Here is a 65,953-nt window from a genome sequence, read left to right on the forward strand (position 1 = left end):
TTGCCCAATGCATCTTGCCTTTTCAATCCTGGGATTATTTATCATTTATATATATATTTTTATTATTTCTTACTTTTGCTCAATTAGCAAATATTTAGCCACACTTTGCTTGCCAGGTGTGTGTTGAAAGCCAGGTTTTCTTCAAAGTTTCAGCCAAAATAGTTCATGTTTCTGAGAGCACCTTTTTTTCTTAATCTAATCATGGCCAGATTGAAGCCAAACAAAAACCCGCTTTCCCCTCCCAGTACTCTGGAAATCCTTGAAAAGCAGTGGTGCTGTTTTTCTTATTGGAAGAGGGACTTGGAACTGGACAAAATTTAACCTTACTGTTGAGATGGACTTTTTATACTCTCAGTGAAAATTTGGCCAATTCATAGAGTTTTGGATAAAAACCAAGCCAGCTGCAGTTCACATGTGCTTGCCAGAGGCCAGCCAGAGATTGCAGGCTTTGTTCTCTAGTGAGTTCATGAGCATGGGACATGCTCCAGGACTTGGAGTGGGACTTCCCTAGAACTTGCAATTCCTAACTGCTTCAGGCCAAAGCAGCTTTAAATCCAGATACTTGAAAGTACAGATTTTCAGTTGTTTGTTTTTTGTTTTTTGTTTTTAAACTGTTTGTTTCCAGTCTACATGAAGGACATCAGTTGAACTACATTCAGAGGAGGTGAGACATGCAGGAGGAGATAATTTGGAAAAGTAGACTTAGAACAGACAAAGGGAATCCTGGCAGAGAACTGGAAGAACCTGAAGCGTGTGAACACTGAGGTGGGAATCAGGGGATGGAGAGGAGACTAAAGCACAACAAAGCATGGAGGCAACTGGGAAGTGGTGTGTGGGAAAAGGATGTGAAGGATTTCATTTTGGCCTCTTTGCATGTTATTCTGAGCTCATTTAAGAACACTTGAGCTCACTCAGATGGTCTTCCCATCTATTGCTGACTCCTTGGTAAATAAACCTGGCTATGAAGACAGAATCATGCATTTCTTTCTGATACTTTCATGGTAAATATTATAAAAAAAGTGTCAAAACTTCACAAAATAAAGTGTTTGTTGAACACCTCTAAAATGCAAGGAAAAGCACTGCCATCATATTACAAACAGAAAACCAGAGCCTAGAAGTATGTCCTGATTATTCAATCCAAGAAATACATTGTACCGGCTATAGTGATGAGTGCATGTTCTTTATCTGTTGCCTTCTCCAGCAGCTGCAAAGTCCTAAATTCTTCTGCAATCTAGGCTTAATTTAGGTCAGGCACCTAAGGAATAAGGAAATCTTATAACTGCACGTGGAAAGATTTGACCTGAGCTGAAAAAGAAGAGAGGAATGAGAACCTGCAGCCTGGCAGACCCTTTTTCAATTATTCTGCAGCATCATTTGATCTCAAAATTACTCCAAACTTGGAGGGTTCAGGAGTACTCCTTCTTTTCCAGGATGTCATATAATTTGGAGAGGACTTTTTTTTTTAAACTTCAAATTTGTTCTACTATTAAACAAGGAATATTAAGTCTCTGTCTACTTCAGCTGAGCCTGGTGTAGCCCCTGAAGACACTTCCTCTGCCACGCATGTGCTGTAACCCCTGTGGCGCTGCCAGTGCCCACCCTTGTGCTGAGACTCGCTCTTCAAACAGGCACGTGGTTGTGTCACTGTGACTGCAGCTCCGCGTTGGCCTGAGTTCCCATTCCTGGCTTCTGCAGGGCTAATTGATGGGCTGCTCAGGCTTTATTGCAGTGCCCAGGATCCTTGGTGATGGGACATGTCCCAGTTCACACCTCTGCTTTCACACATGTTTGTGCTGTTAAGAATGATTGTTAGTTTTAAACAGGCTCTGAAAGCAGCAGCCAGCATTCCAAAGGGATACACAGGATGAGCTAGCGACAGCAACCACTTGGCATTTCCAACCCTGCAGTACAAAAGGGGATGTGTTGAGACTTCTTGAATCTCTTGTGATTTTGTCAGGAATACAATTGACAGTATCAGGATACGTACACACAATCTCTTAATACTGTTTAAACTTAGAAAACAATACCATATCCTGTGCCAACAGAACTACTATGGGTTATGCAGAATTATTTATCAGTTCTTTGGAATACCTTTCCTTTTCTGGACAATAAAAACACCATTTCTCCAGTTTCCAGAGAACTTCTATTTCTCTGTCTTTAAACAGCTGCATGAACCAGGTTATTCACCTATGACTACAACCATGTCCTAGCTACAAGTGTGGGATTCCTGAAAGAAGTATTTCTGCATTTTGATTTATCTCTCCTGGCTATAAAAACAATGTATGTTTCTAAAGTCTTTTTAACATCACTCAGTATGTGACCGTACTAATGCAATCCTTTGTGATAAACAGGAATTTATTTAAGCATCCTGATGTCAAAACAACTTTTTTTATACCTCGTGAAGGTATAAAAAAAGTGAAGACTTCGTAGTTTATAGAAGCCAAAAAATGCTCATAAATTATACAGATTAGAGTCAAAATTTTATAGCCTGTTTATCATGAAAGACTTTAAAGGACTTGGGTGCAAACTAGCATAAAGACAATGCCATTTTCTGGGCCTATAGTGTTTCTGCTAAAAGTGCAATAGGACACTATAGGAGATGCAAATGCCTGCTAAACCGTGACAGCCTTAACCAGTAACTGTAATGCATACAGCATGAAAAGCAATTTAACTTAATACCTCCAGTTCAGGTTTCAGCCTTGAGAAATCTGCATGTTCTTCTTTTTGTGCTTAATGATGTTGTACAGCATTTGATACTTTTTGGGATCATTACAGTGTCGACTCTCCCATCTTGGCCAACTGGAAATTAAATTCTGTTTCCCTTGTGGTCCCAACTGGATGAAATAGTTGCAGAGTTGAATAAAGCCGGGGTCTGGTTATATCCAGAAATTTGAAACTGCTTTGGCAATTTCAGCCTTTGTGAGTGCCCCTGAAGATGACAGGGAAGGAGGGTCTTGGTGTGGAGCGTGGGACACAGCAGTTGTAGTGGTGGCAAGATCTGCTGGTGTCTATGATGTGCCAGACTCACTCCTAACAGGGAAAGGCACTTCAAAAATATGGTACTTTAGGGTGGAACCTTCCCTCTATTCCTCTCTCTGTAACCTCTGCCTGCGGACTGGTGTGAGCTGTGGGCCATCTCTGGTTCCACCTTGTTCCTAGGGCAGTTCAGAAATGCCCTAGGACCAAAGCTGAATGCAGACATCCACGTACCCAGCCAATGCCTTTGGCATCATGCAGTCATACTGGCCCTATAAATCTTCAATCTTTTCCAATCTAGCCAGGTGAGAGCAGCACTGGGGACTCCCTGAGGGAATGGAATGGTGGGAAAAGTAAAATATCTCTGGTCTTTCTCAGGCCAGGAGTTGTTGAGACTGTATCTCCTATTTCTCATCCCAGTGACTGGGCTTTGATGCCCTAAAGTAGGCATAACTCTGCAACTCATTGCTCATCCATGCTTCAAAGCACCAGTGAAGCCCAGTCCACCCTACGGAGAGGACACCACATCCTGGATACTTTGCCAACAAGCCAAGAGGGTTTTATGACCTACCACTCTGAAACTGTATTGGCAGTCCATGGTGATACCTCTCACAGGCTGTGATGGTGGGACTGGGATTTGAGGGGCCTATTTTCTGCAGAGGTTTTGTGGGGAGCCCAACAGTTCTGACCAGCAGCTCTGTCACTGCACAGCCAGAAAACTGGCAGCAACTTCTGCCTCTGAACATCTGCATCCTCTCTAGGTTCTCTGGGCCTGTCAGGCAAACAGGTTGAAATGGCTCTGGTTTGAATTAGTCACACAGGGAATACAAACAAAGGCATCAAAATGTCCTTCGAAAACAGAGTTCCCACAGAAGATAAAGGCTGTGGAATAGTTTGTACAAGCCTAACTAATGGAGCTTTCACATCATAAACATGACCTGGGAACAAGTCACTGTTTTTCAGGGGATCGTCTGGCCTTTGCCTTTACTCAAAGCCATGCCACGTGCCAGTCAGTGAAGCAGCAGGCTCTGGCCCAGGCAGGAGGGAGGGAGATCCATCTCAGATGTCCAGTATAGACTTCATAGAGTAGCTTGGTTGGAAGGGGCCTTAAAGTCCATCTAGTCCCAAGTCACCTACCACAGGCAGGGACACGTTCCACCAGCCCAAGTGTCTCAGAGCTCAACACACCCTCTTTCAACAGCAACACCTCCTTCCAGCCCATCAGCAACAGATCCCTGCCTTTCCACTGGCATCTGTCCACCAAATGCCAGTCCTCTAAAGGAGAACATGTTAGAAGGACGTGGGTGGCAGTGGTCAGTCAGCAGTTTATCAGGCTGAAAACAAATAGGGAAATTCTTCAGTTCCAGAAGAATGAAGGAAACCCAAGATTTGCATCAGCCTGAAAAGTGCTGAAGGACTCATGAGAAAAAAGAGACCGCAGTCAGCCCAGGGTAAGGCTGCAGGTCTGGAACTGAAACTGGACAGGTGGGAGAAATATTCACCATGCTGACAGGGAAACCAGTCCTCACACAGGAAACAAATTTTCCCTGGAATCAGATGTGATCATGCCTGACTGGAGCTGATGTTTCTAATATTTGTTTCAGATTATTGTTGTTTTTCCTTCTCTGAACATGCTGTGTTTTACTTGTGTGACTTTTGCCATTATACAAACTAAAGTAACAATTTCTTTTGTCTTAATGCTCAGCAAATTGGGCAGCACACTTCACTGGGACCACAGGCTCCAAACTGATGAGACAGGCAAGAACATGAAAATGACAAGAGAAACCCCATTGTGTTTGCTCCAAGCCCTGCCACCAGAGACACTCTGCTAAAAAGTGACCTAGAATTGCAGGTTAGGACCAAACCCTGGTTCCCATATTTAGAATGGAAAAGCATTTGTAAAGCAGGTGCCAAAATCTTCAACCTGTTAGCTGGTTTTCTATTGCATAGTAGAAATTTCTGTCAATAAGTGTTTTATTTGGAGGTGGGTACAGGAAAAGTATCTTTTTTCACTTTTAATGCTAAGCCAAAAATCCGAAACCTGCTGACAGTCCTCTTCATTATTCAAACACAAAATAGTTACCTCTCTCTCCCTTGAAGTAAGTGTAAACATTCTCTGCAAGCTAAAATGCCAAAACAATCAGGGGCCAACTTTTAAGTACTAAAAGAAGTTTTACAGGTATGCTACATTTGACTAAAGGAGAAAAAAACAAGTATTACAGCAAAATGCTTCAGAGGAGTTAGCAAAGGACTGCATCTGTGTGGAGTCCCTCATGTCCTCCTCAGCCATTTCTTCACTCCAGTATCATGCAATGTTTTGTCACTTCACTTTTTGTGTTCTTCATCAAGTAAGTTAATGCTTGCTCAGCTGAATTCCTTCCCTCAAAGTAAACACAAGGATGTCATTGTAGAAGTAGCATTTAGTGGTCTTGCAAGTTTTACACACAGCTTGTGCATATGAACAGAGCGGTACTTGTGGGAGGGAAACAGCTCTAATCAGAGGCACTGATACAGGTGGCAAAGGCAGTTTTTGAACATAAAGGTCCTTCTGAGATTTACCACATCACTACATCTTTGGTGGCATTGCTACCAAGATATGCTTCAGGTATTTGTTTGCAGTACTCCCCTGCCCCTGGGTCTGTCCACACCCCCCCAGTGCTGGGGTCAGGCCAAGGTCTGTAGCCACTGAGGCCAATTCCTGTGCAGGAGCGTGGTCATACACACTGATAACCACCAATAATGAGCAGCCAATGGTGCAGATGCTCAAGGGCAAAAAGCTATTGACACTCGACTGACCTGGTGGTGTGTTGCATTGGAACAAGCACAGATCAATTCCAACACATTTCTGGCTGCATGGGAAAAAAGACTAAGTTGTTTTCTTTCAGTTGACTGCTTTTCACACAAGTCCTTCAATTGGGGACTTACAACCACATTTGTAGCCTTTGTTTAAACAGCTCCAAATTATAAAAAATTGAACAAGCAGACAGGACAGAAAAGTTGAATGAGCATTGGCTCTTCTTATTTTAATGAAGAAATATTTCAAGTTAATATCAGTGCATATTTAGAAATAGCATGTGATACTCCCAATGCCAAATACATCAGCAAATTACAGTTTCAAAACTTTATAAATTAATGGCAAGGAAAAAAAAAAGATTAACATAGAGAATAAGGTTTAAAAAAAACATCCTGTTTGTTTGCTGCACTGTGTCAATTATATTCCTGGTACTTAAACAGCAAGAGAGATCCAATATTTCATGTAATTAGGCTCTCCAAAATAGCAGTTATTTTCCTACAAATGAATTAAGCATTTTGCATTTATTTTTGATGTATAATTAAATGTTATTCTTAGCTGTTACAAAGAAGTTTAGCCATGTCAGAATAAAATTTCATTCCATGACTGAAAAAACTCACATTAACATAGAATCGTTGCCTTCCCGTTATACCCACTGGTAACAGTCAGCTGAGAATAGGAAGAACTACATGTAAGCACATTTGGCTGTTACATAAAATGGCTTTTTTTTTTTTTTTTTTTTTTTTTTGTTTCACAGCCTCATAACAATACTGTTTTTCAACATTGTTCCCAGTCATTGTTTTTAAAATGGTTCATCAACATATCCTGAATCAATCACCGATATAAATAACTCCAGTGACAAAATCCATTATGGAAGGACACAGAACTGCAAACTGAAAGTTGTACTGAATGATTTTAAGGTGGAACTGTAATTCCTCTGTAACATTCTGTTGAAAAAAAAAACCCAAAACAACCCCACATGGTAAAATCTTTAAATAACTGGCAATGGTGGAATCTGAAAAACTGAGATATAATTTTAAGAGATGTTTAACTCACAATGGACTCTAAAGCAAGACAAATCGTACTGAAGCAAGAAAAAGATGCACATTTAAAGCTCGCAAGTATGATATAAAAATATTCTCTAGTTTTTTAATTTTGATACAGGGAGTCCAATTCCCTAATGGAAGAAGATAAAGTACATCTTCTTTCCTACCCCATTGCTGTACATATAGACTATTACCTAGAATCAGGAAATGGCTTTCCCCAACAAAGATACCAGCCTTGGGAATCTCAGACTTTCACAGGGTTTGTTGATTTTGCTTTTTAAAGTATATTTTCAAGCAGGTAAAATACTGATAGGATATGCATTTCATTGACTATTATCTACTGTGCAAACCATACACATCAACCCCATAATTTCAACCTAAGTGCAGTCTGCATGGCCTAGAATGACTCAGACTCTAGTGGCATACTACAGCACAGAGATGACTGCCAGCCTATGGAACACCAGGCTAAATCAGGTTAGTGGGAAAGGCACAGGCTCCAGATTTACCAGGAACACCCTGAAGGTTCCTCATTACAGTGATTCCGTGCACTTCTCAAACAACAAGGTTTGCTTCCAGAAAATTGTGAGGTAACAGGAAACTTCTGCTTATGGCACATACACGTGGAGGAGTGTGAGCTCAGATGAATGCTCGTGGTGACAGGGGTAATGCAGACACAAGGGAGGCTACAAGGGTACTGACCAGAAACAAAAACTTCACATTTCCTTACACTGCATACATTCCTTTTATGCACAAGTGCGAGGTGCGCAAAATAAGCTGTTTGCTCGGTACAATTTAATGTTTTGCATATGTAAATCAATCACCTGATACTGCAATATAATCAAAAATCATGCACTAGATAAACAGAGCTTCTTCCCCATGAACAATAGTTCTCAGGAACATTTTATTCTGCTTCTGGTAACATCTCATGATTTGCCAGCTTACACAGTCCCTTTTAAAGAACACAGTAGTGAAAACTGAAGAGCAAATTAAGAAAAAAAAGGAAAACTTTGATTTTAGTTGCGATACAGCTGGGATAGATGCAACTGAGCTGCTGTAATGCACCAAAGAGTAACAAAAATTCAACATGAATATCAGAAGAATAAATATATACCCTAAATTAATCTCTGTAAATACATTCACAGGTCTACATAAGACACCCTTATGCATAACTCATACTTCTTCAGATCTGCAGAGAGAGATAGATGTTAGTTCATGGGGAAAGCAATTTATCATATGATTCAGTTTATATGTCATTATTCCAGCAAAAATCAATAGCAAATTTGAAAATCTACATTTATTTTCCCCAGACCAACCACACAGAGGCTTAAGTCACAAAATCTATTATTTCCAATATTCAATCAATAAGGCTTTATTTACACTTTTTTTCTATAAAGTCAGGAAAAAATTTGGTGTAATGTGCAAGAAAAGACTGCACATTTCACTGATTGGAGACTAACATCTGCTTATGGTTTAATGCTAACCCACAGGCAGCCAATTAAAGTTCCATATATCCATGTTTTTACATATAGTTTCCTTCCTGATTCTGTCAGAAGCATACTAGCAGTCAGGCCACCTAGAAACAGCAAAGATGGCAAAGTTTTCTTGAGGCTTAGTTTGGAATGAACACTTTTCCCAGGAAACTTATTTCTTCTTTTAGAATCCTTTGCATCATAAAATTCTATTAGTAACCTATAAGCAGAGAAAAAGGAGATGGTCAAAGTCAGACAGTAAGACATTTTAAGCAAACTTACTTTCATCTAGTAACTGCTTCCAACCAACCATTTTTGATAAATGATTTCATAATATGTAGCAGCTCCTCCGTAACAAGTTCAAACAATGAGTACACCTTACAAATATGATGCACTTCAAAATACTCAACCTGAACCCTTGTAAGCATTAAGGCCATATTTTCCTTGTGGACCAACTGCAACAGTGAATAAAAAAGTTGACAAGAATTGATTTCATTCAGCATTTAGCAGAAAAGCCCAGAGCACTATACAATATTGTATGACAAAACAAAACACTGAGCACCAAAGGGGGAGGAGGAAGAAGTATCTTCATAAAATAAATTAATAAATAACAAGGACACCCAATCCACTGAATATATTGGAAGCTAAACATGCAAGAGTAAGATGCGGCATCACTGGCGTAGCAGTTACCTTTTTCCTCCTAGTTTTAAAAAACAGTAATAAATGAGTCTGGAAATTCTGAGGGTTTTTTTTAACTATCTCTAAATTTGCCTGACAGACTATTTGATCCCAGGAAAGATGTTCCAGTGAACAGGAGCTTACAATGACATATGGATGATTCAGTTTTGTTCACTTTCACTAGATAACTAAAGGGACAGACACTGGACAGTCTTTCATTTTATGTATCAGCTCCTTATCTATTTAAATTCTATTTTTCAAAAGTAGTGATCCTAAATGTCTAACACACTTTAGTAACAGTGCCATGTTTACAGATATTCATGTTAACTTCTATACGAATTCAAAGTGCTCAGGAGAAATGAATACATTTTTTACTTCCATGGAGTGTGAGACTGACAGAACAATAATAAAGAACCAGGGAAATTTCTGTCTCACTCCAAGTATTCAAGGATTTAGAGAGTAAACATATTCAGCTTCCTTAAGCAGGACTTCAGATCTGGCAAATGAAACCATTATCTCTCAAACAACACTTACATCCTACATTTAGGCACAAAGCCCTTCTGGAGAACAAGGTCCCCCAGGATCTGCTGCATATACTCACTAGTGACCTTATCTGGAGATGCTGGAGGAAGCCAGGCGCTTAACTTCTGCCACAATTCAAAAATGGACAAATGAAACTTCTACTTCACCTTGTTTCCCCAGTGAAGGTAGGAATTTTGGGGTTAACTGTGTTTTTATCCAGTCGCTGTCTGGATGAAAGATTTGTAAACAATTTTGGCAGAAGAGATTAGATCAAGACCTGTCCCTCTATCACTCCAACTTAACACTGATTACAAGGGCAGAATCACCCTGCTTTTTCTTGCCTACCACAGGCATCTTACATTCCTGCACAGGACTTAACTACGAGAAGATGAATGGAGAGTGTTCAGATGAATGAGTCTTGCCTGGAACATGGACTCACACTTCTTCAATCTAAAGAAGGTCAAAACCTGAGGAATCCCAACCTCCTGAGCAAAAGGTTTAACCACAAGATTATATTATATTGTATATTAACAGAAGTACAAACATCACCCCTTTTCAGAGAGCTCTACAGCGGACACTAGTTGTGACACAGAAATCATGAGTATATTTATTAATATAAAAGCAATAAGACAGACTCTTGAAACAGAAAGTTCTACATATTTCTACTCACTTATCCTTTATTTCAAAACGCTCATGAAGCCACCTCCTCATATACATCTGCTCTTCTGGAATGTCCTTCAGATCAATTCGGTCAATGAAAATATGAACTCTTGGGCATTCCTTACAAAGAAACTCTAAGAAGAGAGCAAAACAACATAACTGAGTTACAAAAACATTGAGCTATGAATACACCAAAAAAAATCTGACTGTGTCTTGGAAGCCTAACTTCAGTGCTCAAAAACCTTCCCTCCTTATGTTCAGATCCTGAGCACTACACTGAACTTAGAAACCATCTGGCCTACACACTTAAAATGGTGGACCACTATCTGTACAACACAGAACAACTGTCCAAATATGCACCTTGCTAACTGTAAAAGGCTGTGCTTGAAAATATTACCCTCTACTTTAGCAGCAATCTACTCACTCAATAGTGTTGGATGCAGTAACTTTGATTTCATAAAGTTATCCATCCTGCAATTTTATTTAAAATTGGTAATTCTCCTTGCTTGTCCTTTTTAAAATCTAAATTTTGTTTGCTGCTGGATGACAAAATTGGAATTATAGTGATTTCCCAAAGCATCTCCAGGAGAAAGTATGCTTTGGTTTAAACAATAACCTGTAATTAAAAAGTGTAATAGGACAGAAGACTTAGAACAAAATGCTGCTTTCCATTTTGTATCCCTTTTTTTTTTTTTTTCTGTCTCACAGAGCTCGAGACAGCCTTATTGCAAACTGCCTCCCCCTGCCCCCAGATGCCATTTCCTCAATTTAGCTCTAGACAAACTTACCAAGCAAGCATTAAGGACAAACAAAACTCCATTACTCAAATGACCTTGTGGGATTTCTTACAACTAATGAGTGGTAAAAATACTGGGCATGATTACTGTAATATATGGCATGTTGTAAATGTGAAATCCTGCACAGTGTAAATGCAAATGATAACCATTCACATTTATCAGTAGCAACGGGTACGGCAGTAACCACAGTATCCCTGGACAGAGATTTGCGTGATGTGAGGATAGAAGTCCTCAGAAATTTGGATAGTCATCCTATTTTGAAAAGGGACCAGAAGTGCCTTCCTACAATACATACAGGCAACAAATGTTACACAGACTGGGTGGTCCCTTTAGGTTGTTGACATTTTTTGGACAGCAGTGCAGATGCACAGAAGACTTTGACCTGTAACTGTAAGGGGTATCTGGAGGAATGAATCTGCAAATAAATTGTTACAGCATGTACATCTTTATTGTTGTCTGCCAAAGCAGATATCCCCCATTTGTTTTTCATCTTTACAGGATTATTGATTTGTAAGGACTTTGCTGTAAAAACAGTCCTTATCACATACTAGAAATTGCCTCCAGGAATTTTAAAAGCCTGTTCATGCAAATGTGTGTGTGTGTACTTGCAGAGGGGGAGGGGAGGAGAAGAGATAAAGAGATCCCTAAGGTCTTGAGGTGCTTGGATGCAGAAATCTGTAAGGTGCTGTGTGTGGTTGTGTCCATGTCATGCACAGAGCCCTACAGCAAACCACAGTGTAAAGGGAGCAACACGGCCCTGTACTATCAGCTGGAGAGCTGGATGAGGGCTTCATCCAGGCACGAGTCTATGTCTTGGCCATGGAGCAGCAAACACAGCTATTGCCAAGAAGCTTCTGGTAGAACCTTCTCCTAGCTACAGCTATTAGATGGCAGTTAAGTATATAAGATGGCAAGTTAAGGACTCGGAGTCTGGAATGATGGTACATGTAGACATTTCCTTCAGATTTATGTGCAATGCTTTTACTAACCACAAAGAAATCAATGTTATCTAAAAGAAATTTTTTTTCTCTTACTTTAATGTGAAGAAAGGATTTTGCAGGCTTTTTTCTCTAAGGATACTATCCAGGCCACTACATGAAGGTCAGTGACTATATGAGCACCTAAAAGCATTCTATTAATATCTTAAAATGACAGATGTATTATCCATGTCTTAAATGCTTATAATGTTCACGATGTACAAATCCTCTTTTGTGTGGCATTACCTATTAAGCAGAACATTCTAACAATATGCAAAACTACCTAGAAAACAAATGCCTGGAAGCCAGATGATCTGGTCTTTTCAGAAAAAGTAATAGGCTCCTATAAAAAGCATCTATGGTATGCATATTCAGTTAGAGCTCAAGCTCTAACTGAATATGCATATGCATATCATTTAAAGCTCAAGCTTTAAATGATATTTAAAACATTCTGTGCATTGTATAGTGTATGTTTCTTTTGCTTCATAGCACGTGGGCTGTTCTGCATAGGAACAAATAAGTCCTTACTGATGTTACTTATAACTCTGTTATAAATTATTAAGGAAAATGATAAACCAATCAAAACTCAAGACATAAGTATTTAAAAAGAAACACCTTCCCCCACCAAAGCTAAAGTGTAGCAATTCTATAATTCTACTTAGACAAAAAAAATCCTCTCCTCAAATACCTAAGTGTTGCTGCTGGCTTTCCACCTCAACCCCAAAGTTCCAATGCAAACTGATTCTTACCACTTCCCATCCCAGTCTTCTTCAACCACTCTAAATTGAATCCCCATATGTGAAGGTCCTAAACTTTGTCATTATTTCCCACCTTTTATGAATCCCACTGCTTTTTCCAACAACCTCACCCTCCCTTTTGTGTTTGACTTAGTACAGCCCCACTCAGGGCTGTGTGATTTGCTTCTTCAGGTGCTACCCTGGGGAAGGTCATGATTCCCACACATTGATTCAAAGTCCTTTTATCCAAAGCCTTGGCATTCAGGACATCTGCAGATGACACTGTAATGCATGCAGTCAGCCAAGTCAGGTAATCTGACTAGTATTTAATTATCCAATTCATATCAGTGTTTAATGCAACTAACCATTCTACAGTGTTACAGCAAACACATAAGAACACCATTGGATAAGGACAACATATTGGAGGTCAATTGTGAGAAGAAACAGCTGGATTTTATCACCATAACCTCCAAAAGTTTGTGGTGGTCCCATGACCCTTAATTTCACATTAGCTTAACTCCCAAAAGACTTATGTAATTAAGCTAAGAAACAAAATCTTATTGAAGCAATTTATTATGCACAAATTACATCCAACTTCACAGACACTAGCCCTTAAGGCCAACATCTGACAGGCTTTTCAGATTCCTAAACTTGCCAGAATTTGTTATAATTAACAGCAGGAACAAGCAAGCCTGAACTTTCTTTCAAGAGACAAAACCGAAATGCAAATCATACGTTACAAACATTACATTATGTTGGGGATAGCATTAGTCAAGAACCCTGTACAATTTGGGTTAAATGAACACTAACAACTTTTGTGTGGGAGCCAAATGGACAGACTTTCGTGTGGGAGATAATTTCCTAATAAAACTTTCTATCTGGCTAAATAACAGATACAAGCACAGAATGTTTATAATGCTTCTAGTGACCAAGCACAGCAGAAGGAAGGAATTGAAAACTATAATAAAGTGGATTAAGCATTTTTTGTTATTGAGCTGTGACACTGCACTATATCCCTCCTTTGGTGAGACCGGATTCACACTAATGCAAGGCTTCAGAGGGGAGACCACTGCAGCACTGGGATTAACAAATGAGGTGCAATAGACTCCAGGAAAGGAACTGAATCCATGGAATTTTTAATTGCAAACCAATATTTGGGGCACCTGCAAAATTCTACCAGTTCTCAGCTGCTCACCTTCAAAAGCCAATTAATTGTCTTTGGAATTACCAGCAATACCAGGGAAACTGAGGGAGGAGAGAAGCTCCGAAACACCAATTTATCTGTAACTGAGAAGGGACAAACAACTGGCCTCAGACTACCTTCCCCTTCTGAACCACATAAATTCATTCCACCACTCCAAATTATTTGCCTTGTCCCTTAGAAAGTTGTGACAGCAGTGTTACACTTAAACAGATATTCCAGTTTTCAATTACTAATGAAGTCTATTTTTATATGCACTTTAAATATGACAGCAATAAAGTAGCTCAGATTTCAGCCTCCTACACTGGCTCTTCCACTGCAATGTAATTGTTGCCAATGTCCTTCAAAATTAAGAAGGGACAAACTGAGGCCTGACTTAATTCTGTCCACTTTGAGAGCCCCCAAATCTCTCCTGTTTTAATAGTTTTCAGTAGTGTTTGTGATAAACTGATAGTGATATCACAGGAAAATGAAATCTGAATGTGTATTTATTCTAAATAACTAGCATTTCAAATGTGTAAAAATATATCTCTTCAGTAAGAGAACATTTTGCATTGTGGTTTGTATAGTTTTACAGGCAAAACCAGCAGAGACATTCCTCTGAACTGTAGATTCTTTATCCACTTCCTAAACTTGCATTAGTCTGGACTTCAGCGTTCAGCTACAAAAGCAGTTTGTAAACTATGTCCTCTTCAAAGAAAGAAATCCTGTGTCTCCACTTCCATTTACTTTGTACACCAAATTAACAATCAAACAGCAAAACAAATATAAATTTCAGTGCTGCGATGTTTCTCAGCTTCATGCTTTCCATCATCCCAAGCTGAGCTGATAGGAAACTATTTCACGACATGCTCTAACAAAATAAAACAGCAGCAGAGCAAAGCAGCACTAGGCAGGAAAGCAAACATCCTGGGCCAGCAGAGCTTGGTTGCAGGGGTTACCCCGGGCAGCAGTGAAGGAGCAGCACCTGCGAGTACCTGCGAGTACTGAGGATGTAGGAAGCATGGAGGGGATGCTGTGCAGCCCAGACTGAAGCTCATGGCCTGCACAAGCCTGCACTTGAGGAATAGAGCTGTCAGGAATGCTGCCAATACCTTGCGCAAGGACTTACATGCACACAGAGATCAGTGCTCCCCTGCATGCAAAAGGGGCACAGTGTAAGGAGGATACAGCTCAGGAGATGGGGGATGTTTTGAAGTGAGAAATGGGATGCACCTGCATCATTATTAGGCCAAGGCGCTGGCCATGAAAACTGAAAAATCAGAGAACGTTTCAACTGGCAGCTGGGCAAGACTGAAAGTCAGAAAAAGCAACTTGTTCAGATGGATGAAACATGAGCTGGATGTAGCTAAATCCACTGTGGGGGCAAGATCCAGAAGTGCCTCTGTACCAACATGAGGAGCCTAAATATGAGGTCATTACAAGAATTACTGGCACCTAGAGATCACTCCTTCCTGTAACACAGGCATCCTGGTGGGCTTGCCGGAGCGGGCAATGTTACCAGGAATGACAGAAGAGGATGTACAATTGAGGGTAGGGTGCTGTGCATGAAAGATTATATAAAGTATAATAGCTTTATATAATAAGGGGACAAAGGCACAATAATGTCCTTGTGGATAGAAAATCCAGATTCTACTAGAATATATATAAGATAAATAATAAAATGACTTCCAAGTGAACTTAATAATAGTGAGCAGAAACTGTGAAACCAGACTGACACCTGCAAGTTCACAAATGACAGCAGAAGTCTGAGATTCCAGCTACCTTTATTGAATGCATTGATACTTCAGCAGGATAAGCTGGGGGAAAAATCCCAAATAAACCCAAACCAAGATGACCTAACCAACTGGACAAAAACATTAGAGGAGAAAAAAATATTTCTTGGAAGAACTAGTAAGTAACAAAACCCACAAGAAAAGATGCTGTTTCTGGTGTGGTCTTGCTCTGCAACCACAATACAATCAATTTCAGTGCTGTAGAGAAAGAATCCAGCACAGAAATGCAGAATTCTTTGGGGTTGGCCTCTTCTCCCAGGAAACTAGTGACAGGGCAAGGGAAATGGCCTCAAGCCACAACACAAGAAATTCAAGCTGGATGGATATTAGGAAAACCTTCTTCACTGAAAGAGTGGTCATGCATTGGAACAGGCTTGCCCAGGGAAGTGGTCAAGCTGTAATCCCTGGAAATGTTCAAAAAATATGCAGATATGGCACTTTGTGATAAGGTTTAGAGGGTGTGGGTGGTGCTTGGTTGAAAGCTGAACTTCATGATCTTAGAAGTTTTTTCCAACTTTTAAGATTCTATGAATTAAAGGAAGTACACAATGGGAGGGAAGGCAAAGTGTCAAAACACCCTAAAATATACAGTCCAAAAGAGGGCAAGCTAGAAGCTATTAAAAAAATCACCAAATACCAAACCCCAGAAAAGCTTGTAATAGAAGCTTGCATAAAACATGTGTAACACTGCAAAAGGAAAAGTCTGTGTGGGTCTGAAAAACAGCTGTATGACTTTAATGGGAAAATCAAGGAGGCTACCATGATACTCCTATTTTTTTCTACTCTTTGAGGAATGGAAAGCTCATCCAAATAAGGAAAAACCACAAAACTGCTCATGCCAAATGTAAACAAACTTAAGAGGACTAAAATGAACTTGAAAAATGGAAAGGGTGGTCTATTTTAACTTTTTTCAGTATATTAAAAGCAATAAATTTGCGAAGCCACTGGTAGGACTGCTGGATGACAAAAGTGTGAAGAGCAGCGCTCATGGTTAAGTATAAGCCCATGCAAGAGAAGTTCACATATCTACTTGCGTAATTCTTTCTTGTTGAAAATGTTTGATTCCTATACCCACTGCATTCTTTGTACCAGATAATTCAAAGGAACTAGATCAATAAGTAAACAGACAGAAAATATTAGACTAAATATAAATAAACAAGTCAGATGACAGGAAGTCACCAAGACCAGACAGCGTTCATCTAGAAGCTCTCAAATGTGGAATTTAAAAGCAAAGATGTGTAACCTATCATCACAAACAGCCATTGTGCCAGAAAAATGGGGAGTTTCCCTTCTACAAACGAGGACTTTAGAGATGATGCTGGGAAATACAGAAACACAGACCAGAGTCTTACATCACTGGGCAAGATAATAGATCTGTAATAAAATCACTGAGCACACAGATAATCACAGTCTGTTGAAAAAGATTTGGTGTGGATTCTGTAAGGGGAAATCCTGTCCCATCAACTTGCTGGATTTCTACAACAGTGTCAAGGACCAGGTGGATAAAGGGGATTCACTGGACATGATATTTTTGAATTTGCATAAAGCCTCTGACAGGGTTCCACATTGAAGGCTATTAAAAAAATTAAGCTGCCACAGGATTAGAGGAAATGATGTTCTAAAGACCGAAAGCTGCTTAAAGGAGAGGAAGCAAATGGAAGGCCTTAGGGATGGAAAGGACTTGGCCACTGGGGTCCTCCGAGGATCAATGCCAGGACTGGTTTTACTCTGCCTCATGACTGATGAGTTGAAGAAGGGAGCAAACTGTGAATGCTCAAGTTTTTCACATCTCTTTCAGAAGACCCTGAGCTCTTTTGGGTAGTCAAACGTTGGCTGAACTTCAAAAGCCCTCAAAGCTGAACAAACAGGGTAAAAATGTGGCAGCCAAGCTTCAGAGTAAACAAACATGGAGAAAAAAATAACTGAAACCCTGATCACATGATGCTTAACTTGGAATTGGTGGTTACAATCTGAGAGTTGCTGACCCTTCCCTAAAACCATCCTCTCAGCAGCAACCCCAAATCCCCCAAATAGAGGGCTGCTTGAGGAAGGACATCAAGAACAAGGCAAAGAGAGTCACTCTACAGATGAAGATCATGAATCCACATTTTAAATACTCTGTGTACATCTGGTCTCTGCATCTGAAGGAGGATGTAGTGGACTCAGAGAAGGCCACAGAAAATACCAAGTAAAACATTTAAGGAGGAAAAGTACCTCCATTACAAAAAAGGAGACATGAAAAAGGCCAAATTTTCAGTTTGGAGAAGGGAAGCAGAACTAAGGATATGACAACTTAAAAAAAATTATATATATATATATATATATATATATATATATATATATATATATATAAAATTTTTTTAAAACATCATGAAGATGGCAGATAACTATAGCTCCACAAATCCTGAAAATTCAAGCGTAAATAATCACTTGCTTGTATCTTCCTGAAGATGCTGAGATCTGAAGAATCTTAGAAACTGGTATCTATAGTTCACTATACTGATATTAGCAATGGAGAGCAGCACAGGGTCATTGTAAGTTGTCTTGCTCTTCCAAGATGGTCGCTGATGAAGACCCACAGTACTTGCACATTATAGCTCACTGAAACAATCTTTGAGTGGCTTTAATCTGTTATTCTAACAGATGCAGTCTGGCCTTTGTAGTACGCTGTAACAATATGAGAATATAGTATGTGGGCCGAGTCAGCAGGAGGTTTCCTACAAAAGCGTAACAGTTTTCATCAATAGGCTGCCAGAAATAGAACCTAGATCAGACTAGGTCTGTGGATTACATCTAAAGGGTATCCCATCACTCGTAACTAAAAATGAGCAAATTCAGGAGATATCTGTGTCTTCCCTGGAACATTTTAAAAGTTTCCAAAGTGAAAAAAAAAGAAAAAAAAAATTCAAACAATGCAATCAAGAAAAAAAGGCAACAAAAAGCAAGGAGTGACCAGTTCAAAACTATGTTCTCTACAGCAAAAAAACAGGATCTGTTAGGAACTATGCCAGTACTGCTAGCATTGATGTTTTTGCCTTTCTTTCAGTCTGTTTTGATAAACAGAGAACAGCACCACAGAGTAGAAGAAAAGGACTATGATGCATAAAAACCCCAAAAATAAACACAGACTCTCAAAGCAGCAACACATTTTTGGCCAAACCTGATGGTGTGAAAAAGTTAAGGTTGTTTTTGTTATCCTCAGGGTTTAGATACACTTTTGCATAAAGATCAGGAGTTCCTCGAGCCTTTGTAAATAAATGGCTGCTTGGGGAGTGGAATACTTCCTCTCACATGTGCATGAGGTCCAGGGTGCAGGGTAATTTTATGAATCTCCAGTGTAAATACTTTCAAGAGCCTCTTGTGTAGCAGAGGTTTCCTGATGACTGTTTGTTTTCAAATCACAAATTCCCAAAGGGAAGCTACAGATGCACTACAGATGCTTACCTTCAGTAAGAGCTGCTTGGGAATAACTGAGATACACAATAACCTGTTTTGCAATCACAGGAACACATGCCTGGGGCTGAGAAGGAGTTGCAGAGGGTCATTACCCCCACCAAGGGGGTGTGAGCACACAGACACAGCGCCCACAGGTGTCTGTACTTTGGGAAAAGTTAGACACATTTAGGGTCACCTGAATCTTGCATTCTTCCTTAGGCATCCAAGACTGGCTGATGGTGGAGACAAGAAACTGAGATACGGGAATTCCAAACACAGTTGACATCTTTGTGTCCTTGTTTTCAGATGGTGAAAGAAGCAGAGGTGCTACTCATGCCCAGATTGACCTTCATTTTCTCTGATGAACTACAGCAAGGCTTTCATACACGCCCATAAACTGATGCTGCTCTCTGGTGACATGTGGTTTTTGACCAGAAGTACAATGCTTAATTCTTACAGTATGCAATGCAAGGTCTAATCTACATCCTTTCTTTGGTTACTCTAAAACAAATGACTTTTACTCTTCAATATTCTTTCATGCAATAGAAGATGACAGCTAGCAGAGATCTGAAGAGATAGTTAGTCAGTTCATAACTAAAAAACTTAACTTTGGACTGTTTCATACCTCTCTCAATGTTTATCAGCTTACTAATTTAGCTTTTTAATTCTTTCATTGATGGTTACATCTGTAACCATGTGCTTGTTATCCTTCTTTGGACCTTGAGAGACAATGGATGTGAACAAATTTGGGGCCCAGTCCAGAAAAAGACTGTTTGCTATTGCTCCAGTTTCTTTTCTATAGTCTTGTACTTCCCTGTCTAGCTGGGTCCTAACAAAAGTGCAAGCTTTTGGAAAAGTGTACGTTCCCCGAGGGAAGTTAGGCCAGTCTGACCTCCTCAAATTATACTGATCAAAGTGATGTACAGATTTTCAGAAATGCTCACATACACAGGCTTTCAAAGTGTTTGTTCTGGAACTGATATACAGCAGAGTCAATAACTCTCAAGAATTCCTCTGACTTCTTTAAGACAGAGTCTATATATACTTGCTATTTTTATTCAGTGTTTATCATTGTCACATGCTGCTATTTCACACACTCTTTCATCTACAATGGCCAGATAAATACCATCTGGTTACACTAAAGCCTTCAGGCAGAATAATAAAGATGTAGATGTGTACATAATGCTCTTTCAGGTGCAAGAATGATAACAGTTCCCATGTCCCACGAGACCTGCCTTTTAACACCAGACAAAGCTGGATGTGAATGTTAAGAACATTTATTCTGAAGGAGGGAAAACTACATTCTCATCCTTTCTTCCCAGACTTATTTCCGCTTTTCACTTGATGACCGTGTAGTAAAACGTTATCAACAAATGCAGCACAAGTTTCTCCTCCTCCTTTTCCCTTCTAAATAGTTCTTCCAGACTTCAGTACCTGAGATGTCCTTCAGCTGTGCCACAGTGTCCATATGATTATTAGCATCTTATTCTAATGACCACAAATAAATAGTAAAGAGCAGCCTGGTCCTCCCCAGGCAGGACCACAATTTTCAGTCATTAATGATCTGGACAAGCCATCTTCAGGAGCAGAGAGAGGGGAGAAACCTGTGGGAAATTGTTATTCTTTGGAAAGGCTGTCATGTGCCAGATAAACTTCCACTGGAAATGTACCAAGATCTAAACTTGTAATCAAGGGAATGAATAAATGGTAGGAAAAAAAATCCATCCATTGATTACAACTGGATGTGAAGCAACAGCAGGAAACAACATCCCTGTGAAAAGCTAATCTAGTCTTAGTCACTGTTGAAGACTAATCAAATCTGATGTCTTCTAAAACAAACTTGCCACTGAAAAGCGCCAAAAAAATATTAACATGCATAAGCAGTGACAGAAAGCTCAACACATTTGGAAGTATGTACTACAATAATTTGCCTGCTCTAAAATGGCACCATGTTATATCAGGTATGTCTGGCATTCACTGTTCTTATGGTGAAACATATACTATGCTGTGTTTTAATCCTATTGAGAAGTCAACAGTATATTTAAGATTGCTGGACTTAGAAAAAAATTTCAAAAATTGAATTTTTGCTAAGAAAGACTGCTTAGACTAAAAGTTGCATACTACAAAATTTAAAAAGCAACTCACCTTTTCTTCAGATTTTTTCCCATTCACATTTTGCTAAAAAATTTCTCAGACAAAGCATGCTAGGACTCCTCACAGTTACTAAAATGTTCTTTTTAATTTGTTTTGTTTACTACTGAAGACAACAGCCAGGAGCTGATGATGTCCCAGGTTAAGTATGGGTTTTTCCTGAAATGGCACAGGCCCTTCTGGGGAATTGAGATTTATAGAACTGAAACCAAAATGCATTTCAAGTAACACTGTATCTGTGCGGAATTCAAATTTCATTCACATGGGAAATGTCATAGTATGGGAAATAAAGTCCTCAAGTAAAGTTGTGTTTATCAGAAGTTTGTTTTCCATGCAATAAATTTCCATCAGTGTTGCTGGATTGAAAAAGACATGTCAACCTTATCTTTTAAAAATTACCAGGATTGCACTGCCATTTTATTCCAATGAGAATGAAAAACAAAATTCTCAACCAGCCCTGACACAAATATGAAATGTTCATATGAAATAAAATGTCCTTTTGATGTGTGAATAACTCAATTTAGCACTGTGAAAGAGAAATAATGCTAAAAAATGTTACATGCATAAGAATGCCTAATTAATTTCTTGTTATATTCCTGACAGACCACTTGCTGGACTTCTGCATAATAAATGGTGAAATGATCTTGATCTCTTCCAACAGAAATTGTTTGTCTGTCACTTTGTGTCTGGAGAGCCTAAAAGAATGACAACTATGTTCCACACTGTAATTCATAAAGTGTTCTTAGTCTACATAATTTATATTATATGGAATACATGTGACTGCCACAATAGCATGGAATGTGATGTTGATCTATCACGGATCTATCATTTATCTGTTCTGTAAGGGGTAACAGCTGGTTGGCTGCACTTCATTCTGTATTACTGCCTTATTTTTACCCCAAGGCTGAGCAACTAATTACCCCAGCCCCAGCAGTAAGCCTGGCTGAAAGATATGCCTGGACTGCTGCCATGGAGGCTCCAAAAGGCTGGATGTGGAGTGGCCACCCCAAAGCATTTGATTCCTGCTTGACACCAACACCAAAAAAAAGCCAACAGGGAAATTCAGTTTGTTGGTTCCCCTTCCAGAATAATATCATGCTTCATGCAAATCAGAGGTTCAAAAGGTGAAGAGGTCTTGTAAGGAATTTGAACATTTGCCATCTTATCATTAGGTAATGACATTTTAATTGTTTAATTAACCATTAGGCAGTGAGAAGTTCAGCATGAGAATGGCTGAAACTGCCTGGTAATTAAGTCGTGAAACAAGATATGCTGCAGGGAAGGAGAAACAATCCTATTTGTTTTGAAGGGGGTCTTAGGGTTGGGTGATGGGACAAGAAGGAGGCTGCTCAGTCTCCAAAGGTACTATAAAAGGGTCAGAAGGCATTTAAAAAAACCAAAATAGCTGTAAATAACAAAAAGAACTTTTGATATTAAAAATGCCTACTAGGAACAAGATGGACATAAAATAAAATCATCCTAAGATGTTACAGTACAATACAAGTGTTGAGTTAATATACAGTGTTGACAGTTTTGTTACTCACCTATCCAGAAGAATTTTAAACAGGGTGAAAACATAAAAATAGACAACTGCAGAACTTCTAATCAACTAGCACCTGGGAAGCAGTGCATGTGACACAAGGAGTTACACCTGCTAATGAAGTGACATGGAAACAGCTGCACCACAAACTATTTTTAGCAGCAGAAGGAACCAGTCCCAGTGACACTGGGTGAGCTGAGGAGCAGAGAGTTAGATCTAAGTTCTCTGCAGGTCCCTCAGTGTACACTGATCCCTCAGCCAAAACTCTGGAGAGTTCTCTGGAACTACTGTAGTTGTTTTTTCCCACTTGGTATCAGTAGTGCAAAAGACTCAAAAGTGCCACTTTGAGCAAACCAGCAACAGACAGGCACAGATACAGCTGAGTAACACAGCAACTACAAATGGAAAGAAAGATGATATAAGATGATATCTGGCACTCCAGTAACAGTGAAGGCAAATTATTTACTTAAGAATAAATTATCAGTCCACTACCAAGCATAATAAACAGCAAACCCTGAAGCTCTCTGTCCCTGAGTTTTCCCCAGCAGAAACTCCGGAACATGTTCTCTGGTTAGATTACTCAAGGAACGTAAAACCAATCTATCTGATTTTCTTAAGGTCCTGTAGGTAGTGTAAAGTACTAAAGCAAGTGAAGCCCACTTGCATAAAATGCTGCTGACTGTTTGTAAGATTACTGGCTAGCACAGCAGAAGAAGAGAGAGAGAATTTAAGATTATGCCAAATCCCAGTGCTAAGAGAAACATGAAGGTGAATGGAATCTGCTGCCTAAGTCTCCAAGTTTCCTTTGACTGCAAAGGGCACTTGTATTTAGAATTGGAATAGGGAAGCAGAGGGCAGGAGTGTCACAGGTAACTCCTCCAAAAGCCCAGTGACTAAAACAATGCCCTACCAGAGGGCTAGAGGATGGCTAAAGTGCTGTGGAGACTATCTTCAGAGCATTTCAAAGCACCTGAAGCTGGTTCTGTATATAAACAAGCATACAACAGCTACAGCATGTCTCATAAGTCTCAACTCACCTGTCATAGATGGTGCCAGTTTTCTTTGCCCTTTGTGGTCCACAGTACCTTCATAAGCCACAGTCACATCGTACACTGCATCCAGATAGTCTTTCATTGAGTCAATGGCTACATGAGTTGCCTTCACCCGTGGAGTCAGCACATGCTTTAATATAGCAAGTCCTAGAGGGGAAAAAAGAAAAAATGACTACAGCGTTTGAAATTAAACTGGACTACATCCACAAAAGGAACATCACACCGAGGAATGTCAGCATCTCCATTCAAAATCACAAGAGGTTTATTTTCAATCTCAATTCTCAGTTGAGAGAGTGTGCATGTGTACTCACTGCTTATGCTCTACTGAACACATGTAGAAGATGAAACAGAAATCCTAAAGGACATTAACAAGAGGAAGGCTGCTCAGTAAGAGGTCCTTTTATTACAACTTCTCACTAGAAGTAATGATGGTTTTAATGTGGCTCATGAGTGATGACAAAGCACTTCTCTTTACTGTTTATGTGTGTCCAACCGAGGTGAAAAAAAAGAGCAAATTATCTGAGAAATACTAAACACACATAGCACCACCTCCTGAAATTCTGTATCAGAAATAGATTTGACAGATAATCCCAGAGAATTTTAAGCACACCTAATGCTCATTCAGCATTTTACTTCCCAAGGACAAAACACTTCAGTGAACATTCTGAATCCTAACCTACTCACTATCCCAGCAGAAAACTTAGCAGCAGTGGGGCAAAATACAGCACAGAGAACCAAAACCAAGGAGGAAATCTGTGCTTCCCTGCAAACAACTTGTTACAATTGACTTTGCTACTGACAAACTCTTAGTGACAGAAATCAACTTTTAACTTTTCCAGGCCAAGCCACAGCAATTGGTATGTCAAGGACACAAGAATATCAGGTTTAACATCACACCACATATCTTAACAACAGTATTTCATCTCACTGTTTACTTCAGTTGACCACTTCCAATTAGAGCATATTTAAGAACATTAAAACACATTGGGATCTAAAGTATAAACCTGGTTCTCTTTCTAGAATTTTAATATACAATGACTTTCAAAATTCAAACAAGCAAACAAATAAGCCCTAACCCAAAACCTTTTCTTGACCTGAACAGAGCTCTTCCACATTTACTTGAAAGGGATTCTAGGGGAAAAAAAAAGCACGCTATGTAAAATTTTTCACTATTTTTCTATGTGTATCTTTTTCAAACAGAAGTATCAGAATAAAATTCTAGCTTTCCATTTCTAGTCTATTTCTCATTGGCTTACTCTTCAGTCCATTTTTAAAGAGTCATCCACTGGTTAATCTACTGGTTCCTGGTGGGTGAACAGGAAATTTTTCTAAACCAAAGTATTGTGCTATTGCTTTTGATAACTTTCTGCTTGCTAAATCAATTCAAAACATTCTATATTATGTCCTGATTTTCTACTGAACTCCCTTGCTGGGTAAAACATACTTTGATCTCACATTATGAAAATATCTAGTGAGCACTGTAAGATAATGCTCGTTTCTACACCACTCTAACATTCTTAAGAGTTGAAAATTTCAATATAAATCACAATCTTGATTTCTTAATATTTGCTAAGAATCTCCTTGTCTGAATGCAAAGATAAAAGGCTGTTTATCAGCACTCCTTCTGAAGCCATTGTTCCATGCCTTACCGGCAATAGTGATAACTGTCTATGCAAAATGTTATATTGATCATGTAAATATTTTGAAGCATAACATAGTGGTAGTGTTTTCTTAGCTTGTGAACTGTTACATCAAACAGCTAATTATGTTATGTTTCAAAATGTTTACTCAGTAAATGAAGCACTGAATATTCTTGTGCTGTGTCAGCAATGATATTAGTGTGGACATGACACTCAACACAACTCTTGCTGAGACAAATTCCCAAATATATTCTAAAAACACTGTCATTCCTTTCCTGCCCAACTCATCTTCCCCTTCACCAAATTATTACTGTGAGGAAGAAAAAGGGAAAATTGTGAGAATTGAATCATCTAGACAAATTATTAAGTTATCTATGACTATTAATTGCTAATTTTTTTTAAATCCATGGCCAGTTCTGGTGATGAAGATGGTCAGTAACAATCTGTGAAGTGCAAATGAGCCACTCCTATTTCACATGCTCTCAGTGAGCTCTTGAGAGTTTAAGTACAATATGAGTATGTATCTAAACCAATAAAGTCCATAATCCATTATTCAGAAACACTACAGTGCATGATAAACATGCAGCAACACCAGTTAAGCACATCCTTTTAAAGAATCTGTTTTATAAAAACATTACCACATATTCTTGCAATTACTTATGGTCTTCGCTAAAATCAACATAACAGAATTTAAATCCAAGTAGTTTCAGTATAGTTACCTTGGCAAGCTGCCTGCATCCAATTCACAAAACACACTGTGCTTAAACTGTTTTTAATGTTGTGCAATACAGTTAGGACCCTCTGTCAAAGTATTTAAGGTCATGAGATTTTATTTTAAATGCCAAAGAAAATGAACTAGATACTAGCAATATTGTAATGTTCTACCTTAAAAAGCCATAGCTTTGCTCTTCTAACTTTTGAATGATAGACATTAAAAAAAAAGAAAAGAAAATCGGAAGAAATATGATAAGCAGTGATACTTCAAATATCATCCATTTACTACATTATTGCAAGATGCAGAATTACTTCAGAAAGCCTGCAAGAAAACTGAATGAAATAAAATAATGACTTTGGCAAGTACAAAGACCCAAATCATTAACATCTATGGAACCGAATTTTTCATCTAAACACAAAATAACAAAAAGACACTAAACAAAACATCATTTATCTAACTTTATCAGGGTGAAGTAACATATAATAGCAGCTTAGTAAAACGCTGTGTAGAAGATTGCTGTCCTCTTCATCCAGGCCAGAAACTCAAAAAGCTGTTCAGTACAGGCAGGCCATCCGCATTTTCAGAGTTGGACTTTGTTAGTTATATTTCTACCCCTGATGTGTACACACAACATTAAAAAAAAAAACAGTAAAATTCTCAGCTCTAATTTAAGAATACTCTATGTGCATTACATTAGCATTACCACATGTCATCAACAAAAGTTAATTGCTCACTGAAAGTGGACGTCAAAATTAGTTTGAGGTCTCTATACCTCTCTCCCCTGCCCATGAAACCATGTACTTGAAACTCAACTTTCAAGTACACAAAAACTGCAACCAGGGTGAAAACCAATGAATTGATTTCAAGACCAAATAGATCTTTCCTTTTTCATGTGAATGTGTGTGCAGTGAAGATATTAGACAGAAAGCTCTGCAGTTATGTGCAGTGTCCCAAGTACTCACCCAACTCTTGAGCTCCCACCAGCTTTCTGGAATGCCTCCAGTGAGTCAAAGCTTTACATATTGAAACCAGAGTCCATAGTTAGACTTAAAAAATAACAGTGGGAGAGCTCATCCATTTGTATGCTACTATTCCATCAACTTACAGAAAGAGGACTCAGCTGATAGCAGTATTAAAAAACTGCATGCACTAGTAAAATTGTTTTTCTGTTACCATGAACTAAATCATCACAGGAAGAGCACGACCAGCCCATAGCAAGACATGGGAGACACCACACAATGGTACACTTTCTTCCAAGATGGGTATCTACAGAAATACAATGTAGCTTTTTGTTTTCCTATCTTAATTTCCTAAGGATGACTTCTAATAACCCAGACCCTTAGTTCATTCTAATGATTGGTCTCAACCTACTCTTTTTTAATTTGTCCACATCTCACTGAGCCCTTTTAGACCAAGCCTGCTCTCATGAAAGTGTAAAATAAATACCACCAAAAGCTATTTTCTTTAGAGACAATTCCAAATAACTTTTAAGGATCTTGAATACTTTGAATTGCCTTAGAATACAATCAAAAACTAATGCCAAGATCTAGAAGGGAAACATTTTCAATTTGCTCCATTGAAACACCTCTTTTTTACATGACCTGTAAAACAATTTTGAGATAAGCATATCCTGCATACACAAACATCTTAGCAGAAAGCATATTTGTCAAGCTAATCTTAGCATTAAAAAATATTTACATTAGCAACTTTCCTGCATAAAACCAAAGAAGATAATAAATGCATACCTTAAATGTTTGCTTGATGAAATGACCTTTGTTAGAAATTGAACATTAATACAAAATTCCAAAAACGCCTTTCACCAGGGAAGATTGTTTTGTCTTCATTCAGCAAAAACAAGCCAAGTTAAATTTAAGAAGCTTCTCATCCCTTTGGCTTTGGCTTTTCAAAGTTAGTAATATTAGGAGTAGGAGGACTTTGGATTATTTCTATTTATTTTCAAATTTTTAAAATGCCATACATTAACATCTTGATAAAATTAATATTCTTCTAAACCAAAGAAATTTGTGGCCCTTGGAGTATTCTGTGCAGGGCCACGATTCAGACCCAATGATCCTGATGGTAACTTCCAACACAGCATATTCTATGATTCTATGACTGACTACTACAAAATGATAAAAAATCCACACATAGGTATTTTGGCTACATACAAATGAAATAAATTTTATACCAGAAGCTCGCACAAAAAATAACCATCATTTATATCACGGGGTTTATAAACATTTTTCTCTATAGTCCAATATTAAAAAGACCCAGACTTAAAAGATTTACAGTTTGAATTAAATAGATCCAATAAAAATTACCATTACCACTTCTATTATTATGACAAATTTAGTTAAATCCCTATGAAAATATGAGTGCCACCCATATATTAAGACTGGACCCAGCAACTCAAGCTCACTGACTAGTGGGGAAGAAGTCCTGCACTTTTAAGATGTCTAAACCCCTGGAACAGAGCCTGAAAAGTATCACCAATATGTAAGCTGAGTGACTGCACCAGACTTTGAAGACAGGAACCATGTTGGCTGACTACTCCCACACAATGGGAAACAAAAGCAAACTTGACTACTGACTACATATTTAAATACTGGAAATTGGAATGCAAAAGCTCAGAAGACAAGGAGCAAAACCCATGCCATCATATTCTCAGTTCTTTGAGAGAGCAGAGGAAGAAATATTTGATTATGGGAATGCTGCAAAATGTACCATTAGAAATATGGGAGTCATTAACCATAGTGAAACATGGAGGGAGTGCCATCCTGGTAGCAATTTCTGGAGTCATCTTACCCAGGCACCTACTTTGTGCCAGGAGAGGACAACGAGGTGTATCAGGATCAAATCCAGCTGCATGGCACACATACCCCTTAGCTTGGAAGCCTCCACCAGTAATGAGAAAACCTAACACACATCTACATCTGATATTGTGGCAACACATGGCTTATGTAGCTTGTTGTAGCTGTAAAATCCCAGCAAATATTATTATTTTGGGCAAAATATATAAATACTGGATTAACTTTCTTAACTTCACAAAATCCAACTTGTTCTACCATTAACTCCTGCATCAACCCTACTACAAATAACCAAACAACTTAGTTTTAGAGACTTTTGCTTTCATTTTTAAATGTCAACAAGTTTCTTTCCCAATACAATCAAACATTTTGAGTTATCAAACTCATATTTTGAGTTTACCTTCTATCCCAGGTAAGAAGCTGATCTGAGGGAATCTTCTGACACTTGTAAAAGGTGTGAGTAATCCTTCAGTTTTTGGAGGTACTAGCATTGCCCTCAGATGACAACATTCTCAATTCATTACCACAAAATCAGTATTCCTGGAAGTAACCAACTTTCTGTTGCTAATTCTGACTGAATTCAATGCAGTGTATAGAACTTACAATGGACCCACCTTGTGTGTTTGATTTGCTTGTTTCATAAAGAAGAAAAACATCTGTTCTTGCTAGAAATTGAGATTTTGTGTAGAACTCAAGCCCTATGGCAAAACAAACTGTAACATGAATATTACTTTTATTTTTAAATGCTGCTTCTCTTTCAAGGGCTTAAAGTTTTAAATTTTTTGCTGCTTGCTATCCTTCTATCCTATTCACAGATGGTTAAGATTTATTTAAATATTCATATCAATGAGTGAACACACAATAGTTGAAATCAGCTATGTCACAATACTTCATTGTATGTCAATATCTGCTTTTTAAAAATTAATTTTACATTTCTTTTTGTTGAACTGGTCCAAGGACCAACTGTAAAGAGCCAGTAACTGTATGCAAAACTTAAAAAGAACTTCAACATATGAGATGCAGCTCATCAACTGGTCCCACTAAGAGCAGGTAATTAAGCCCAGCCCAAGAATTCTGCCTAAAGCAATGAATCTTCTCTAGAAGAGGATGCAGCTCGCAGAGAGTAAAAGTAAAATCCCACAAAAGCCTTTTCAAATTTCCTCTCTGCAAAACTACTAAAACACATACACACACTAATGTGAAAACCAGTATTCTAGACAGCATCATAAACATTGAGTTATGCTTGTGCTCTAGGAATAGCTTTGTTATCTTTGGAGGTAATACCTCTGGTTCTAACATTGATTTCTAGTTTAATTCTTCTTAATTAAACCACTTTTCCCAATATTAGACTGGCAGTATTTTGTCGACATAAAATTGAGCAAAAAATGTAGGGAAAAAAAAATTTCAAGGGACAAAACAAGCAAACAAATTCCCCTGCATGTTGGTAAGGCCCACACTGAAGCACTGGGCTCTGTAACAAATATACTAAGGTGACAAGACTAAATTATTAGACTTCATTATATCCCCACAAAGAATGAAGTGCAATTTTATTTAAACTGCAGGTTACAGTATGTCCTCCTCATTCCTATGGCTGGCAGAACTACTGTGTGTTACTACCCTTCCTGAAACTGCAGGAAGAAAGAAGTCTCCCGGATCTTTTGGACAAGCATGGCAAGGTGTGTGTGATGGTGTCCTGTAACAGGGCTCCCGGGGAGCGCGGCCATCGCTCAGCCTGCCCGTGGCCGTGGCTCCCACGCTGCAGCCCCAGCCCCCAGCCAGCACCACGGGGACACCAGGGTTGCTGAGGGCAAGCCACAAGTCAGGGCCAGCAGCACTGCACAGCAGCAGGATGGAACTCTGGGGAGCTGGAATCACATCCTGTCAGCAGCCACGTGGAGCTTCCCATCCCCACAGCTCCCAGCATACTGGGATGTGCCCTGGACTGGCACGTGCTCAAGGCTCAGCCTTCAGAAAAGCCTGGTTCTGCTGTCAGTGCCAGTTCTGCTCTCAGTGTCAGCCCCTGCTTCTCAACACACTTGCACGAGGGATGCTCCAGCTCCTGCGAGCATCTGTATCTGTGTGGACATGCAGGTGAGCAGGGCCCCAGGGGAGCACAGACTGCTTCCCATCCTCCCCACCTAAAAAGTGGGGCAGAGACCAACAACAAAATAATTTAGCAGTGGAGAGAAGGAGATCAAGAGGATTCTGCAACAGAATTGGAGATATTTCCTGTTTAATAATTACTTGTCGTGAGAGTTTTTAAAAGGAGTAATTGTTGCAAAATAAAAACAGAGCAGTACTGGAGAGAAAACCATTAGAAGAAACAAACAGGTGCTCTGAAAGCACAAAAGCGGTGTTTTACTGTTTTGCAGACTGCAGAGATTTAATTAAAAGGCAAAACAAAATAATAGTAAAACAATAAGAGCCTTTTCCCTGAAAAAAAAGGTGAGGAAAAAACCCCTATCAAACAGCCCCCTCCCTCTGAACTCTCAAAGAACCACCAACCTAAATGAAACATTTGACTTTCATTTCCGACAGGAAACTGAAGCGATGAACAAATCCATTATGACTTCGGCTCTCCTGCTCATACACGCAAACAAATTCCATTCTTCCCAAGGAGAAGAAAGGCATATATCCTTTTGGACAAGAGCTAACAATACTTAATAGCTTGATTATATCAACAGGCTGATTCACAGACTTGTGAATTCATTTCAGTGTGTCACAGAGATGAATTTACCAGACCTATTTGTTATTCTTTGTTTACTTTTAGAGTGAATTATTTCACTTTTGGTCAACAGGAAAAAACAAAATCAGGAAACATGTTCACTGAACCTCTGGATTTAAAGTTTATGCGCATATAATGTGAGAAAATACGAAAAATCTTGGGACCCTTGGATTTTCTGCAAGCCTTTCTGAAGATGAAGTAATTCCATCTGTGTTATAGAGACAATGCTAACAATCAAAGCAACTCCAGAATAAAGTTCAATCAAGGAACAGTGAGACTGGAAGGTGAGAGAGGAAGAAAACCAAAATGCCATAGGAGTACTAACACTAATTAACAGTGAAATGATGGAAGACTCTTTCTTTTAAGGCACAACAAGCTTTATGCAAAATATTCTTTATATTGACTAACAACTGTAATTGGAGCTACAATATCAACTTAGATGGACCAGTCCCCTGATTCAGTGTAGGCAATTCCTACAACCTTAAGGAGCAAGAACATAAGTAAATACACAGCTATAGGTAGAAACTGCAGCGAGCCTTCTGGAGTACTGTTACTATTGTACATTGTAAAATGCATGAAATGTCATTGTATATGAACTACTCTAATCTTACTCTGCAAGCAAAAAAGTAGTTTATACTATTCTAAACCTTTAAATACCAATCACGCAGGTTTAAAAGTTCAGTTAAGGTGAGATGATCTTCATATTATGTAACAATTTTATATAATATATGTTAGGACAGTAACAAAAGAATTTTTTCAAAAATTTTTTTTGCTTACCTTCCTTTTCAGCAAATGATTGACTATCCGCAATGACTTTTGGTATTTCTGGATTGTAACGAGTCCCCTCTGGAAAAATCACTAAATACATCTGTTGAATTAAAAATGAAACAAAACAGACAAGTTCTTATAATGAATCTAAACTGATTGCTTTTACAGAAATTATCAACACTTTATAGGTTCATATTCTATTTAGCTCACACCATTGACTATTTTAAGGATCAAAAGAAAATCAGAATGCTTGAGCTAAAATTTCTTAGCTCTAAGAAACTTACTGTTCAAGGTTCAATATAATATCCTTTGAAAATACATCATAGAATATACTCCATGTGATTTAGGAAAGGAGACAGCATGTGTCAACAGAAGTCAGCAAGTCAGGAGCAGCTGATATCAACAAGAATATCAGTTTTAAGAGATTTTGAAAAGACAGACAAATAAATCAGAAAGTGAACAATCTTTTTTAATAGTGATCTTGCCTCTAGCCTTTCCTTATACTGAAATATACAATAATTCATTCATTATTAGAAATACTATTAATTGAAATGATAGATTTTATGTGCCTTTTATGTCTCTCACTGAAGTGGATATTAAATATATTAGGAACTCTAGTGTAATTTGAACTTTAAAGTCACATTCCTTTAAACATGCATGTCTGCAGGGTCAGATTTCCCAAGTAAATTAATTTGCTTGCCTCTTCAGCACCAAATCTATGGGTTCTCAAATGACTACACAGGTAAAGGTTGCCTAAGTATCTGCATATCTGACTGTACTATATTGTCTATTATGTACCCAAATAGGTGTCAAATTTGACAATTTTCCATTTTCTTTTGAAACAAAACAGAGGGGTTTTGAGGTTTTTTGTGTGTGTGTGTGATGCATAATCTCCTACAAACAAAGCTGATGCAAAACATCACTTAAACAGTGAAAATTCCATATTGGAGGCTCATCTGCAGAAGCAACTATGCTTACAAATGAAACTGCTATGGAGTTGAACATGACACATTTATAGTAAAATGCCTACTGTAAATAATTTATTAACTTTGCAGAAAGCAGTCTCAAAAACATTTGAAAGAAAATAAGATAATTGATTTGCAAAACAGTCCAAGGAATATTATCAGTGATTAGACAGAGACTTTGATAACTGGGAGTGCACATCACATTAAGATGCAAAGTTAAATAAAAACTCAAAAAGAGACACATAGGAATGCAACTTTGTGCTTCTGGCCCACAAAACATCAGAGTGTGCAGGTATTTGCACTTAATGATTGTGGAACTGCTACAGAAAGGGCTGAATGCCAAAAGACAGCCCCCAGCAAATGACCGCTCCACAATCACCCCTCAGTGAGGAAGGTTGAAAGATGCACTAAAATGCAGAGGTGGGAAGAAATCTAGGAAATGTGCCAACCAGAGAAGCTAGCTGGAGATCAAGAAAAAGGAGAGCTGAGTACATAGCCTAGAATCTGACAGGGGAAAAAAAAGAAAATAAACATAAAAATAGCAAAACCAGTGTCAGTAGAGTAAAGAGAGTTAGAAGAAAGACTGTACAGTATGTTTGGGGGAAACTGGCTTTTCTTTCCTTTCATATATGTTCTTATGTGCAAAACTTTTAATTTGGATGCCTAAAATGGTACTTCAAGATGAGCTGTTCCAGTTCCACACCCATTAAAGACTGCATTGCTCAGCTTTAAAGGGTAATACAGAGACTGTAACAGGTTATAGAGCAAAGGAAATGAAGCACACAGGACAGGAATACCATTCTTGGTACATAGCTCAGCACTTACAAGCAGGCAACATTGATACTGGTCTTCAAAGCAGATAATCACCCCCAAAAGCAGCTGGTTGCACAACAGGGAACAGTATCTACTTACTCTAGTCCTATGTGTGTAACACCAACTGGGGACTGAAATTCTATTTTACTTATTACTAAACCTCTACAACACAAGCAGCCAAACAGGTTTGTTGACCAGAATCTGAATATCTCTGAGTTAAAAGCATACCAACAAGAGAGAGAACTGGCCTTTGCATTTAATTCAGCATATAATAACCTACTATATAGCTCATTAGGACTGTTTTAACAGTAGAATTCATAAATGTAAATAGATGACCTACTTATACTCACATACAGTCCTGCACAAGACAAAGATATCCTGCCAGTGCCAGAATCACTTGTACAACTGGCCTTTCTCCCACCATGGGCAGCAAAAGTTAAATCCTTAAGCACTATTTCCAAACACTGTAAGAACTACAAATCTCTAAGATTTTAAAAACTAAATAAGCTCCCCTGAATTTGGAATAAGAACTTGTAGAAACATTTTAATTGCCTAGAAACACTAGCTGCAGTTTAGGCCATTTTTAATGCAGATTTTTCAACTAGGGCAATTAGCTACATAAAAGTTACACACTTTATTGCTGCACAATACAGTGCTCATGTTCAAAACAGCAGAGACAGTTTTGGATTACCACAGTCCCTGATTCATTGAGACACTAGTTTTAACCCAAGCAATAGGTCCCTTTGCTCAGGTATGCATTACTTTCATTCCTTCTGTGGAACAGGTGGGTGTCAATAAACTTGGTATCTCTCATCAATTTGAAAGCTTCAAGGGTGGATCAGGATTCATTTAGTAGAACCCTACTGATTCTTGTTGGAGCCAGAAAATCAAAAAATATGCGAGTCTTTTGCATTTTGCCAATCAGGGGCTCCCTGAAGAGTCCCCAGAGCAATGTCAGTGCACTTGTCACAACCCACAAATGCAATGAATGGAAGATGGTAACTGGGTAACTGCATTCTCCCACACAGCAATGCTTCATTTTCCCAGCACTGTCAAGGTCTCACAGGCAAACAGAAACAGCAATGGCACTAAGGGGGGGTCGTGCTTCCAGAGAGGGGATAGGGCAGCTGAGGGAGTCCCTGAGATAGATCAGAGTGCCACAAATTGAGCTGGTGTGGGTGGAGCACAGGAAAGCAGCAAAGTGACACACAAGTCCCTGGAAAACAGAACAACCATAAACATACAGCAAGAAAAGGTGGCCAAGGGCTTTGGAGAACGTCCTGGAGTGAGTAGATGCTACTCTGTAGAAGAACACAGGGCATGAAGAAGTGGTAACTACTGACTAAAGGTATCTTGCATTTACTGTGCTGTTCTCATGTGAAAAAGGGAAAACAAATATTATAATTTACAAAATTCAAAATTGTCTCACACAATGCACTTGTTTAACTTTAATATTATTATTGCTGCAATTGTATCTTGACAGCTAGACAGATTCAGATCTGCATCCATTTAGATCACTGCCTAGAAAGTATGCTTTTAGTGAACTGGATGAGAAACATCACCACTCAGATCAGTAACTGAAAAGCATATGGTATGAGAAAGCCTACCTGGTATAATTGGAACAAAATACAAAAGGTAATGTGGGAAAAGCAGGCAAGGACATCTGTGATTTACAGTCGTCAGGGATTTGCAAATTAGTTACTATATCACAAAATTAATACATTAAGCCTCATAGCAGTTGTATTAATGTGTCTGGAACTTCTATGTTTTTATTGTTTGATTAGCATTTCTTCATATGACAATGATTTATTCCATCACTGAACGAATGACACAACCAAAACACATAGTAATCAGCTAAATATTGGTTGTACAGGGTTAAATCCCACATCTCAGAATGCAGATTTCCTACTCTGGATGCATGATAAAAAAAATAGAAGTGACATTTTCAGTCTTCAAGTTGAATAGTCTGCTGTTCAGAAGAGTTAACTTTCTTTATAAATCAAGTAGATTAAGCATATCAAGTAACAACTGGATACCCATTCATTGGGCTTACTTTCATCTATGGCTTACATTAAAACAACATTAACACAAAAGTGTTCTTTAAACACTGTGACAGTCCCTGCTCTCACAACAAAACATATGATTGCAATTTGTTAGAATTCAGTCAAATTTTACGGAATTTTAAACCAAATCACATCTTGAGTGAATTTTATCAACAAAAGTCCTAATAATGCACCATTTAAGCATATAATTCAATGAGAGTTTGAAAAGCAAAGTGACTTCCAGGAACAACTAAGAAAATATATTAGTTCAAGATCCCCACTAAGAAAACACAGGTGCAACAATGCTTTGGTCTGCTATCAGCTTTGTGCCTGTCTGACACTGCCGGGCTGCATCTGGGAAGAGGCGTGGACCAGCTGCAGACCTGAGGGCAAGAAAAGGGGGCTGTTTATAGCAGACAGGTTGGTGGAAGTCACAAGACAAGGTGAGCAAGGAGAATATGCAGTCCACTGTTGTCTACACATAAGGAGGCATATGAGAGCACTGATCAAGTTATACTGTGCATGTAAGAGGCCAAGAGGCAGCCCTACTTTGCCTGTCAGTTTTAACTCAAATTTTAAAGGCCCACAGAGAAGCAGTAAAGAGCTTGCTATGCTAAGGAGAACAGAAGACTGGTTCTGTCTTCCTACACATCTTCAATTTCTTAATGGGAAAAGGGATGGCTCCAGACAGACTGAACATTAATCATCTGGATTCTTTTGTTTGAATTGTATGTGGAGAGAAACTGTAAATAACAATGTGACCCTTTACACAGATTCCCGTCCATCTCTTCTTTATTGGTATATAAATCTTTCCTGAGCAGCTGAAAGGCCAGCTCATCTCTAGCACTACATTAAAGAAAGAACTCCACCACGTACACACAGAATGACTAAGCTACACCAGCTACCCACTAAAGTGAGGAAAGTCCACCCTGAGCTGTACCATACAGTGCATGAAAATTCCAGTCACAGATTAGTTATTTTTGCATGAAGTTGATGAGTTCAGGGCATAGTTGATCAAAATGTCTTCATTTTAAAAGCAATATGGCTGCTTGTAAATGTCATGCTAAGTTTCAGAACTGCATGAATAATGCAATAAGGACACAGGTTATCATGTTCTTCTCACAGTAGTAACTGTAGGTTAAAGGCCATTTAAGAGCATCTACATCTAAATTCTCAGATAAAGTGGGCTATAAGAAGTTTAGTCTTCCCTCAGTTGCAGCTCAATGGTCTGAATCTTTTACCCCTGCAGATGCAAACATTTGCCTCAGTAAACAGGCAAATGTTTACTGAGGCAAATTTTGTAAATTTAAGTGTCACTCCCTATATGTTTGACTGAGAGATTTTAAACAATTAATTTCTGCAGCACTTATTTCTCTTCTATACTGCAACACCCAATAACATGAGGCAAATGGCAACAACTGCCTGGTATCCACGTCCAGGTTCTGTGCTCATTTCCAACAGCACCAAACTCCCAGAGAGCTAAACAGCCACAAAAAACAAGCATACCCAAGTGGTCCCATATTTATTAGGCTTTAGCTTTGATAGGTTAGGTGTAGGCTTTCAATCTACACACAACTCAGGAGGGAGAAGATGATTCCACAAACAAAGACTTCTGGATTTATTTCACTAACTAACCACATGGAAAGCAGAACCCACATCAGTTCTTATCTTTAAAGAAAAGCTTTATGCTTAAACCTCTCCTTACATTCCAGCTGTGCTAAAATGACACACTGCAGCAAGGCAGAACACCATTTACAAATTTCCAAGGACATAATCAGAAGAGTTTCTAGGCACATCTTCCCAAGACTGTATTAAAAGAAAAATACACATTTTTCTAAAGGAGATTAATTCAACACAGACTTCGAATTAAGACTCTTACCACAATGTAAACCTTATAATAACAACAAGCTCCTGCTTTTTAGGGGGTGCAGAGGGGAGCCAGAAAGCCAGACTCAAGCAGAACCTGTCTTTTTAGCTAGCAAGGAAGCCATGGGCCTATGCAGGAAAACACCTTGCTGGCTTATTTCATCCAGACTAACTCAAATGAACTTAACCAGCACTCTGCAGGGGGAAGAATTGCTTCGGAGGATGACTACAACTATGTTACATACATCCTGCAAGCAGCCCCTGCTTATTCCATTTCCACCCCAAGTTTTACAGCAAGTAGAATCTCTACCACTGACATATGCAAATAATGAGGCAACACAACCTCTTTACATCCCAGGACTCTCCCTGGTAATGACAGTGCAGGTTGCCACCATTGAACATGACCGTGTTCTCCACGGACATCATTGATTAGATACTGTTTAGTTGTTGTAATGTATTTCTGGCTTAACTTTTATGCTAACAACTGGAACTTTCTTTTCTTAATTATAACACAAAAAAATAATGCCAAATCTTAGCTGAAAACAAAATGAGTTCGAGCACTGTCTGAAATAGGGACACTTTACTCATTTAAGCACCTCAGGAAGCACAAGGTCATTTTACTTTTTCAACAGAGACACATGCACAAACATAAACTCACTAACCCCAAATAAGAAAAAAAAATACTACTATGAATGTCAAAACAACCCATGAACTCTTTTTACCCAAGTCTCAGACTCCCCATATTGTCAAAACTTTTATATCCTAAGTCCTGATAACACAATTTTAAATCAAATGGAAGTATACCTGTTCTATATCAAGGCTTGCTTAGTTGTTTTCTTTTAGCTTGGACAAAAAGGAAGAAAAAAAATCTAATGCACAGCAAGTAATGGAAGCAAAGCACAGTGATTCTAACCACTGAGCCACAAACCATACAGGGAGTCATGAGAAAAGTCACTTGGCAGTAACAGTCATTCTTCAAATAGAAAATTATCAAGAGTTTGTTTTGGGTTTTTTTCCCTCCTCCAGGCATAGCAGACAAAGTTATTCAATTCTAAGATGTCACTGCCATTAAAAATGATTGATCATTGTGATGACTAATTAACATTTGGTAGGAAAGGTTCTTGACTTTTAGAAGTCGAGTGTATCAGTCTCTGACAAGCACAGTAGTCAAAATGTTGTCTTTTGAAACAGACCGTTTCTCTTTTGAAATAGAGGTTTCTCAAGGAAGGTTCTTAGCTCATGTTCTAAGTCCAGATCCCCCTTGTCCTCTACACTGCTGTCAATCATAAAGAACCAGTCAAACTTTCCTCAGTTTAATTAGAGGTATCACTCTAATTACAGAAAGTAACTGTAAAAACACAGAAAGAAAACAAATCCATGATTACCATCTTAGTAGTTTGTGGATATTGGGCATGGCTCTTTTCTCCAACAAGCCTCTGCCATTAAAAAAGTCAAAGAAATGAGAAGGAAGGTATAAGCTTACTGGAGTCTCAGCTTTCATCTGGGCCCGCAACTTCTCTCTCATTTCTTTCTCATTGAATTTGGCACTTCTTTTTACATAGACTCCTCCATGCTATCAGAGAGAAAAAAAAGGGAAAGCATTAAATATTAAGTAGTTTAACGTAGAATAGCTGACAGAAGAACAAACAAGAGAAAACGACAAGTCACCTTTATGACTCATGCTGCAAATTGCCTACAAGACTTTTTCTCTTATTGCAAAAACATGTGAAACTAATTTTACATTTGCATATACCTTAGCTCACAAGATCTGTTTAAATAAAAATCAGATATAAAACCCCCTCAGTGCATAAGACACTTAAAGTGTCTTGTTTAAAGGTGCTAAGTAATTAACTAGAAGAGGCACTAGAAGTGACCCCAGGGTATTTACTCCTGCAACACTGACATGCAGCTTAATTTGTCATATCAAGGGAAAATCACACAACTGAAGTTACTCACATGCAAGTACTTACAGGTCAATGCTTTCTATTCTATGTGCCCTCTCTTAAATAGTAACTAATGAAATACTGGGAATGCAAGTATCATACTTCTACATGCAAAATTTATCAATAGCACAAAAGTAACCAGCATAGGTCTTTAAAACCTTCGTGCGCTTTACTAGAGAACCAGACTTTTAATAAAGAAGTTAAATATTGACATAATTGAAAAAGTAAAACAAAATCTTCATAAAGCAAAGAACTCTATAGAAGTATTTTTACTGAAAGTTATTATAAAAGTAAAACCACGTCCTGGAAGAGATAAATGTTATAACTTCTTGCACACAATTTATCACAACACTTCAGTAAAAGTACACACAAAGAGAAATTTGCCCTATCATTTCCCTCTTCCACCACGTTGTTTTATCTACAGAGAAAGAGAATGTAAACAAACATGCACCAACTATGAACTACTGATACAATGAAGTCTGGAAAAAACACGATTAGCTTCCAAATAACAGAATTTTAGGTTTAAGGTACATTGTTTTCATGAGTTTTCTGACTGACAGCATAACTTGGTAATACTCTTTTCTGTTCACCATAACAATTGGCATTAGGATTTGTCAGACAACTTCTGCTCATTTATGGTTTTGCATGCTCTTAACAGAAAGATGACAGCAAGATTAAAACTACTAAGAGCTGAGCCTCACTGAAATACTTGATCTCATGAAAAGATACAGTATGTGGTAGAAACAGGGCTGGTGGCTGTGTGCAGAGCTGTCCCTGGCACAGACAGGAATAAAACTGGAGGGGTTAGGAGGCGGCAGGCAGAAGAGGTGGTCATGCAAAGTGCTTTCAGCATTTGCTTTTCAGCCATCTTGTGGAGAGATGGCGGCTTAGTTAGTGGTGTTTGACATGACTTTTGAGTTGTTCTTCAAAAAGTGCAGTGAAAGGGAACAGAAAGTCAGTGATGCATTAACTGCATACTAAATATTCTGTCTTAACTTTATAATCTGTGGTTCCCTCCCAAGGTGAAGTAGCCAGCTCTAACACTCAGCTCTGCTGCTGTGACTGGCAGGGGACCCAAACCATGAACAGAATTCCCCAGCTCACTGAGCTCATCCATGGCATGGTGCTGGGACCATCCCACAAGCAGTTTAACAGTTTAAGACAGAAAGAAGCATGAACAGAAAAACGTTCCTTCAGTTGTGTAGCAAACAGAGAGCCTCATGCTATCTCCACACTCCACATACAAGACCGTTTTTAAGGTCTGACAGTATTAAAGGGAAACAGAAGTCTTAAGCAGACTTAAGTACAGCTGTATTCTGACACCCAACACAACCACTCTCCCAGGAAGGGCAAACTCAGTTTGGTATGAGAAAAAATTAATCTACTATATAAGACTTCCATGTAATGGTTAGGTCACCATTCTCTGTGAGCTCAGCTAGGTCATCATTCTCTGTGAGCTCAGCCGGGTCAAACTTTGATAAATGAGTGAAACCTGGAATTGAGGCATTCCCTTACCATCGAATTACTAATTTACTGCAGTAAACTGGAAAAATACCGAACCAACTTTTCCTTGTTGGATTTGTCAACTTGGACAAATGAAGCTACTATTGGACTTTCTGGTCAGGGGCACACCATGACACCAAAGATAGATCTGGTGTTGCATGTCAGACATTTTAATGCTCAGAAATAGATTTGCACTTCTCAAGTAAATGAGCACAGAGTCATGTAACATAAGAACAGACAAAGTATCACAAGATCAGTGTTCCCTGCATTCACTCCAACTCCACCACTATGGCAGTTCCCCATGGCTCAGGGGTACAAAGCTAAAGCGAGGCAGGATATGTGGTAAAACTCAGGAACAGCCAAAAGGGTGAACAAGTTGATGCTGGATAACAGAAGAGAAAAAGACATACTCTCTATGTTAGAAAGTCAAGCAAACTGTGGGGTATCAAAAATACTTTTCAAAATTACATCCCAGCCTCATCAGAGGTAGAAGATAAATAGGAACAAATTGGATAGTATAAGCAAATAGGAGTGATGGGATGAATTGGTAGCAAATGATAGCAAAAAAAAAATATTTCAGATCCACCCAAAAATAATAAAGACAGCTTTAGGAAAAGAAAATGGTTCTACTTAATAAATCAGGAACATAATAGGTTAATTTTAAGTGTTTCTTTTCTTTCCTTGCTATTAGATAGCTGCCTCAAAAAAGAATGCTAGTTATGTGATTGTATATAGCTCAAATTCCCCAACTTGTATTGCATTTCCTTTTCAGTAAGAGATCAAATATATGAACGCTCTTCAAAACAGATTTCTGGAAGTACTGTTTTTAAGGTTATAATTTTTTTCCGCTGTACTTTAAAAGCCCCTCTCTCAGTCAACAATGGATTGTGTTTACAAATATACTTCCTTTGTGCCTGAATTTTGCTCTCCTGGACATCCAGACCACGTTTATTTCCAAACAGGATGTTTACCTGAGGAAGGGAATATGAATTCCGTAAGCATGGCGTAATTATGTGGCTCTGGAAACTTTTAGTGGAGTGTAAGTGACATCACTGACAGAACATCAACAGGAAGGGCAGGAAGTGTTTTATGTTTTTGCACTGTTTGGTGTGATAAAAACAATAAAAATATCTATTAGCTTGCACTGCAGGCCTTCTGCATCCCGTCTCAGTCATTTAGTCATATATGCATCACCACTGCCTGTCAATTGTATCACTAATTTGAATATATATATAAAAGTATATATAATCACCTCCCACTAAATCCTTTAGAAGTTTTATTTTTTGAGGAGCCCAAATCTGAATAGATTTTATTTAATATATACATGTTTTGATTAAAAATATAGGTGACATTTAGAATAATTTCCACAGGAACCTCCTTTTAACAGTCAATATACAGCTCAGGAAACTGAGCACCGGATATTCCACATAGCAAAAGTAATTTTCCAAAATCTTGAAAAAAAAATTTCCGGAAATCTAGTGATAGTGGATGGAATATATATCCTGTTTGTATTTTAATTAAAGCAGACTTAAATCACCACCACTGTAATGACTAAAGGCAAGGACAAAGAGCAAAATATTTCTGTGCAGCAGATCAGTCACTTTGGTAGACAAAAAATGTAGAGAAGCATTAAGGGCAAGCATTAGACAATTAAGAATTCCATTTTCTCCTTATGCATACCCTTAGTGAGGTATGACAGGGTCTGACAGTTTGTGGTTATTTAGGGAACAGGGACAGAAGACCTACCAACAAAAGAAATTGTGAACAGTTTTCTCATTTTCTCTGAAGAGTATACTTCTCTAAACATACCAATTTTAGCAGAAACTATGGCAATCACCCATGGTCCAGCCTAGATCTATAGCCTACTCACTAAAGTGCTGATCCAAAAGACAACAAAGATTTTCAACCATCAAGCTGAAGACATTGGCTGTGCTACAAAGATGAGGGAAAGAGTAAATCCTCCTATTTGGACTACACCTGTAGTTGCCTACTCTTCATACACTGCTTTACAAATTAATATATAGTTCCATTCATACCTAGCACAATATTTTTCTCAATGTTCTCCATCTTCTTGCCCTCTTGCACAGGGCTGACAGTCAATTCAATCAAACTGTCTAATTCTATTAGAAGTATTTTCCTAAGCGTGTGGGTTTTTTTATTTTGTTTTGGTTAGGGGGTTTTTGTTTGTTTGTTTTGGTGGTTTTTTGTGTTGTTTTGTTTTGGTTTGGTTGAGGTTTTTTGTTTTTTTTCATTTTTTTTTCTCAGCAATGGGGTGAGGGACAGAAAGCAAATTAATATTCAGAGAACACATTAAGAGCAAATGGAAAAGACAAAGGAGAGAAGTCTTACAGAATAATCACTTTGGAACCACTACCCAAAACTCTATCCATTTCTATTCTAATAACTAAGCACCCATCTAAACCCTGAGACAAGGACCATGAAGCCATTTCTGCTCACCTAGAAAAAGGACAGTACTTCCAAAACCATCCACCTCTACATTCTATTTTGTGTCACATAGAAATAGTTCTGCTTTCAGAAAAAGTGAAGACATGACAAATTCACAGAGGATTGTAGGGAAGTAAGCCATCTACGCTGCTTTCCACCATTTTAGACTGAATATCATATCCACTCAGTATGTTGGCTGCTCCGTGACCATGGCCCACTGTTTCTCACTAATTGTATAAAATTGAGTCACATAAGGTTGAGCCCTCAGACTAGAAGGAACAAAAGGAATATTATGGAGAAAGAGGAGAAAGAAAAAGGTAGGAATACTGTTAGACTTAATTGAAGTCCAAAACAACCATCAACATTTTCATGGACGATCTGCCATTTCAGATGCGATTTAATGAGATCCGCCTTTCCTCCACACTACACTAAGATCCAATTTTTCTCTTTTATATTGTGCTAAAACCTAAGCAACTGAAAAACAAAGAACTACATCAAACAGTAATGCCAATTTACTCCCAATTTGTAGCATGATACACAGCAGAAAGAGTCTGTTTACACCTTCTGTTAACCTCCTGAGAGCATGACTACAAACTGGAGCTTTAGATTTAAAAAGAACAAAGTTTTAATATATTCTGAAATACTCTGAAATATTTAGAATATTCTGAAATTATTTAGAATATTCTGAAATATTTAGAATGTTCTGAAATACTCCTAATAGACTCCACAGTTTTAATTTAAATAAATATTCATTTAGAAAAGTAAACTGAATCTTTAGTAACTGTCTCTCAACTAAGATACACATCTAACTACACTGAGTGAAGCCAGTTGCTTTCATGTTCAAATAATCGAATACCAGCTCAGAGCTACACCTTCACAGCACGCATGGAAAGCGGGGAGAAAGTACATCTTACATGTTTGACCCACAAACAGCAAGGGAAGAGTGAAGTGGCTCACCTGTGAAAAGTACCATCCGTAGAGTGGAAGCCATTTTAAACCATCCTTCAGGACATAGCGGACGTGCCCGAGCGCGTTCTGCCTGATCGCCAGCATGTCCGCGATAATCCAATCAACTGCAACGACAACAGCCCAAAGCAATCAGCTACATTACCTCTAAACTGCCACTGCTGAAACAAAAAACACATGTTGTGGGTATGAATGTCATTAAAGGTTTCTGAACTAGAAGTTCGTGCTTGTTAGGGCAAGCCTGGAAAGAGACACAGACAAGCAGTAAACAGACAAGCAGATTTTTTATATCTATAAAAGTGTTAAGCAAAAAAAAATACAAACCTGTACACTGATGATTTGATAAATATATTACATTTTCTTTATTTTTTGGCAAATCCCCGTAGATAATTACCTAAAAAAAATTAAAAAATATGCAGCATTACTTTATAATTTATTTTCATTGTACTAGGCAGTGATGAGATCCAATGCAGTAATAGGCTTTTTACTAAGAAAACTGTCAGCAAGTTAGCATTATTAGCAGACAAACACCCTATCACTACATCAGTACCCACCACACAAACAACTGTCTTATCAACAAAGCTGTAAATGTTAATTAATGAGGGCTTAAGAAACTTATTCTGTTCTGGTGCCTTAGCCCCAGAACTGGATCCATGAAATGTGACCTTCAGCCACAAGCTCCCTACATTAATATAATTGCTGTTAACAAAGGATCACAGACATGTACAAAATCATCATTTAATTTATACATCTAATGAGTAAGACATGCTTTAGCCAGACACCTGCTATCATTCAACCTAAAATGGTACATTTTCCTGGATTAGATCAAGAACAAAATCTCAACCATTTGCCATTATTTTAACTATCAAGAGTGAACAAAAAAGCATGAGGTTAAGGGGTGCCTTTAAATTAGTCTATGGCTTCTAAATAGCAGGTTTTTTAATATTTTCTTCCTCTGCTACATTAAAGACACACTTCAACCTTGTAGTGTCTCACCCCTGAAAAGTACTGGTCTACTAGTGAAATAACCTTCTGAGAGCATGACTACAAAACAAGATGCTGATGCTAGAATCTTGGTTACCCTTTGAAAATGGGTTCATTCAGTTAATTAATTTCTCATTTTATATTTGAAAATAATTTAAATTCTGAACTGAAGAACCAATCCAGCTATTCAATTACCTTTAATAAACATTTTAATAACTTAATGAAGCATAGTATTTCTAACCAGTACATTCTAGGTAGGCTTTCACCATTGTTCTGCCAATGGACATACTCCTTGTCTCTAGAAGTCGACTATATCAGACATACATGCTACTTTGAAATTATTCCATTTACCAAAAAGTGAAGAGCTAGATGGAAGGTTTACCCACTTATTTTCATCACTTCCCTAATCTGGGCAACACCGGAATTTCATCAGGAAGAACTAACATTGATATCTTAATTGGTATAATTGAGTATGCCAAGTCTCATATTGATCCTTACAGGAGGTCTCTCCCAGCATCTCTGGAAGCTGTCCATCTCTCAGGTAACCAGTGATACTGGATGGCTAATGTCTCATATTGTTAACTCTAGGCAAAAACCCCACAAAAAACACTGTATGTTTAACATTTCTGCTGTTTCTTCTTTGAAAATACAACCACACTGTTGATCAAGTTTTGTTTTGAAGGCCAAAACCAGATACTGATGAACTGAGATACTCAGTTAATATGTGAACAAGAGATCATTCCGCATAAAGTAAAAGAGGATATAACTTGAGTTATTTTTTTCCAAAAATGAAAAAAAAAAAGGCATGCACAATAAATTCTAACTGAACAATATCTGTAACAAGTCAGTTGACAAGTATATTCTGAACAGTATCTGAGAAATTTGAACAAGATTCTCCTATAGGAGTAGTCTTTGAAGTACCAGAATTTAAAACCTTACTGCTGACACTAGGTACCACACACAGTTTAGAGCAAGGTAGCAGTCTGAGGGTTGACCTTACAGTTCAGGTGCACAAATTCCTCTGAAATAAATCTTCCTACTCTCAATTATAGAGTTAAAACTTCATTTTACAAATGTATGCTTTCCTGGCACTGTTATGCACAATGTCCAAAAATACTGTTTTCTTTAATTTCAAGTTAAGACTCTACTATGCAGTTTCTGGCAAAGAGAATTTTAGAGTAAAAGAGAAGGCCCAATACAACAAATCATTAAACCAGAAGGTCTTGAATGTTATTAGAGCTTTTCTAAAATGTAGAGAAAAAATAAGAATAAGAGGAAAACAAAACCTGCCCTTGACCCCAAGAGCTGCCCCACACAAGAAACAGGGTTTGAAATACACAATTTATAACTTCAACTTGTAAATATTTCCATTTTAATCCACCAAGTCAAAATCTCACTGCAATCAGACCCACAATTTAAAGCACTCATTTTGGACTATCACATGGATAAAAACAAATATAAAGGATCATTCCCATAAAAAAAATATATATGCCGGTGTCTGCCAAATATAACAGTTAATCTGTGTAATTTTTTATTTCAGTAAGATTGGATCTAGTTCACTTTTTAACCCCAAAGGAACACCCACTCACTGTTCCTGTAAACAACTTCAATGCACAACATTATGGCTTACCCTAAGGGTTAGATGTGTTTACATGTAATGGACCAAAATCTTTTGCACATGATAAAACACACAGCCAAACCATTGTACAGAACTAAAAAAGAAAAAAACCCTCTTATTTAAATTAGTTCTCATTAAACACACAAAACCGTGGTGTTTTATTTCAAAGCAAAGGTAAGAATGAGAAAATCTGAAAGCTCTATTTTGTTTGCTCAGATGGCTCAGCCTAAGAGGATGCACTAGCTTTATCTGCAGCATCATCTACTTCAGCACCGCCCATCTCACAGATCTCGAGGAAAGCCTTACACAGCTCATCAAAGGCCAGCAAACAGCTATTCACCTTAGACACTCTCAGTTAAAGAACTGAGCTAAAAACTTAAACTGTTACTACAAGTAGCTAAGAATGGCAACTTCCAGCCTAAGTCCCAAGAGACACCTACTCTGTGGGCACCCACGCAGCTCTCCCTCTGAGACCAAAGCATATTTGCTTCATCAGGCTTCTGAAAATATTCACCATACACAACAGAAGGGTAACAGTTAGGAGCTTTGAATCCTACAGAAATGTTCTTTTCCCTTTGAGATGGTGTCTGAGGAATTAACCTGCCTGTGGATTAAGCAGGAGAAGAGTCTGCTCAGAACAAGACTCCAATTTCTGGCCATCTGATGTGTTTAGGTAAACCAGAGCAGCTAACATATATTATAGCTGCATAAGGAAACAATACAGTACTCTTCTTAATGGCCTCCAGAAAACCTCAGACTCCCTGCAGTTTTTCTTAGCTAACTTTGCAGAATTCCTTGCTGTAGAGGCTGGGCAGCCTCTAATTCTCTCTCATTTTGCTGGTGCAGATGTTTGGGGGCCACAGTGAATTACAGCATCACAGGATATTCTGAGTTGGAAGGGACCCACAAGGATCCTCCACTCAAGAGTCCACCTCTTAAGTGAATGCCCAGACGGGGATCAAACCCATACTTTGGTGCCTCTAGCACTGTGCTCTAAGGCAGCACTTGAGTGACTCACCTGGGACAGCAGGGCAGAAACCAGAGTCCACAGCGCTCACCTGCATTCAAGTCCCTTTGGATGTTACCTGAGGACATCAGAGTGGCTTAAAGACTCCCAGCCCTCCTCAGAGGAGCAGTGCTGCTCCCAGGATGTGCAGAGCATCGGCAGGGGTGGTCTTGCCCCCTGAAGCCAGTGCTGGGGAAGCAGCGCAGGACATGCAGGGCATGCTTGGGAGGCAATCTGAATTTTAGTATAGTGTTTCACATATTTCATGCATGGCTCTCCAGACACTACTGTATACATATATTCTACCTATCAGCTTAATGAACTGAAAAGTGCCCTGTCAGCCACAATGAAGCAAGTGAGGAACCTGTTCATTTAGAATAGAATCTGCTGTTAAAAAAAAAAGGCACAGTGAAGTCAAGCAAAGAAAACAAGTCAATAGGAAGAGCAACAGAGCAAGCCAAATTAAGCAGAGATTTGAGGGAAAATGTTTAAAATGCAGATGAACAGCCTAACACTGCAAACATTACTTGTGTATACAACACTGAAATGTGTGCTTTTAGCCATGTTTTGATTGCTTCACAGCCCACTTTGCAGTAACGGGTAATATAGTTAATGTGAATGTGGGCCTTTCACATCTGTTTTCACAGCACCACTGTCAAACTCAATACAGTGAGGTCTCAAATACAGGGAACTGGATGCTATTAGATCCCTTCTGTGGGAAGGCTGGTACCCAGGTTCCATGGATGCCATACACCAGGCTGTTCACAGGCTCAGCAGCCACAAGACACACCTCAGGGTGTCCTGTCCAGGTGAAGCTTTGATGAATTTGCAGGAAGTTACAACTAGTTCTGCTGGGAGAATGTACTCATTCAGTGAGAGGCTGGTCTAGGCATGCAAATGGGAGCTCCTGGGTGATCTGGTGACACCAGTTTCAGCTTCCCTACCAGACTGTTTTTCCCAGTCCAACATACTTAACTATGGCTGTGCTAATTGTGGTAAGTCACACAGCAATATGGAACAGTTCTGCATGGCAGCCACACCCGAATAACCCATAATATGCACATGTTTTCACTGAAACAAAGTGGACACTCCTAATTTAGAGTTTAAAATTTTATTTCTTGCTTACGAAATCTTTATATACTAAAGAAAATTAAATAGATCATCTAATCACATCCTAGCAGTATCAGCTCAGTAAACACTGCCATGACAAAAATAACTGTAGGTAAAAGTAACCATACTTGCAGATCAGCCATATCCAATTACAATATTAAGGTAATCTCTTTGCTAGGACTTTGATGTGATCACCAGTAGACCTGCAAGTATATCTTCTGATAGTGTGACTTTTGCTTCAGCAGCATTAAGGCAATAAAACCAGTTATTCCTGGTAAAAACTCGGGCCAACTCATCTGGTGTCTATCAGTCCACCAGCACACTCAGTCTTGGTTCCTTGGACTTCTTAACCCTCCTCCCTTCTGTATTCAAAGATACCAGATGTGAATTAAAGAATGATGTTCCCATCCTTGCTGTTACTTCAACAAAACTTACATTCACTGGAGTACTTTGTGAAAGCAAAGCACTGTGCTCAGGAAAAACACCAGCTTCAAGCACAGGCAATAGAAACTGGGAAGAGGGATAAAAGCAGGATAACAGGGGAAGAACATTCCTTCCCTCTTCTGGAAAAGAATCAAGACATCAACACTTAAAAAGGACCACACACACTTCCTACTCAGCTAAGCTGTCGTCACAAAATGTACCTCTCTCCACTTCACTATTTCTTCATGATTAATAGTTGGGAATGCATGCCTCTTTGGGCCAAGAGCACCTCTGTTAGCTGGGCACTTCTACAACATGGCTACTAAAATAAATACTATCCTAAAACGTATTTCTCATCTGTTTGTTACAAACTCTGGATACAATTCTCTGGTGAAAGGGTGGAGCGTGCATGACAAACCACCAAAACAACTAGCACGTACCTGGTCCAAGCTGACCTCGGCAGCCCAGCTACAGGCATCAAAAACCTGCCTGATGTCTCAAGTCCTTTGTGCTCCCAGAGAAAGCACCTCAGACCATAGAATCTATTTAACCTGTTTGACTAGAAGCAGGCTCAAGACAGGATACAGATAGGGAATCTGTACTTGGGGCTGACACATTTCTCAGGTTTTCAGATGTCTTACTATAAGAATTTTAAGGTTTCACTTGTGTACAGCATAAGGAATATGAATAGAATAGAAGAGAAAGGACTTTGATGTTATTAGTTGCATTTTCTCTAGATCTGAAAAAAAAAGTTTATAAATTTTATAAAAATACCTTTAGGACACACAGCTTTAAGGTAACAGTCATAGTATTGCTACATGTCATAACCTCTTTAGGGACTATCTGCTCAACACAAAATTGCACAAGTCTGAAGCCTGCTGCTCAGACAGCTCTAGCAAGCTCAGCAGCAAACCACAGAATCACAAAGCAATCCATTTTTTTGAAGCAGTTCATTCAAACATTCTGCGGCTATGTATTTTGCTGGGGTTCAGTGGAAAAAAACCTTGCTAAGAGATTAAGCTCTGGAGAATATTGAAAAGATTCCTAGATGTAATGTAATTCAATTTTTTAAAAATACATTTGTGACTTGATTCAACCAGAGAGCACAGAATTTTAGAAAATACACCTACTGTCATTTAATTTCCTTTTTGTAAGAAAACTATAGTAGCAACCTATTTACAGTAAGTAGGACTAAATCACACTATCAGATGTTAAATATGAAGCCTGTACATTCTTATTTTCATACTAGCTTTTAGCCTTATGGTCTAAATTGACAAACTTTGATGAGTGGTTGGTTATACTTCATTCCATGTACTAGATACATATCTAAAAGTCACTTTGTTCTGATGCTGACTGTAAAGGCTGTACAGATTATGAGATGAATTCAAGATAATTTCCCTCTGTTCTCCTTAGCTCTCTGATGAATCCTTAACAAAATTTTAAAAAGGCATCTGTATATCTTAAATGTTCCAGTCTTGATAACAGGAAAACCTCACAAGATTTGCCATGACTTTAAGATTCTGACATCTAAAGTCTGAAAAAATCCTATTTTCAGTGCCCAAATAATTTACAATCTTTCTCCGAATTACTTGCTTTTGGTTACAGTGCAGTTCAATGGCATAAATCCACCATTACAATGGTGACCACCTGGGAAAAATCAAAATTAGAGTACCTAACTTTCATCATAAATCACCAGTAATGAAATTTTTAAAATAATAACTGCATATACTTCAGACATATCTGAAAGGTGATTATTTATATTATGAGATTTCAACAGAACTGTTTTTCTGAACATTTGGCATTTTGGTATTATACAAAACCTGAACATGTCTTCTAGTATAAGAGTGGACGTAAGTATTCCACCTGTTTCATTAAGAGAAAGTCTCCTTTATAAGCCTTTGGCATCTCTGGAGACTTCTTCATGCACATTTTAGTAATTTCCTTAAAAGAAGGGCAAAAGCAGCCCACATTAAATGTAGCCATTGTTTACTTTATTACCATTCTGTAGTGGAAAATGTGTAACATCCATTTAAGCTCGCTCTGGAAATACCCTTTGCCCACCACACATGAGCAGGAAACCTTGTGGCAGTTTGCAGTGTTTCCTCCAGCCAGAGCTCTTTGTAAGAGGAACTCGGCTTTGAAATGCCTTGGATTCCACGGAGGAGTTGTTTGCATCTCTATTTGTAATATTGTTACATGTGTTTGTATCAAGTAGAGACTCAAAGTTGCTGGGAAGCTCTCAGTGAGTTGACTTGAATGAGGATGATTATGAAACATCTCTAGTCTCCGCTTGTGATTGTGAAATAGGATTTCTGAAAGCTTCTCCACACACCGTCAGTAGGTATTTAGAATTTAAGCACTCTGGACTTTCGCAGTAAGGCAAAGGAATCACTACACAGCATAAGAACATGTAGGGAGGTGTCTGCAACAATTCTGCCTCGAGAATTGAACCTAGTAAACTGATCAGCCTCAAAAATTGACACATTAAAATCACTCTCATCTGCTCACCACCACAGCATGTGAATGAGCCAGTTCACCTGCATCTTGCTCAGAACTATGCACTGTTTGCTTACTCAAAAGGAAACACGCCTGCCCCCAGACTCCCACGTAGCAGCAGGAAATGGAACAAAGTAACTCTTCTAGTCAATCCATAAATTCACCAGGGAAAATTATTTCAACTACCACAATACAGTTCAAAGCAACCCAAACTAATATTTTTTTTAATATCTAGTAATGAACTAAAATACAAAATTTGACCAAATCATGTGTAGTTTATTTTACTTTTTAAAAAATCAAACTAGAATAAATGCTATTTCCTACTCCCACAGAGGATCTAGTTGTAACAGAGAAGATGACAAGTAGTATGTGACAGAAAAGAAATGAACAAAAGAAAATAATTTCCCTGGCTTTTTACACGAAATCCCTTCATAGGATAAATTCAAACTGACAGAGGAGAGATTAAAGTGTATTTTTCCCCTGAGAAGATATGCTTCCTCATAACTGTAATGTCAAAATCCCTGACATCTGAGCCTACTTTATCTAACACAACTGAGAAAAAAATAATACCCCACCTGTAAGCCTAAGGCAAAAAGTTTGAAATAAGTGCACAGAAATGTTTAACTATTAACAGAGTCTTCTGTTAGCAAGAACAGTGTCTGATAGTACAGTACCAGGAGAAAAAACATCTAAATTAACAATCATCCTTACATAAAGTATCTGGACATATTATGTAAGCAGAAGAAAAGGGCATGGAAGAGCACCATGAAACTCCACAGCCCAGCATCTACCGGAACACAGTTAAACACAAAAAGAGTATAGTGTATAAAACTAATGCTTGCTAAAAAAAAGCCATAAATATAACTTTTATTTTCAAATGTAACAAATTATGCTAAGTCAGGACAAATTGTAATGAAAAATCCACATACCAAAAATCTTAAGGTATTAAAATAAAGTATATTTAAATAGAAACTTTTATAACCAAACCATAAGATTGTAAAACTTACTGGTCAAATACTTGGAATCAGAATTTGTAAGAGCATTCAAACTTGCCCTTTGACTCCTTAGCTTTTCCTACCTAACACATACTTTCTAATATTTTCATAAGTACATGCAGCTAACTTAAAAATGTAAACACACATTTTTTAAATTGTGGACTGAGACAGATAAGGCTGATATAAAATTCAGATTCAGTTGTGACTTGCCATTTATGAAACATAAGCTAGGCAAATCTCCACACAAAGCTACTAGTTTATGAACCCAGCAGTTTTGGTTCAGGTAACTGATGCTTGATTTCTAAAAATTCTAACTAGACCTCAGTTTTAATTTATTTTATTTTTCATACATCAGGCAGTAAGCAGAGGATGATCAGGACCAGCACTGAATGCAGAACCTCTCCATACTAAATTCTTTCCAGATTGCCCTAAAGCCAGATCTGCAATAGACTGGAACTCTAGATGGTATATTGTTGAACAAGAGTCCTGAAGGACATCATTCTCACCTTCACATCTACAGTCAAAGGCACAGAATAAAAATGAAGATATATGCAAATATTTGGTTTGCAATATCTAAAACAGAAAGAGCACAAAGTTAATACATCTAATCTATTTTTGTTACCTTATACCACAGTTGAACGTAAAAGTCTAAAATTAGGCATGCATCTCAATTTGAAAGCTGCATCCCTCAGGCTTAGCAGGAATCACTTAATTTCTGTTCTAATGACACAGAGAACTTAGCTGTGTACTACAAAAGACATATATGCCTGGAGACAGCTGTACACTGAAATCTCTAATGAAATGAAGCAGGGTAAACCCTCTCAATGGAGCCAGAAAAATTCCATCACAGCAGAAAAATTTCACTGAGCTTCTATCAAAAGTTTATCACACAAATGTGATACACTTCCCTACCTTCTCCTGGTTTCTTTTCAGTCTTTGCATTGCACCAGTCCTCACATTTCTGTCACATCCCCAAGACCTTTACTTCATTATTTCCACCATCGCAATTAAGTTACAAGTATGTCTCAACACACCTCACAAGAGCTAGCACTGTTTCACAAAGCAGCAATGTAAGCAGGTACTAACTGGGGTTACTGCCACAAGCTACATGAACGAGGAAAGCCCAAGTCTTCAGAGGCTGCTCAGCTCCAACCTGAGCTTAGAGGCTTGCCTCGATAGCAGCTCTGCACATTCCCACTCAGCTCCCACACCATTCCAGAATCCTCCCACTCCTTAGCTGCCACACAGGGAGGAGAGCTCAGGAAACTCAAGAGCAGGTTCATATACCCAGGCTCATGCAAAAATGCCACTGCCAGCACTTTTCTTCCAAACACTACTGAAGAAGGGTGGAAAGTTCTGTTTCTTTTGGACTTTCTGGTTATGTCATTTGTCTGGGAAGTGGGTCCTCATCTAAAGAGAAGCCAAACCCTGTCACCCACATCTACCGACAGGAAGCAGTCAGAAGCCTGGTTATGATGAAGCCTGGTTATGATGCCTCTCCCAGTGCAGAATGGGAAGAACCAGGCTCCTAAGAGATAACAAACCACCCCACCAACAGCAACTAAAGCACCTCCTTGTATGCTGCAGCTTGGCTGTCAAACTTGCACTGCCTCTTGTCTTCCCACTTCCACCATGGGCCGTCAAGAATTACCTGTTGGACAGCTGAACAGCTTCAAAAGGAAAAGCAAGAAGTAAAGATTATCTTGTCTGGGAAGGTTGCTGTCCTGGGAACAGAGATGGGCACAGACACTCCCTTGCACTGCAAATTGGTCAACAGCTCCCACACTAAGCATCCATCCCAATCTAAGACACCAAGGTCTCCTCACATATTTCCTAGGAAGCCAAGGTATGAAAAAAATCCCAGGCTCTATTCCACTGGAAAGTATTGTCAAGAGTTCTGCAGCACATTTGCTCCACAAAGTTTTAATTTGCTCTGAACCTAAGTAGTTTTCAACCCTACTGAGACACAGCAAGTCCAAGCTTCAATATCAATCCAGAAAGCACACCACACTGTTAAACAAGCATCTCTTGTATTTTATAAAATAATTGTTTAGCTCTACCAAACAACACCGAGGTATTATCTGATTCTTACAGCCTTTCCAGAGTCCTGTAAAGACAAAGAAAACCAGAATTTCATAATATCTTTAATAAAAACACAGCTTCCAAAAATTCTATTCATCATTAAGTGGGGGGAGGGAACACAGCTGAAACAAGTACTGAACAAAATCCTTGAGCATTAATTCAGTTATGGATTTCATTCAATTGTCAAAACCTTTCAGATTAAAAGGATCCTTTAGCAGTCTGAGCGATGATTTCTTTATTATTTCTTCACCAGCATTCAGTACAAAATATCAAACACAATTACAACAAAAAAAGTTGAAGAACATTTAGTCCTCATCTGATCTGAAACATGTGCACAAACACAATAGGCATTAATTTCATCACCCTGACAGCAACTGGGATAAGATGCTCAGGGTCAGAGAGAGATGAGAGCATTCATCATATTGAATTACCAGTCCTTTCAGCCCTTCAACTGTTCTAATCACACACATATTTGCAGCCATCCTGGTTTTCACATTCTATGGCAAGATTCAACTGTTTTATGGCCTGTTTGAAATGGAAGAGACCAGACTTCCCTGACACAGTAAAGGGAAAAGTAGTAACACAACCACAGTTCATCAGCTACTTGATGATTCAGAAACCAGGGGCCAAACCAACTATTAGCATCCGCAGATGGAAGTCCTTTGAAGTGCATGAATTGTACCTGTTTGTACCAGGGACTGCTCTAACTCATCACTGATAAAATTAACATCCTTTGCTCTCTGAGACTCTCTTTGCATAGAATTCTTTTCACTTTATACAATATTCCTCCTAGAAAACAGGACTGTAGGGCACCTGCATCTTACAGCACGATAGGTGAGAAGCAACACAGGGTCAAAGCAGGGACGTTCTCTCTGTGCCACTTTCCAATACCACTTCTATATATTTCATTACTCTGAGTATATAATCCTAGAGATTATTGAGGAGCACTGTCACAATGCCACAGATTAATTATTTCATATATCTATAGCTGCTTAATAGAATTCATGGATGCCCACTAAACTGTAATTGCACTGACAAATTTACACAACATTACAGGATTTCACTTTATAGTCATATTGGCTTTGTCAAGTTTACCTCACAGCACTGGGACGTTGTTGCTGCTTTCTGTACTTTCAGTACTGGTTCTTCAGTCTTCTACTGCCAACTCTTGCATGACAGTCAGCAAAAAGGACTATTTTTGGCAATTTGTTAATGAATTCTAATATTATTGGAATACCTAAACTGATGCCAAGTAAGCTTGAGTTCTCTTAGGCTTTGTAAAGCAAAATTGTTTCAGTGGAAGAAAGACTGACCAAAACTTAAAAAGAGAAAGTATTTACAACTAAATACTTTTTTACTTACCAAGTAAAAAATTTTTACAGTTACTTCATGAGCCACTCTCTAGGACCTGAAATATCCAGAGCTCACAGCAATTATAGCTCTGGAACTATTTTATATCTCAAGCCAAATACTTAAGAGAAAGACTAGTATTTCAAGATTTTCTATCATGCAGATCAGGTTATCACCTCAGATACATTTCAAAACAGAGGAGTTTGCTATAAAGACAAAAAGTCTTCCTAGCATGAACTACAGTTTTTGTTTTTAAAGAATTGGCTAGGAACTTCCAAGTCAAGAACAAAGAAAAGAAGAAAAATACACTTGTGCATGCAGCTGTGAGGGGGAGACAGATGTAGATACTTAATGGATCAACAGCAAATTATAGAGAGAAACATCACCTCTTGACAGATAAATAAATGGAAAAAAAATACCACAATAGACTAGTATTTGAATCAAAATATAGTCATCCATGTTTAAGATTGTAACCAACTCTACCCCATTAATACCCACTCACATTACTGGGAATTTTGGAAAATTATTTTAAGACCAGACACTTCAGATAACCGCAAATGGTTCAGCACGTTCTTGTATTGAAAAAACACAAATACCTTAAGTATAAAACCAAAGAATGCTAAACAGTACATAACATTAAAGACATTTTAAATACAGTAAGACAGCAACAGTGTTAACAAAAAGTCACTTAAGCATCTGCAGAATCCTAACGACTTGAGTGAGACTACCACAAGTTCCAGTATTCTGATGAATGAGGTTGTCTCCTATTTATTCAGTTACAAAATAAACATCCCAACACACTTCAATCAATTGAATAAATTAATAGACTTGAAAGAGATGCAGAATTCCCCCCTCCCATGGCTCTTATGGTGCCTTAATGCTGGTAGAGCCCTACAGTTGCCTTTATAAAGCTACTATTTTTGCTGGTTTATTGGAATTAAGTTTAATGATGCTACACTTCTGCATCTAAATGCATGCCTTAAGACAGCCCATCCACAGCAGGTCTCAGGTTACCATCCCAATCTCACACACTCAGGCACATGGTTAACTTTCCACTGTGAGTTTCAAGTTAAAACACGTGCAGCATTCACTAGAGTAGGTCTAAAAGGACACCCTGTTTCTCTCCCTTAAAAAAGTGGGGACTATCTTCCAGTTAAATGACACATGGATTTTAAAGGTTACAGCTTTTACCTCTCCACACATGTATTGTATTTTCCAAGCTTTTATTTACCTTCCAGTCATGGTTACTATTTTATTTATCCTATGACATATGCCTCCTCTTCCTCCACAATTTCTTATCATTATTTGTTGCTTACTGTGATAAAGCATCTCTGTTTCAATATTCTCCTTATTGATATCCTGTTAGTGGCTTATAATTGATCATCACTGTTTTTCTGTTTGTATTAAGTTTATCAATGCAATGAAACAAAGGTCAACAGATGATGCCTACCTTGCTGTTTCTTTTAGTTAGCATTTTCCTTTCTTTAATGTCAGGAATTTTTTGGATAAAAGTTCTTTTTAAAAATTCTAAGTGTTTGCTACTGCACACCAATTGTAGGCACCTTGAGTAGTTTTTCCATTACAATTTATACAGTGATTTTTGGCTCTCATTCTTAGAATAGGTCAAGTTAAACTTCTATACCACTACTTTCAGCACTTAATGACCAAAGTGTGTTACTACACGAGACACTACATAAAACAGAAGGCAGCTAAAATCTCAAAGTACCTGTGAACTACTGCTCCTTCTTCCTTTTTTTTTTAACATATCAAGCAGAACACAAGTTAGCTTATTTGGACAAGAGGTAAGGTGAAGCCACATAAATTACAAGCTGAATCAAAAACTATAGCAAAAAGAAGATCTTGCGTAGTTTTGTATCCGTTCTATTTACTTTGATGTCAAACTGTGCAACTCTTGTATCTTTAGCTGGCTTAGTGGTTTTCCCAAGAGTCAGTATGAAAGCAAGGCCTACGACTGCACTCAGGAGTAGAAACTAGGGGAGATCCAGCTTGATTCTGAAATAAATGCTTTATTACAGAGTGGAAAAAGGCCTTAGCCATGAATATGAGAAGACCTTATTTGTATTAGCTCTGTCATCTGTCAACATGTATTGCTATTCTTTGCTCTCAAGCACCTAAAGCTGACACTATCCTCAAACAGCCTTCTGTATATTAAAAATTTTTTGACGGTCATGTTTAGACACAGGAAGCACCTGTCATTTATTATTTTTTACGTGCACAATTAAAAGTCTCCTTGCCTACTTTCCAAATTACAGACAAATACAAAACCTCTCAAACACTGAGCACTTTGTGAGGTATTATCACCTGAATGCAAATACTCCTCTGATCATACAAGAGAGGCCTCCAATTTCAACTTATTAACCTGAAACCGAGATCCTGAATAATCACAATCCATGACTGATCCAAAATTTAAGGGCCAAAGACTGACATGAGGCAGACTGCACGAAAACTAAAAATCTGTAATAACGGAGAGATAAAAGTAAGCTATTTATTAAAAACCTGTACGTGTATTATGTACAATTACAGCTGATGACAGCTTTCTCATCTGCTGCCAATTTAATGCTACAGATGTGCAGCACAGGCCACAGAGGTTCAAAGTGTGCAAAGGCGGCTGCCATTCAAGTGCTGATAGAGCACGACCGGTGTCGCATCTCTTCCGTTTCCCCGACCTGCAAAACGAACACAACACCAACACTCCGTGAAAAGCATCACCAGAGGAGCAGCGGCGGCTGCGGAATGAGGCGGATCCTCTGCGGCCCCGGGCACAGGCCACGGCCGCACCTGCCCGCGGGCCCCACGGCGGGCGGCCCGAGGGCGCCGGGGGACGAGCCCAGAGCCGGCACCACCGCCGGAGCCCCCCTGCCCTGCCCGGCCCAGCCCGCTCACCTGCACGCCCGTGTAGTTCTCGAAGAAGAAGAGAACCATGCTCTGGTAGATGGTGTACAGCCGGTCATCCACCTCGCGGTAGAAGCGGGCGGGCAGCACGGCGGAGAGCAGGCGCCAGGCACCCCAGGCCAGCATGTAGGTGGGCGCCGTGCCCATCATGACGGCGGCGGGCAGCACGTAGCGCATGGAGTAGGTGTGCAGCACCAGCGACAGCAGCATCTTCCCGCTGCCCCCGGCCTCACCGGGACACCCACATGGGCGGCGCGCTCACACACAGCCCCGCAGCCCCGCCGCCCGCATCGCCCGCCGCGCCGGGCACACCTGCCAGGCGGCCGCGAAGCAGCAGCGGCGGCGGCCGGGAGGGACGGGGACAGAGAGCGCGGCGTGAGAGGGCACCGGCTCACGGCTCCCCCAACTCCGCCGCCACCATCTTGCCCGGCGGAGGCGGAGCCGCGCCGCAGGAAGGCGGCCCCGGCCCCCGGCGCTTCCGGGCGGGCGGGAGGGGCCGCGCTGGCGCCGGGCCGGGCCCGGGCCGGGCCCCACGAGTAGGCTGGCCTGTGGCACCTGGTCTGTCCGCGTCCCCTGCCCCGTCCCGGCCGCATCTCCATCACTCCCCAGCCAGAAGCCGCAGCAGTGGGGGCGGGCTGCTCGGCTCCCTGCAAAACGAGGCACATGCCTTTATAACTGATGAGCTTAGTTTATATTCATTATATCTTAGCAAAGGTTAGAAGAAAATGTAGTCCTTTTTCCTGGCCGTCCCCCGCCCCCTCCCCACCCCCGCACTTTCGGCCTATGAGTCCAAAGTGGAGCACTAAAATGCAGCTCTCCCTTTGCCAGAGCCAGGCACAGCGATGCCCAGGGTTTAGGAGGCGTTTCACGTGCCCCGCTTGGACGCGTTCTCGCACTAGCAGGCAGCTGCCTGCCTCGCCTCTCTTCTCTCACCCTCGGTCCCTGCCCCCCAATACCCTGTTGGCAGCAGAAGCCAGAGGCACCATCTGCTTTTGAAGAAAATGCAAGAGGTCTTTCAGAAAACAGTCTAATAACCTTTCCAGAAGAAGTTGCTTATTGAGATCTAGGCTGTAGTGAAGTGTTTATTCCTTGGTGTCTATCCTGAAGCTTGTGGAGTTCTCACTGTTTTGAAAAAAGTGGGTGCGCAATACGTTCTGCTAAGGTCTGTTTCCTTTGCCAGGTTTTAACTGGGACAAGCTTTGTCCTTAGCTGTTGTTGACCTCCTGCTAGCTGTTTTCTTGTGTGTGTTGAAACTGGCATCCTTCAGTTCATTAGTCTTAGGTATAAAAAGACATGTCTTTACCAGTTTTAAAATGTTTCATTTTTATTCCTTTGTATGTTTTCCCCCATATTACAAGGACTGCCTGTATTTTCCTTGCTGTATTTTACATCACAAGTTTTCCTTTTTTGTTACTGTTTGAATTTTATTTTTTCCTTCCAGTTTATGCTTTTCAGCATTCCTAATCTTTTACCATCCCATACCACACACACATGCCCATGTTCACACACTTTGCTTCTGCTTTTCTTAACTGGATATTTTCTTCAGGTTCTTTTAATGTATTTTCTCTCTTTGTGAAGTATATGTTATCTGACATATAGATACCATTTTAGTGACATAAAAGGTACAGAGTTCATGTACTTGGGCTTAGGACTTGACTTACTAGTGTAATTACATCAGTATGATGTCGTTATATGGGGTTGTAATGTCTGCAACTGAATGAAACTCAAACTTTTCCATTCAAAAAACAAATATACCACAGTGATGAGATCTGGGACGCTGCCACCAAGTCCTTGCTTTTCTTGATTCATAGCTGCTTTTTATTGTAGATCCCTCTGAATTGTGCCACAGGAATTTCAATACCGGTCTTTCACATTATAGACATCAGAGGCAAAATAAGAAGAATGTTCTGGTATTTGGTACAATTTGTCATTTCTAGGCTTATGAAAGCATAGGCCCCAATTACACCTTCTTTAACCAAATTGCTCTCTGGGCATTTTACTTTCAGGTGGAAGAAGAAAAATCGCCCAATTTAGGGCAATTAGTACTCCAGATATTAAGACTTCAAATCTGTTTTTATTTTTTTCTGCATAACAACCTTGACATCTAAAGGAATAATCAATGTTTTCCCCCTGAAATTTTGGGAGAAAAGCATTGGTGAGCCATCTTTAAGGTGCTCAGTCTGTTTTGTGTGAACATAATTATTTCGTATGAACCTGATTATTCTAGTGTTAGGATTTTTCTGCTGGTGGTTGCCACACCTAAAGTAGCCAAGCTCATGAAGCTCTGGGAAAAAAATCAGATGTTAATTTGATAGTGAAAAATACCTGTAACTGCCTCTAGAAGGAACCACAAACTGTGTCACTAAGTGCCAGCTCTGAACGTTAAGGGAGTTTCCCATTTTACTACTCACAAAACCATGTTTCACAATTCCATCACCTACTCACTGCGATTGTTAATAGACTAAACAAAGCCAGATAACATCAGATACAAATCAGTCTCCCTTGAGCTTTAAAATTTAAACCTTTACAGATGATCTTATCTTCAACAATATCCTGGATGATGATGAATTGCTATCAGTTCTGTTGTTAAATGTTGAGAAAAGAGACACAGATATTAAGGCCAAAAATCTAGATCCAAATAATTCCTGAATTCCTAGAGTCAAGGACTTTGATTGAGAGCTTGGACTTGCTTTGAAGTGCAGGTCATGTGGGGAGCTAAGCAGTGCTTAATAGGATCCATGGGCATCATCAGTCTGTGCAGAAAGCTGATTGCAGTTAGCAGACTTAATGTGTATTTGTGTAGGGTCAGGTAAACCAAAACACTGAGGACAGTGCCCTAAGTATGGTCTTACAAGTTCTCATGCTGTATTTCAGAAGCACATGTGTCTGATTGAGACCCACAATGTGTTACAAAGTTTGGTAACACACTTTTTAAAATGTGGCTAGAGAAGATACTAACAGACTTCCAGGGTCTGGATTAGACATGGATTCAGTTTGTTGAGGGTGTCAAATTCATACCTCCCATCATTGAGGGAGGTGACCTGCAGGGCAAGAGTAATGAACATCTCTCATGTTGAAGGTGCATTTTTGTAGTAATTTTTTAATGTAACATAAAAAAATAACTAGAGTAGTTTAGACAAGTAGACTTGTCTAAAGTTTTGATTACAGGTCCTCTAGATGCATGCCTTTTTCTAACAATGGCCATGACCTTCTGCATCTGTCTGCATTTGCCCATGGAAATGAAGGCTTCCTTGAATCTTGCAATCTTCTCTAGCCTCAGGTGAAAAATGTAGTAGTTCTTCTCCATCCTTGATTCTGTCCTTGCGGGACTTCTTCTGGTTCCTCTGCCCCACTGGACACCCTGGCTCCCCTCACACAGAACATAAGGCTGCACAACATCTGACTGGTCCACCTGTACAACATGTCTACATGTCTGTGCTACACTCATTCCATTCCTTACCTTCAGGTCCTGCCCAGAAAGGATGTCTCTTACCACCAGAAAAGGAGGAATCACATTGGGCCAGCTTGTATTCTGAGATAGTTCTTGAGGGTGTTTTCTGGGTGGCACTGGGCATGGTTGTGTTTATGGTGGGATTTACACAGTCTTCTGCATCATGCCCTTGCACTGATAGGGAAACAAGTTCAGCTGTGCACTAATTGAGGCAGGTTTCAGCTCTTCTCTGTCTCCCAGGAGATTCCTTCTTATGGATTTAGTTATTTTTTGCCTCTACAAATCAGTAAGAATGGCAGGTACAGATGAAATAAGGATGTGGCAAGCTTCTTCCAAGCTCTCTCAGCTTTCTCCAAATCCCCTTTTGTGGTTCAGGGTCTGGAGGCAGGTCTAATTCACCAACAGATTTCTACCCATTTTTCCCTTTACCTGTATTAGCTTTTAGCCACACTGCAGTCTGTGTGACAAGCAGTAGAATCTCCTTTTGTTTTGGACCTGCCTCATTGTAATTTCATTTTATTTACCTTAGAGCTTGTATTGAGAGACACAGGAATCCCCTTTCCACTCTCTTTTTAAAAAGACAATTCCACTCATGATTTTGAAAGATCTCCATAACATCCCCTTTAGGCAATCTGTTTTCTTAACGAGAGATTATATGTTCACTCATAAGATTTATCCATAAAAATACCTTGCAGAATCTCTGATACATGTCTAGTATAATATGTCATCGTTTAATAAACCAAACTAGTAAATGAGGAGAAGCACATTTTTTCCAATGGTTCTAGAACACATCTGCTAACACCACAGATATGGTGATTTTAAAGACTCTGCAGATTGTGGAGGAAACAAGAGTTTTAAGGAGCACACACTCGCATCAAGCTGCATCACTATCATCTTTCACCTGCCTCCAAGTTTTCTCTTTCCTCTGTTTCCAGTCTTGACCCATCAAATTCTTTTCCAAAATACATCCTTTGGTTCTCAGCTCTGTCTCCACATATTTTTTTCCAATCTCTTTCCCAAGCAAGCCTAACTAATTCTACTCCCATTACTCTGTGCATCCCATTCACATTTCTCACACAATGTCCATCTCTTTTTTTTCCTAGTGAATCCTGGTTTGCTCCTAATTCCCCCTGAGAGCTCCTAGTCCTGTTATCCACTCTTCTTTATGTCAAATTCTCTTTGCCAGAGCAATCCTAATTTTTACTTCCTGCCTACTTGGTCACAGTCCAGTGACCTCAACAATTCTCAGCCACAGCTTCACCCTAGACCAGCAGTTCTGGCTTGGCCTTTCCCCCCCTCATTTGGTCAAGCTCTCAGTCCCCTTGTGTGTAACTTGGGTGGCCTCTGCCTCTGTGGCACTTGGGTGCAGGCAGGGACAGCACTGAGAGAATGGCAAAATAAAGTACTGTGGCCCCCCATCTGGTCCTTGGATGGCCTGAAGGGGCCAAAGCATGTTGTCTCTCAGGAAGGAAAGGATCCATACAGTCTGTTCAGTGAGCCAGGTTTGTGCATTTCAGCTGGTAAACTTGGGTTCTGTATTAAGCAGTTACAAACAGATTTATCAGAGGTTTGTGGCTTTGCCAAGTTTGAGCCAATTTTCACAGTAGGAGAAGAGGTTGTGTCTGTAGCTCAAATGCTACTCATGACCTTATCAAACAAATCTCTGCTCTAAGGGCAAAAGTAGTAAAAATTAAAAGGATTACGAGCAGCGTAGCAGAATAGCAGATTTTCTATAGCTATAGTCCCTAAAATAATGCAGTTTAGGAAATTTCAACCCTCAATTTTAAAATAAGCAGGGACAAGACAACAAAGACAAGCTGTTTGAAATTTGAAATGAAAATCTATTACTAAAAACAGACTTTGATACCAGGTAATGCTACAGTTCTTCCCTGCAATTAGGGCTGTGTTCACAGTGTAAACCCAGCTGAAGGATGAGTTAATATTTATATAGAGAAACCTGGGATAATGAAAGACCTGAGAAGAGAATTAATGTGGTGTGCCTAGACACAGATAGAGCTGTTTGTGTTTAGCAGAACTAGGAATACCAGTTGAACTGTATTTATGAGTGTTTAGGGAAGAATTAGTTACCTCCTTCTATCTAAAGTTTTAGTTCTATACTACCCACAACCACCCACAAGGGTTTTAGTCATAGTAAACCAACATTTTTACATTAGCAGTATGGCTTCAGTATAAGAAGACTGTGGTATGGGAGTATTTTGCTGTAGGAATTTGCTGCAAGGTTGTCTGCATCTGACTGTGTCTTATCTGTGTACCTTGTCCACAAAAGAAACAGGCAGGCTTGCTACTGAAGTTCTGCAGCTTTAGGAACATTGGGTTCAAGACACAGGCTGTTGTACAAGTTATTTTGGTTTCCCATTTATATAATTAAAGTAATACTTATCTCACAAGGTCATTGTAATGGCAAATTAAGTTTAGAGTAAAAAGACTCTTGTGATCAAGGGTTGACATGAAATCTAAGTTTGCCTCTGGACTGCAGACCTGACATTGTATCTCTGTGCC

General features: G+C 39.1%; 1 protein-coding gene across 1 annotated transcript; it reads right to left on the reverse strand.

The window, feature by feature from the left end:
* Nucleotides 1-5,969: 5,969 nt before the first annotated feature.
* AGPAT5 (1-acylglycerol-3-phosphate O-acyltransferase 5) lies at nt 5,970-60,415 on the reverse strand. The gene is made up of 8 exons (XM_059842773.1): nt 59,974-60,415; nt 45,330-45,399; nt 44,997-45,112; nt 39,632-39,721; nt 32,472-32,562; nt 23,793-23,954; nt 10,153-10,276; nt 5,970-8,502 (listed from the first exon to the last, which is right to left on the reverse strand). The coding sequence occupies exons 1-8, from the start codon at nt 60,190-60,192 to the stop codon at nt 8,277-8,279; spliced, it is 1,098 nt and encodes a 365-aa protein (XP_059698756.1). The 5' UTR covers nt 60,193-60,415; the 3' UTR covers nt 5,970-8,276.
* Between the last annotated feature and the right edge of the window lie 5,538 nt (nt 60,416-65,953).

The sequence above is a fragment of the Haemorhous mexicanus genome, chromosome 3 (genome assembly GCF_027477595.1).
Source record: "Haemorhous mexicanus isolate bHaeMex1 chromosome 3, bHaeMex1.pri, whole genome shotgun sequence".
Taxonomy (NCBI): Eukaryota; Metazoa; Chordata; class Aves; order Passeriformes; family Fringillidae; genus Haemorhous; species Haemorhous mexicanus.

Coding starts and splice junctions, on each gene's coding strand:
- AGPAT5 (XM_059842773.1), bottom strand. CDS start 60,192: ATGCTGCTGTCGCTGGTGCTGCACACCTACTCCATGCGCTACGTGCTG. Junction 39,722..44,996: donor ACGGATGGTACTTTTCACAG/GTGAGCCACTTC, acceptor TCTCTCTGATAG/CATGGAGGAGTCTATGTAAA. Junction 23,955..32,471: donor ATCATTTGCTGAAAAGGAAG/GTAAGCAAAAAA, acceptor TTTCCCCTCTAG/GACTTGCTATATTAAAGCAT.